Source organism: Clarias gariepinus, chromosome 27 (genome assembly GCF_024256425.1).
Source record: "Clarias gariepinus isolate MV-2021 ecotype Netherlands chromosome 27, CGAR_prim_01v2, whole genome shotgun sequence".
Taxonomy (NCBI): domain Eukaryota; kingdom Metazoa; phylum Chordata; class Actinopteri; order Siluriformes; family Clariidae; genus Clarias; species Clarias gariepinus.
Window position 1 is genome coordinate 17,638,338 of NC_071126.1, and position 66,663 is coordinate 17,705,000.

Consider the following 66,663-nt stretch of genomic DNA (forward strand, 5'->3'; position numbering starts at 1 on the left):
TTGCAAACCTATAGACAACATTATGTTTTTTTTTGTTTGTTGTTTTTTAATATCGTCATAAGGATCATAGGAGAAAAAAAATTCACCTTTTTTATTTTATTTGATTTTGTTTAGAATAGGTGAGAGTATACCCAGGTCAATGTAAGATGAGTTTATCTTAAGATAAGTACTATTTGATTTTGTTTATTTATTGGTGAAAAGTGATTCAACCATAATGATGATAATTTAAATAATAAAAAAAAAGAATCATTGCAAAACTGTAACGTTAGGAAATCTCATCTTCTTCCTGCAGTAACACAGACAGTAACTCATTAATCCACCAGAGGGCAGATCTTATTTTATGCACTATTTATTACATGAGACACACACACACACACACACGCACAACAAAGTGTTGATGTAAAAGGAGATAGATGAAGGGCTATAGATACGAGACATTATAAATCACACCTTTTGGAACAAAGAAAATGATCACACCATCAACTATTCAGTTAAAAGTCATTTCAAGGCTACAGTAGCTGCTGGTGTAGTGTAGCTCATAGAAAGGCCAAGCAGGATATACATTTTAGTCGTTACTAAACTGGCAGTGGCATAACACACATTTACAGCTCGGTTTAATTATTCTAGATAGTTTTTTTCTCATTTATTTGGAAAGGTGAGCCTCAGAAATTTTTATCTATCAAAAGTGTGTCCAAAGTTACCAAAGTTTATCAAAGAAAACAGCTATCTATCCGTAAATATCATTAAATACATATTACACGACATTGTAGGTTTTTAATTGGAGTATGTACGTAAAAATGTGATCACATTAAAACAGCAGGCTGGTTGTGTCTAGTACTTTTCATTCTGGGACTCGTTGAGATTGAGCCTTTTCAGTACACACGTACACACATGCACGCTCTCTGCTCAGTGTGCTGGCGGACACAACCAGAGGTCTCTCTCACTCTCTGTCTCCCAACGCGAAGACACATTTAAATAAAAAGTCACACATAACCACTGGCCAGCTCAGGCTGAAGGCCATTTATCCTGTAGCCACATCACAAGAAGTCTCTATGTGGTGCTGCAGAAGTTAGTACAAATAGCCAGAAATATTACTAACTAATATAATATATTGATTATATATTATATATAATATCAATCAATTATATATTGATTGACGGAGACAATTATCTTTTAAAGTGAGTGGAAAATATTATTTAAAAATTAATTCATCACTGGAAAAAAATTTGGGGTCAAATGGGGGCATAAAGTGCTAAATTTTACAGTGAAAAAAAATCTCTTACTGTATGTTACACTGTGTGAGAAAATTACTCACTCACTTATTGTCTATACTGCTTTATCCTGTATACAGTGTCGTGGGGGGCCTGGAGCCTATCCCAGGAGGTGGGGTACACTCTGGACAGGGTGCCAATCTATTGCAAGACACACACACACACACACACACACACACACTTCGGGCAATTTGCGAATGCCAAACAGCCTACCCTGCATGTCTTTGGACTGTGGGAGGAAACCGGAGTACCTGGAGGAAACCCCCCAATCATGGGGAGAACTCCATTCACACCTGAGACGTGAGACGTGAATCGAACCTGGAATCTGGAGGTGCGAGACGACAGTGCTAACCACTATGCCACTGTGCTGCTCTGAAAATATTACATAAAATTTTTATTTTTTTAAATTAAACTTTTAAAAAAAAATCTTAAAACTAAAAATCACATAAAGCACATATTAAAAAATATGGAAAAGGTGTTACATAAACTAAATAAATAAATTAACAAAAAAAAGCAGGTAAGCTTTGTGTTAAAAATACCATTAAAATAAATGACTCAAGTGTATAAAAGACGTTGAGAATTTAAATAAACTAAACAATAATTACAAAAATTATTGTTATATACAAAAATATATTGTTTATATACAAAAATAAAAAAATTAAGACTGTAGGGTTAATTTTTTTTATTATTATTTAAAGCTTTGTACTGTACTGTACTGTATGTGAGTGAAATGTTTTGTGTAAGAGGTTTCGAGAACCTTATTAGTGTCTTTGTGTGAAAGATGATCCTGAACAAGCTGGTTAAGTAAAGCTTGAGTAGTGAAGCTGTGTTTATCCCACCACAGCGTCCTGTTTACAGTTACTATAACTACTGAACCTACTGAACGCCGTCAGCTGTCCCAGGCAGGACGAGAGACTTCAGCACAGAGACGCCAGAGACACCGTTTCTCCAATTCACTCTGCATTAAAGAAACAGCTCGGAGGGTAGGTGTGTGTGTGTGTGTGTGTGTGTGTGTGAGTGTGTGTGTTTCTGCTGTTTTATAATCATATAGATCATTGTGTAAGTGTGTAACATAACATAAAGACAAACCAGAGTGTCCAGTTTAGTGGTTTCTATAACTGATAAAGCTGTATCCATCCTGAAGTAAGCTGAACACCTTCCTGCTTCTTCTCCTAATGTTTCGCTCTGTGTGTGTTTTCATATGTTGTGTTCTTCGTCTCCGGACATAAGACACAATACAGCTGTACAAAAGACAAATATGCTTTCAGGAGCATTACCCTAAAGGCTGTTAGTTAGTTTATGCTTTTCACAATCCCTTCTTTCTTTCTTTCAATTTATTTCCTTTTATTAAACACATTGTACTCCGTCTTTTATTTATTCATTTTTTTTTCTTTTTTTTAGGTCCTTTTAGCCATTATTCATTTTGCTGTTTTTTTATGAACAAATATAGCACTTACAATTGTGTAGTATAATTTACTTCATAGTACAAAATGATGAACTGAATTTTATTTCATTTGAATCAACTGTACAAACATGACTCAGCAATATATATATATACTATTATATATTATATATACTGTTTTATCCTTATACTGTATATACTGTTTGTACTATTATATATTATTATATATACTGTAGATATTTTTTAAATGAGTCACGTAGGCAAAGAAATAGCACAGATATACATTTTATGGTTGTTTTTTTGTTGTTTCTATGGCCAAAATAATAATAATTATAAAATAATAATAATAATAATAATAATAATAATAATAATAATAATGAGTTTATTTTAAGAGTTCTACATTTTTGCGACATCATTCCCATATCCTGGTATTGATAACTTTTTCTCTTTCTTTTTTTCTTTCTTTCCTTTTCTGTCTTTCCTCTTTCTATCTTTTGATCTTTCTTTTTTTTAACACAATTTCTTCCTTTGTGTTTTATTATACACCATGACTTCTTTCTTTCTTTCTTTCTTTCTTTCTATTTTACCTTTTTTTTAATCCTCCTAAACATTTTTTTAAATTGGTTTCTTCAGGCCAATGTGGGCGAAAGTCCCTCCATCAGGGAGAAGTTCTTCAGGAGCCGACCCTGAGAGGAATCCCGACTCGAATGGGCTTTCTGTCAGTGAGGAGAAGATAAAGCAGCAGCAGCTTCCTCTTGCTGCTGAGGGTCAGAGAGTCCTTCAGGGGGAGCTGCAGTCTCACCCAAACCAACCTAACCACCAACATCCACACATCCACAGCGCGGCCCAAGAGGTCAGGAGCTGCATAATACACATAAGTTTTACACAGCTTCATATCACTACATTACCAATGAGTATATATATATATATATATATATTGTTTTGTTTTTTTTTAGCCTATGTGATCAATGGGTCTTTAAATTATTTTTATTATTCTAAGCAAAGCACAATATAATATAGCACTTCATGTAATATTAAAATAATTATGATACAATAGGAAGAATATAGTAATAATCAATAAATTACCCTAATGCTCCATATTTTAAAAGGTCACCCACAGAAGGATAATAATTGTGTGTTCTGAACCTTCTACAATACTGCTTCATGTCATGGTGTTGGCTTGTTCTTAAGTCCTCATAACAGGATCCTGTGTTGAAGTTTACTTTTAGATTAGATTAGTTAAAATTACCTTTCATTCTATTATTTATTTTTACTAGTGTAAGTGCCCATGAGAACACGGGAAAAGAGTTTAAAATAGTTAAATGATTAAAACTAAAAATGAGCTTTAATGTACTCAGTGATATATTATTTCAGGTTGAAGCCAAGATCCATGTCTGCCTGTTTTTCTGTACGGCAGAACTCTCTGCATAACTTATTAATACAAATAAATGCTGTAAGGTTGGTTATCTAACACCTTGTTTACCCTAAGTTGTACTTTTTTAATCGTCAGTCAAATACACTCCCTGTTCGATAATCTGAGAAACACAGATGAGAAATCGAAAAAGTACATCGGATAAAGATTACATTATACAACTCCAGTGCAATAAAATTCATTTACACCACATCGGCTAGCTTATTAGTAGCTTTTTAAAAGTAGATTATTAAATCCGTCACATAACTGTTCATAACAACGCTTTTACGCAACATGTTGATTTCACTTATGGTGCAGGTTAAACTTCAAGCAGATATCTAAGTACTAAAAAGCATCTGATTTAAGATGCGTCCACAGTTTGACGCATGTAAAAAGGGATATTATTAACAAACTATACTTAAATTCCTGACTATTCCTATATTACCTGTAATACATTGCAGCTGTTTATGATTAAATAACTGCACAGCCCCATGCTGCAATTTACTCAGTAACTCTACATTATTTTAGATTACAAGGGGTCTTGAAGCTTTTCTTTAAAAAGTTAATTTTTTGGAAGACTTGTGCTTTTGTTAGTTAATTTTACTATGTGTGTGTGTGTGTGTGTTTAGCAGCTCTTACAGCTGCAGGTGAAGCAGCTCAAGAAAGCTCTTTCTGAACAGAATGCACTGCTGAACTTCCTGAGCCCAGGTAAGTCCAAAAAAATTACCCAGCACGTCATCTTTACGAATAAGTGTTAGAAGAACTTATGAAACATTTTATTGTTGATCTGGAAATGTTAATTAACCATAACCCTAACTGCCCATACTAACTCTGGTCTTTTGGAATATTTACTGCATGCCCATTTCAGTATGGAATTATTGTCCCCGTTTCTTGATTTATCTTTATCCTGATTGGTCAGAATTTATTGATTATTTTCCCATAACAACAGCTCCAACAAACAACTCTAGTGAAGTTTACTGTAAGGAGACGTGTAGGTACCGTGTATGGAAGGAGTCTCCAGTGTCAGCGCTTTGTAACTCTCGTTTTTCACAAACATTCCACAGCATGAACTATCACTACTGTATAAACAGAATAACTGATCAATATTTTATTAATTAAGTTAAATTATAATTAAATTTGCAGGGGTAGAAGTCACTCTGCTTAACTACAGGGTTAACTATTTTCTAGCTGCACATGAAAAAAAATCAACTCTAACTAATTGAACTAATTAGCTGTAACTCGCTTATTTAGTGCTTTTAAAACATTAAAGGAGACAAAATCATGTGTGTTCAAGGTTGATTACAGATGCTGTGTAGTAAGCGCTAGGTGCGGTGCGAACAGACATGTCTTACAGTAGCACTGCAGTCTGAGAGGTGAAGTAAACGCAGACACAAATACAAAAGCAGTGAAAGTATATTAAAAGATATAATTATTAAACACAAGACTCATGTCATGACCCCAGACATTGTACAGTAAAGAAACTCCAAGATGAGATCTCATGTTAATCTCTTCTTTGTCTCTTAGACAGAAATGAGCCGTGTTTAAGACTTGAATGAGATTTAGTTTTTTTCTGCATCTTCTCAAAGGTGTCTCAAATGTGTCTCATTACCTGTAGATCTCAGAGATAGTTCATATTTGTCTCATGTGCGACCCACATATTTTCTGTTTTCCCAAAGCAGTGTTTCTCACACATAAAGTATAGGCCTACAGTACTTGTAAACTGTGCATTTGGGTTTTCTGATATGATCCTTTTTAAAATGTTTGCTTAGTCATCTGTGTACAGTATAGTAAGTTAAAAATTAAATAAAATCGAGTTCTTTATATTGAAGATATATTCTGCTGAAAAAATGTCACTCTATATTGCATAATCCTAAATCATATACAATATATTTATTAAAACATAATGCAAAGAATGGCTAAAAATGCTTGGGGGTGTCATCTACACTAAAGAGTGTTTAGTACTTTTTTATATACTTCATCTTACTCTCATACGGGTAGAAGGAGGGCAGGGTTAGTAGGTTGGATCTCTGAAATGAAGATATGTAGATTGTCGGTTGGTAACAACTAAAGTCAATTACAAAATTACTTTTTATTAGATAAATGTTTTGTTTTAAAATCTAGCTTGTTTATTAAAAAAAAAAAACTCCCACCACCAGTTATATTATTATACAGTACACCCAGGTGTCCCTAGTTAATCAACATGGATCACCTTCTACAAATGTGTACACCTTAATGAATTTATTGAAATTAAAATGACAAATGGCAAACTTACTTTACATTCTGTACAAATGTCATCACCAATAAATACTAAAATACAATATACAGATTTTTTTTTTTTTCGAGAAGTGAAGCAATGAGATAATGTTTGTGTAAAGTTTTTCTAAAGTTACGTAGTAGGAGAGGCGAGTTGCTCGGTCTGTCCGCTGTGCTTCGGTAAGCTTCTCTGGCGCCAGGAGAGACTCAGTCAAACACACACACACACGTTGTCTGTCAGAAAGGTCTCTGTTTATTAACAGCAAAAGATGGGGTTTATATATGTTTGACCAAACGCCTGTGCCATAAACATATGTTACTACAAAGAACATGAACCATTGTAAATGTCCTGGTGAGATCCTGAAGAATCAAAGGAGAGGAAGATAGAGAGGTGTCCGTCCAGAGACAGATCACAAGATGTTGGCTCGAGTTAGGGGGAGAGGGGGAAGGAGACAGAGGGGGAGAGAGAGAGAGAGGGGGAGAGAGACATGAAGAGAGAATGGGAAGGTGAGCGTGGGAGCGTTCACACCTTAAGGAGCAGATGCAAGAGGAGACAGGAAGATAGCAACAGGAAAGATTTAACACGTTAATATCAGATCTATGAGGAAGAGAGCAAGAGAGTAGAAATAACTCCTTTATATATAAAATAATTCTAACAGTTGCCCCCTTAAATTCTAAAAGAATTTGTGAATGTCAATTAGTTAACATAGCAAGAGATATTAACGTGAAGAAGCAGAGATTCATAATTAGTAAAGTCAGCAAAGATGATAAGAAGGATGATAAAGAGAATAGATAGAATAGATACAACAGTTATAGAGAAGATCAGGATTAAATCACTTCTAGAATCACAATTAGAAATGAAATTAACAGTACATAGGTCATCAGGCGTTGGCACAAAATAAAATAAAATGTGGAAAAAGAGCTAATACAAAGTTGAACCTATATGTGTATGTGAAAAAGGTGAGAAGCAACGAGAGCCCCCTTTTGAGGTGTCTTCAGGACGTGTGTCGCTCCACTAGCCCCTCGGTGCGGGCTAGGAGATCTTGTGAAGTAGTGGTCGATTATCTCAAGCAGTCAGAGTCGTCTGCGGTGCATTCTTCACACGGCTGGCGTGAATCCACTGTGGCTGTGAACCTGTGAGAACAGCTGTGCGAGTCACTGCAATTACAGTTGTAGGTGTACTGTAGGCAGCGTCCCCCACCTTCCTGGGATTTAAACTTTTCACCAGCACTGTATCACCTGGGATGAAAGAATGAGTAGGCTTGTCTGTAGGCAGAGGGAGAGAAGCAGAGACATTACGATAAACACTGTTCAGTTTTTCAATGAGTGCTTGCGTGTAATCGCCGACAATCACGTCCAGATCACCTGTAAGGGAAACACTGGGGTTACCTTTTACCCAGGGGGTGGGGAATGGTCGTCCCATTATAATCTCAAATGGTGAAAGTTTGGTTGTAGAATTGGGTGTCATTCTAATTTCACAAAGCACAGAAGGTAACAGGTCAACCCAGTTCTTACCTGTATCCATCATGGCTTTGGTCAACCTATCTTTGATTGTTCTGTTCATCCTTTCTACCACACCAGAACTTTGGGGATGGTAGGGGATGTGAAATTTCCAATCAATGCTTAAAAATTTACATAATTTTTGTGTCACTTTGGAGACGAAGGGCGTGCCATTATCACTGTCAATAGATGTTGGAATACCATATCTAGGAATGATTTCTTTAGCCAGAATTTTAACTACTATTGTTGCATTTTCTTTTGAGCATGGAAATGCTTCTACCCATTTAGAAAATCTGTCCACAATTACAAGCATGTATTTAAGATTTCTGACAGGTGGCATGTGTGTAAAGTCAATTTGTAAACATTGAAATGGTGCGAGCACAGATCAAACAGGAATCTAATAGAACAAGTGTAGCCTGTTTGATATTGCGAATGCAGAATCTGTCCTCGATCATACGGATTACCCCCCGTTTTGCGACATGTGAAATACCATGAAAATGTCGCACTAATAACGGGAGGACAGATGCTGGAAGAGCTATACGGCCAGTCTCATCCCGAATTAGCATATCGCTGCCAGGTGAACACTTACGGGAGGACCAAAAATGTAGATCTTCGAGTGATGAATGGGTTTGCAAGAAGGCTATGTCAATGTCAGATGACAAACTTGGGACGGAGACATGGGACGTCAGAGAGAATACTGTATCCCTACAAACCTGTGGGGACAAAGGTGCTTCTTTAGCGGCCCATTTGGCAACTTCATCAGCTAAACAGTTACCCAAAACCTCTTCAGAGTCACCAGATGCATGACCTTTGACCTTCACTATAGCCAATTGTGAGGGAAGCAAACTAGCTTGTAAAAGATCAGTTACAAGAGTAGCATGTGAAATAGGCTTTCCATCGGCTGATTTAAAACCTCGCGAAGCCCAAATCCTTCCGAAATCGTGTGCGACACCATAAGCATAACGTGAATCTGTAAAGATAGTAACAGGTTGATTTTTAAATAGTAGGCATGCACGAGTAAGAGCGGTAAGTTTAGCAGCTTGCGCTGAAAGAAAGGGCAACGAATAAGCTTCTAATACAATATTGGGCAGTCGACAGATAGAATAGCCGCAATATGTCACATTATCATTAGGCCTCGAACAAGAGCCATCAACATAAATATGGGTGCCATGCTCTAAAGGAGTGGTAGATAAATCGGAGCGTACTGCCGAGGTAGTGGTGATCTCATGCAAACAGTCATGATCAGCCCAGTCTGGTTGGGTCTGATCGGGGCCACAGAGTGTCATGAGGCGGTGTAAGAGTACAGCCGGAGTGTTGGGTGTTGATATTGGTTTAATAGTTAGATTATGTGTGGCACCAAGAATAGCTTCGTATCCTGAACGACGTTGAGCTGTCATGTGCTGTGTTTGAATATTATTAAGGATCGTTATAACTTGGTGAGAAGAGTGTAATACTAAGGGGTACGAGAGAACAATTTTTTTCAGCATCCGTGACAATGAGAGCAGAGGCAGCCACCGCTCGCAGACAAGCAGGAAGTCCTGATGCTACAGGATCCAGGGTTTTAGATAAGTATGCAACTGGCCGATAAGACCCGCCGTGATCTTGGGCCAAGACCCCCGCTGCGACTCCCCCGCCTTCAGAGACATACAGGTGAAATGGCTTGCCATAATCAGGTAGACCCAATGCCGGAGCTGAACTTAGAGATTGCTTGAGGTAACAAAAAGAGTCCTTCATCTCAGATGTCCATGTGATTTTGTCTGGTTGAGTGGAGGAGCATGACTGTCGCAATATCTTGTCATAGTAGGAACAGTCAGGAATGAACTGCCTACAATAGTTTATAAGTCCAAGAAAGCTCATCATTGCTTGCTTCGTGGCAGGTGGACGAATCTCGACAACAGATTGAATGCGATCAGCAGATAATGTTCTTTGTCCCTGGGCGATTGTGAATCCCAGATAGGAGACCTGCAGTAAGCACAATTGAAGCTTAGTGAGTGAAGCCTTGAATCCAACATCAGCCAGATGTGTCAGCATGCGCAGTGAATGTTTGCGAGATAAGTCCTTAGTTTCAGCTGAGAGGAGGATGTCGTCCGCGTATAACAGAAGGCGGACGTTCTCAGGCAGGGTCAGGAAAGCCATGGCATCTCTTACAACAGAGGAGAACACAGCTGGAGAGTCTATAACCCTTGAGGAAGACGAGTCCAGGTCAGTTGTTGGTTTTTGAAGGTGAAAGCGAATATAGGCTGCGTCTGCTCACTGACAGGGACACTGAAAAAGGCAGAACACAAATCAACTACTGTAAAATATGAATGATTTGGAGGTATTTACGTCAAGATGGATGGGATGTCTGGAACAATAGGACTGGCAGGAATTACAATATCATTAATTTTGCGCAAATCTTGGGTAAATCTCCATTCTTTTCCACCTGCCTTTTGTATAGGATCAACAGGTGTATTGTATGGAGATTGGGTAGGAACTAGGACACCTTGTTGTATTAATGACAAAATCACTTTCTCAATGCCAGCCTCTTTGTCTGGTGAAAGAGGGTATTGTTTACAATACACAAGTGTCAGTGTTTTAAGTCTTGCTGTGTATGGTGTAGTGCAAACTGTGCCCACTTCATTAGCATGAGTCGACCACAACCTCGGAGGTACAGAAGACAAGTAGGATGGGATGACAATAGATTCACCAGTAGAATCAACCTGTGGGGTCACATCAGAGAACATAGTCAGATTATTAGGGGTCTTTAAAACAGTTTTGCCCTCTGCAAAAGATATAGAACAGCCTAATTTAGACAGTACATCTCGGCCTAGTAAATTGAACGGAGATGAGGGTATCACAACAAATCGATGACGGAAATGCAAATTTGGATCATCTGGGCTAGTTACAGGAAGTTGAAAAGTTTTAGGGCATGAAATTGGGACCCCATCAATCCCTACAGAGCTGATAGTCGATGCTGAAACAGGTCCACGGTACTGAGAACCACCAAAAGAAGAGCATGTAGCTCCAGTATCTACCATAAAAGGATAAGGAGTACCATTAACATTTAACATTAAAATGGGTAGGTTTTGTGGATCCTTATTCAGTACCAAGGTCAACATACTCACTGTGGGGTTCTTGCTCTGTGGGCAGCCCTATGGGCGAAATTCCCATTGTGTTTTAACATGTGTAGGCCTGGTTCGGCTTATAGTACCTGATGGGGTGGTCTGATGCATTTGGTGAGCCTGTGAAGTAGAAGAGACATACCCATTTTCCATATCGTTCTTTTTTTGTCTACAGTCACGTGCCCAATGTCCTTCTGCCTTGCAATAATTGCATATTGTTTGTTTGCATTGCCGTTCCCAGTGCCCTAGTTTATTACAGCGTTTGCATATAATAGTGTGGCATTTAACAGGTTTCTTTGAACCATTAGCACTTATTGTAGGTAACGTGTGATTAGATTTTCCTCTGAGCGAGGCAATAAAATTGCTTTTAACATCCAGATCACATACCATCCTACCCATGAGTTGTATGGCAGGTTAGTGTCCGGTCCCTGCTAGAGAAATTTTAAAGATTTAGCAGAATTACAGTCTATATTATTAATAAAGAAAGTCCCTGTGTAAAAACCATGCAGTTTTAAAAAATTTTAATATAGTTTAATTCCTAAAACCTACTCCTGTCGAATAGGTGACACAAAAGGTTGAATAAAAATCCAAATCCTTAATTATACATCCAATCATTAGGAGTAAGAGACTGTTTGGAACGACCATTACCCATTTTGTTAGTAAGTTACAGTTAGTAAACAAACCAAGCTTATCGAAGTTAAGCGGACACTTTAAGCTTTTTTTTTTTTTTTTTTAATTACGGGTGGTGTGACGTTCGAACAGAGTGTATCAGGATCTATTTAAAACTGAAGAATACTGTAATTTATAAGTGTAATATCAAAATGTGCAATATCTCCGCGTTCCTGATACACTATCAGGAATATGGATTCTATTTCAAATCTCACGTGCCTCTACACCTTTGGAGATTATTCACACATTTATCAAATACCAATATAGTGAATTAATAAGGCATTCGGCCAATCTACCCTGTTTCTGAGAACACTCTCAGAAAAATGAACCTCAGGTGCGCCGGGCTGAGTCCACACGCCTCTACGTCAGGGAGACAATAAAACTCATGCACCTCCCACGTGTATAACTGCAACTGCACGCCGCTCCCTGTTCCAAAGAACACTCTAAGGAATATGGCTATAACCAATTAATTTATTTATTTTCTAGCCACGCGCCTCTACGCCAGGGCCAGCTTATACACAAAGTGCACGCTACAAATGCCTCACTAAATTACTAATATTGTAATGCATAAATTACGTCAACAACAAAAGTTAGTGAACGTAGAACTTTTTAAAACACACCCGAAGTAGCGCGTCTCCTCTAACGGGACGCGGTTTTGATGACGTAGGTACTCGCGACGACAGCGCTGTGTATGTTTTTAGCTTACTGCTAACAACACCGGTTCAGTTTCAGTTAAACACCTAGTTTTATTTATAGCTTTCAATTAACCACAATCGCTACAGCCGCTGTAATTTAAATCAATAAATCAACGCGAGTAATGCCAAAAACAATGCGAGACAAAAACAAATTAACACGCATAAAGTATCTTTTTTCCAAAATATACCCCAAATATACGCCAATTAACTACGTAAAATGAACTATTGGTTCAAAAACTTTTCTGACCAAGGAAGGAAGTACAATAGCAAAAATAATGCTTAACTTACCTTCCTGGAGAGAAAAGGTTAGACGAGCCCCCAGATTGTAAAGTTTTTCTAAAGTTACGTAGTAGGAGAGGCGAGTTGCTCGGTCTGTCCGCTGTGCTTCGGTAAGCTTCTCTGGCGCCAGGAGAGACTCAGTCAAACACACACACACACGTTGTCTGTCAGAAAGGTCTCTGTTTATTAACAGCAAAAGATGGGGTTTATATATGTTTGACCAAACGCCTGTGCCATAAACATATGTTACTACAAAGAACATGAACCATTGTAAATGTCCTGGTGAGATCCTGAAGAATCAAAGGAGAGGAAGATAGAGAGGTGTCCGTCCAGAGACAGATCACAAGATGTTGGCTCGAGTTAGGGGGAGAGGGGGAAGGAGACAGAGGGGGAGAGAGAGAGAGAGGGGGAGAGAGACATGAAGAGAGAATGGGAAGGTGAGCGTGGGAGCGTTCACACCTTAAGGAGCAGATGCAAGAGGAGACAGGAAGATAGCAACAGGAAAGATTTAACACGTTAATATCAGATCTATGAGGAAGAGAGCAAGAGAGTAGAAATAACTCCTTTATATATAAAATAATTCTAACAGTTTGTGTTCAGTGATTTCTATACACGTGTTATTTAAGACCAAACCTATTTTTTATTATATATTTATGACTAAATGTTCAACATTTTTTCATGGCCAACCCAATTAATCCTACAGTACATATAGATTCTATTAAAGACATAATTTTCCACAATTTCCCCCACACGTGCTCCAAGCCTGCAAATGTTTAAGTGCCCAGTGTGTTAGAGACACGTGCAGGACATCGCCAGGCCTCGGGGTCAAGTCAGCAAAAACTGCTTTGTCATCATTCATCCAGACCTTTAGGTGGCGGTAGCGCACCGCCTACTTTGCCTGCCGCAGAAAAAAATGAAAGAAGAAGACCAAGAAAACAAAGCGGACTGTGAAGGTGGGTTTTACTTTTTCGCGCCGAATCTGTAGTTAAAAAAAAATAAAATAAAATAAACTGTGGTATACTTGACCGAAATTTACACAGCTTCTGTGTAAATGCTACCTGTGGGTGGTTTAGCATGTGGATTAGCATGTCTAGATAACTAACACTTGTGAGGTTGAAATTATTATTATTTTTTTAATGGAAAAAAAAAAATCAGTCAGCTATTTACAGTATTATTATTAGGCATGTCCTAAGTTAACAAGTGTGGTTTAAAATAAAGTTACTTCTTACTTAAAAAAAAAAAAAAAAAGTTAGTCAGTTAATGTTACTGCATGACCAAGTTTTGAAAACCAGTAGTTTTATTAAAGAGTGTTCAGTGTTAATCAGTAGTTACCAGAACATGTAACTTTTTAGAGGCGTTAATTATATTCTATAAATTCAAATTCAAAATTCAAATTTTATTTGTCACATACACCATCATACAGAGTACAATATGCAGTGAAATGATTTTGTGCGACCACAGAGTCGCAACGGCAGCCACCTAACCGGCGCCATCATAGAAGATAAGAAATAGATACATTAAGATAACGAGGGTAAAAAATCCCCTCCCAGACTGTCCTTCGAAAAGGGCAGTGTGCGATCAGGGGTACAAAAATACCTCAGCAACAAGCACATAAAAACATGTAAACACAAGACATAAACATTGCAACGATTAGGGTACAGGGGATAGGAAATGTCCAATGTAGGCAAACAGCTCCAGTCCCTGCAGCTAGAGAGCGCTGGTCCCGATTCCGCCTGCCCACACTGAAGGGAATAAGCACACGAAGTCGTTGGATATGGGGAAGGTAGAGTGTCTATCTGTAGCTGTTATGTGAGTGCGTGCGTATCAGTTTGTAAGCCTGTAACATCCCGTAATAGTCTGCGCCAGGTGTCCTTGAAGGGGGAGGGAGTAGGATTCCAGAGCGTCTCGTTATCTTGGTCTTCGGGGAGTTTGTTATGACTCCAGCCACGGCCTTGAATGCAGTAGCTGGAAAGAAAAAAGGGGCAGCCGAAAAAGAAAATCATATTTTCCAGGTTTCGAACAATATCTTCCAATTTCACAGATATTTAATGTCCATCAAATAAAGACCAATATGTTTGTTTGTGGAAAAGTCATCTTGGTAATTATATACATTTACTTTAACTGGGTTCTTTTTAGAAGCATGCCACCTCAGGAGACCAAGAATCTTCAAGATGGCGCCGGTGAGGTCGGCTGCCGTCACGACTGCTCCGACCACCTTTTCTTTGTTTTTGTTCTTTAAGTTAGTTTTTACCGTTTTTTTAAAACCAGTCAAATTACCACCATGGAGCACATTAGGTATGATAGAGACACTCTTGTTTCTATTGGTATACAATGTACTTACAATTCGACGTTTTTAACTCCGGATCCGAGCTGGCCGAGTGAGATCCTGAGGGAAAACAAAGGACGCGACGCGAAGCGGCGGCCTCGAGGCAAACGAGCCGGCGTCATTAACAGGCTGAGAGCCCGTGCACACCGCACACCTCTGCCTAGCATCCTGCTCGCCAACGTCCAGTCACTGGAGAACAAGCTCGATGACCTCAGGGCCAGGATAAAGTTCCAGAGAGACATTCGGGACTGCAATCTCCTCTGCTTCACCGAGACATGGCTGAACCCAGCGGTGCCGGACCACGCCATCCAGCCGGCCGAGTTCTTCTCGGTTCACCGCATGGACAGGACACGGGACTCGGGGAAGTCAAGTGGAGGCGGCGTGTGTTTAATGGTGAACAGCAGCTGGTGCAACAGCGCGAGCGTTATTCCTCTCACACGCTCCTGCACACCAAATCTGGAGCTACTGTCCATCATGTGTCGTCCTTTTTACCTTCCTCGGGAGTTTACATCGGTCATAATCAGTGCCGTTTATATTCCACCACAAGCGGACATGGACACTGCCTTATGCGAGCTGCATGAGGCACTCACACAGCACCAAACACAACACCGGGACGCTGCGCTTATTGTGGCGGGGGACTTTAATAGTGCCAACCTCAAACGCGCAGCGCCGGACTTTTATCAGCATATCACCTGCCCCACCAGGGGCGAAAGGACACTGGATCATTGCTACACCACAGTCAAGGACGGCTACAAGGCACAATCTCGCCCTCCGTTGGGTAAATCCGACCACGCCGCCATCTTCCTCATGCCAAAATACAAACAAAGGCTGAAACAGGAAGTTCCGGTTCAGAGGGAGGTCGCGCGCTGGACGGACCAATCGATGGCCGCGTTACAGGACGCACTCGATGACGCAGACTGGGACATGTTCAGAAACAGCTCCGATGGTGACGTCAGCGTGTTTACGGAAGCGGTTGTGGGATTCATTGGGAAACTAGCGGATGATACCGTGGAAAAAAAGACTATTAAAACGTTTCCCAACCAGAAGCCGTGGGTGGATAAAACCATCCGCGACGCTCTGAAATCTCGCACCGCTGCCTACAACACGGGACTCACGTCGGGGGACATGGAACCGTACAAGGCTGCGTCATACAGCGTCCGGAAGGCGGTGAAAGAGGCGAAGCAGCGCTACGGGAGGAAACTAGAGTCACAACTCCAACAGAGTGACTCTAGGAGCCTGTGGCAGGGATTAAGGACAATTACTGACTATAAAGCACCAACATCCGTTATGATAAACGTAGACGTGACTCTGGCAGATGAGCTGAACACTTTCTATGCTCGCTTCAAGGCTGCAGCTAAAGAAGCTAGCGATGCTAATGCTAGCGGCGCTAAGGGCTGCAGACAGGTAGTCACTGCCAGCACCGGAAGCGCGTTCATCATCACAGAGCATGACGTGAGGAGAGCCTTCAAGAGAGTGAACACCAGGAAAGCAGCAGGACCAGACGGCATCTCAGGCCGTATTCTTAGAGCCTGCGCAGACCAGCTAGCACCTGTGTTCACTGAGATATTCAACATCTCTTTATCTCAGTCGGTGATCCCCACATGCTTCAAAAAAGAAACTGCAGGAGAATGTTCCGGCGTCTCCATCAGCAAGCTCAAGCCCACCACTCAACCTTCAGAAAGTTAGGAATAAAGTAGCGGAATAGTGTTTAGGTAAATCTCAAATGTTTTAATATAGTTTTTTGTTCCATTAGACACTAAGCAACTCCAGGAGTTGCAGACTTTGGACAAACTTGTTGGACATCCACCACAAGAGTAAATTGATGTAGCCGATGAGAAAGATCTTTTCCTGGCTTTGGCTTGTTCTTGTAGCCCTTACACACAGCAAGCAACCAGTTTTTCCTTTTTTGACTGATTCATTTCACTGGAAGATTGTCACTTTGTGTAACTCCTGTATAAATCATACTTTAAGTTCATCAGTGTGACACTTAATATCTTTGTCAGGTTGTGTAACATTTTGTATCATTTAGTGTCTTGATTTGCTGAAAGTTGATTTGTCTGGAGCAGTTTTACACAGATAACGTGTTAAAATCAAAACCAGCTTTATCTTGTAATAAATCAACACTATTATCGCAACCTATAATTTAAGTAATGCTGTCAGTGTTTTAAGAAGAAGAGTTTATGACAGATTTAAAGCCGTGTGTGTGTTGTATAACAGAATAACAGTTTTCTCGAACTCTTGCTGTTTATAGATGTTTACATCATGACAGCTTGTATCATGTGCTAATTTTACTAGATTATGACACTGTGTAAAAGTCTTAGGCACCCTGTGTTTATATATATGTTTATGTTATGACTCAATTATTAAGTCAGTACAAAGGAACATTTCTGATTTCCAAACATTAGTATTCCAGTAAAAAAAAAAAATAATAATAATCTTACAGGAAAAATAAAAAGTAGTGTAATACTGTATTCTCTCACAGTATTCACGGTATCTCATGGCATGGTCTCAAGACCGTCCATCTTCTGCAAATATCGCTTTTACAGCTTCATTCCATGTCCTGGAATATTCATAGAACAAAGTACCACTCATTGTTGTATTGCATCTATAATCACTTATTTCCACATGAGCCTCATTTTTACTCCGTTCTAAAGATTTTCCCAAGTTGAAAAAGTTGTCTCCTTAAATCAGCGATTTCACAGGTTTATAAAAAATAAATAAACCAGTTTACAGTATATGGGGCATCCATTATTAAGCCCCATATACTGTGGGGGAAACAATAATGGATTCAACCTAGCAGGCTAATATAAACTTGTGTTATGTAGCTGCACTAGTTTTAAACTAATTAATAAAAAACTTTTAAACGAATTAGATCCATGACTTCACCTGTGTGTGTGTGTGTGTGTGTGTGTGAATCTAATTTATGTATGAGCATAAGAGCGTGTTCTCGTGTGAGAACTTGCTGGACTGAATTTGCTTTTCCTTCATGAAGAGGCTTGTTGTAAATTACTCAACACAGAAGCAGTTTGTGGGAAAAGGCATCACAATGAAGTCTTGCCAGTGAGATTATGGCATCAGATATTCACTGGAAATGTAAAATACCAACATATCGCTAATAAAAATACATAGATAAAATCCCTTCAGCACATTTCTTTGTTTTTGTTTAGTGATTTATTTTCTACATTCTACAACAATACTGGGGATTTTAAAACTATAAAATAACACATATGGAATTAGGTATTTACGTAACAGACAACAAAAACAACAGTTATTTGTTATTTTAAGACACAGAGGTCAGCCTTTCTGTAATAGTTCTTGCAAGAACAGTATTGTCAAGTGCATTTGCAAAATCCGTCAAGCACCATAATGAAACTGGCTCTCATGAAGGCCGTCCCAGGAGGGCGAGACCAAAACCTACCTCTGCCGCAGACGAGAAGTTCATTTAGAGTTATCAGCCTGAAAAATGACCAATTAACAGCACCTCAGGTTAGAGGCGTTATGAAGTCTTTACAGAGCAGAAGTAGCAGAAACATCTCAATATCAACTGTTCAAAGGAGATTAATGCATTTTTTGGACGCCTTCAGCATTCCTTTACAATGTAGAAAGAAATAAAAATCAGGAACGTTCATGGAGTTAGAAAGTGTTCTAAAACTTTTGAACGGTAGTTTGTGTGTGTATATATATATATATATATATATATATATATAAATTGCTGGAAAACAATGACATTACGTGAAAAACGTAATGATTTGATGTCAGTTATTTCACAAACCATTTCCTGTCATTATGTTTATGAGGTAATCAGGTAACAGATTAGTAAAAAAAATTTGTAAACACACACAGCATTATCACTGTGCTTTTGCTTTTTAAAGTCAATTTGGGGTCTTTTTTTTTTTTGTCCCTATTTTCTCTTCCAGGATTAATTCTGCCCCCAGCTTTCTTAACCCAGTACCAGGCATATTCACTCGCACAGCGTCCTCTAACAGATCCAGTGTCTCACGCAGGTGATGTGGTGGATTGCAGGAAGTGTGTTTCCAACACTGTGATTATCAGATCTGGAGTGGAGCAGGAAGTCCCAGCTTGTGGTCCTCAGATAACGCAGTGCACTGGTAGGCTCGGAGCGTCACCACTGAAACTTACTAACACTCAACTTACTAACACTGAACATTTCTACATCCAGTCTCAATATTCCTCATTTTAACCTTGTCTCATGGATGCAGAGCAACTCTCAATTAAAAGGTTTATAATGACAAGATTCATCACTTTTGAAAAAGTAGAATCCACCAAAATGCCTGTTATAACTAAAGCAGATATTTTACAATCTTGCATCCTGCCCCCATACGTGCCAAACCTATAAATAAATGAATAAATGTTCAAATTAATGCTTGTCTTTAAGCTTCAAGACATTGTTCAAACACTTATTTATTAATCAACATTCAATCTGACTACATCCATTGATTAATCCTAATAATTAACTAGGCTTTATTTATAAGTCTTAATTACTTATTATTTATTCATTTACAATAAAAACAATTAAAAATGAATTAATTATTGTGTACATATTTGTTATAAGCGGTGATAAGTGACTGATCACTAAAATTCTACTCCCGAATATGGAATTGAAATGATAGTCTTAATGATTTAATTAGCTTATATTAGTCCTTAAGTCAATAAAAAAATTGCAAATTCTTATTCAAATTATTTACATTTTCCTATGTTTAAAGTGTTAAAAACTGACTAAGTATAAAGGTTATGGTATTGTATATTCATGGAAAGTTTTGCATATTTAGAACTGGGTTCACCTGATGAAGATTTTTTATTCCTGTTTTAAAAACTTGCATGATTTGGCAGCGTTCAACTATGAACCCAGTTCTGAATACGTGTGCACGGTTTTAAACAAACAAGAGTATGTTAAATCAGTCACTTGATGAATACAACACGGACTTATGACGGATTTATTGCCCATGATCACTTATAAAGCAATAGTTGCTCTTTTTCTATATTTTGTCACCAAAACTCTGTTGTAGTTACTGTATGCACCATTTCAGGTCATGGTGTATAAAAAAACTGATGCAGGGTAAATGTTATTACACAAAAACATTGCATGAATTACTGTAACTTGTGCTCTTTTAAACATATTGAATGGCTTTTATTCATACATTAATAATAAAAATATATTTTTACTATGTTTAAAAAAATAAGGGCTGCATTTAGAGTTGACACGATACCGTAAGTCTAAAGGGCAAGCTGTTATTTGTGCATGGAATTTTTTTTTTTTATATTCAGAACTGGGTTCATCTCATGAAGGATTTTCTTCTGTTTTAAAAACTTGCATGATTTGGCAGCTTTTTCTTGTCTAAAAAAGGTCAAGATGATGTTTTTTCAAAAAGTAAAGAAAAAGAGGGACAGAAAATGGAGGCGAGGAAAAACTCCCTGAAATGACAGGTCTCTGAGACACACCTTTATGTTCGAAAAGTTTTTTTTTTTCTTTTTTTTTTTTAGCAGATAGTCCTGAGTCTGAATTGCAACGTTCAGCATTTCATTAACACCTTGCTACAGTACATGCATGTAACTCAACTCTGAATGCATGTTTAAATGCAACTCTATGTTAATACTATGCTGTGTGAACCCATCACATTTCAAAACCAGAAATTTATAGTCTTAAAAAAAAGAAACACTTTTTTGTTTTGTCTTTTTTTTAAAAAAAACAGCTTTTTTAATGAGAATAAAATGTAAAATTGTAAAAGCTGTACAGCACATGATAGATGGTCTGGTGTGTGTCAGTGTATAAATAAAATAAGGCAAAAAGAAAAAATGGACAACAGTACAATTAAACTGACAAATAGCACATTTTTTGTTTTTTAAAATGAAAAAAAAAAAGATTAAAACCATCACAGTTTCAACAAGACTCTTGAACATTATGGTGGATGTTCAGCGTTTAGTTTTTAGTTTGTTTTGTGTGTTTGCACACATGGTAATGTTTCAGTGATGTTCGGCATGTTGTCCCTTTAGCAAAAAAGGCAGATAAGTGGCTATATACAAATTCTTGAACTTGGTACTGCTCAGACAGTAGACGATCGGGTCCAGCAGACAATCCAGATACGAGAGGCACATGAGGCCGTCGTAGACCTGAACCGCGATTTCTTCTGCATTCGGAAGATTCTGTTCTCTGACTATAAGCAGCACCAGCCTTGAAATGGCAGACGGCCAAAAGCAGAAAGAAAACACCAAGACGACCAGAATGACCAGGAACACCGCTCTCTTCAGCTTGGTCCTTTCGCCGACTGTCTTCTCCTTCAGCCTTTTGGTGATCTTTATGGCGCAGTAGACCAGGATGATAAACGGGAGGAGAACCGATGTAAAAAACACAAGCTCTCTGAAGACAACAGTGGCGGTGTTCGCTCGAAAAAAACTACTGGTGTCCTCTTCTGTTTCGTTGTCGTTGCAGCACTCAAAGGTGGACAGCATGGACGGGATGGTCAGAGGCAAAAGCAAAACCCAGACCATAGCAGAGATGATGAAGGACCGTTTCCGGATCTTGAACGGGTTCCTAAGGCTAGGATGGACCACACTCAAGTAACGGTTGATGGAAATGATAGTCAGGAAGGCGATGCTGGCTCCCCGGTTCAAAAACAGCAAAAAGAGCACCGACTTGCAGATGGTGTTGTTGTTACTCCGTCTCTCTCCGCGCTGAAAGTAGTACGCCCGGACCGGCAAGCAAATCAGCAGCAGGATATCCGCCAGCACCAGATTGAACAGAAAAATGTTGTTGCTTTTTGATTTCCAGAATTTGAGTTTAAAGATGAAGAGGTAGATCACAGTGAGGTTCAGAGGAAGAGCCAGGATAAATTCCCCGATCATCACCGAGAAGTAGAACTTGTACAGATCCTTACTTCCAGCTGTACAGTTGTCACTTGCATGGTTTTCCATTGGTATTAGTGTCAGTAGTGGAATCCTCAGCTTAATGAATCTTGAGATGTCCTGAAGTATTCAGCAGACTCAAAAAAAAAAAAAAAAAAAAAAGGCTAGGAAGCAAAAAAGTCTTCTTGCATGCTTCTAAAATGCTGAAGCATATTGCTTGGTCTTTCGCGAGCTGTACTCCAGTGTTAGAGTGCTCCTGTGACTCCGCGCTGCCGCTTAAAACTGCTCAGACTTGTTGCCAGTGCACTTCCCATGCCTGAGGAGGCACGTCACGACAGGCTCAAGAGTTATGCAGCCACTCAGCAGGAGAAAAACACAGTGAGGGGAAAAAAAAAGTCATCAGCACGTTGGGCTGAAAGCCAGCATCCAAGATTGGTCATCTGTGTCAGTTTTGATTCCTTCCTGATCTTCATTCAGCCGGTTTTCTGGGGTTTTCCTGAGCAGAGTAACGTCTGCTGATGATGTGCTTATGGTTGCGTAATACCGATCGCATAGGAACGCAAAGTCTCTTGCACACCATAAATGCCTCATTTCTCACGCACAGCAGACACTGATTTAGTCGTTGTTGTGTTGTAATCTGAGTATATTTACAACAGAAATGCATGAATATGAATTTACAGTGACACAGTGGGTATTTTACTATTTACAGCAATGTGATTTCACTGTGACGTAACACAAAACTCAGTACATTTCTTGGAAACCTGAGGACATCCAAACAAGTCTGAGCCTGTTGAGTTTTTTTTTTTAATGAAATGATTCATGTACAAATATTTCATATGTTCTTTTTTTATTATTAAAAGGTTAAATTTTTTTATTTTTTGTAAAAATAGAATAGAAAATGTTAAATTAATATACTGTAAAAACTGCATGCATAAATATATACCATGGACTCAACCAAAAACAGCAGACTGCTAAAAATGATGAAAGTACTGTAATTTTTTTTATTATTGGCCAAAAAAAGTCACCATTTCAGCATACTGTATTTGCATGAAGAAAAATAAGTTAAAAAGAACTAAGTTACTGGAACTGGGTTACGAACGCTTAAACACATTATCCAAACCTGGGAGGATAGTGATAAACCATCAACTTTGTGAAAAAAAAATAATAGTGAAAGTAAAAGCATTTTCATACACACACATAATGTGAAAGGTCATGTGGTCTGATGAGTCCGGATCGAGTCTATTCCAGAGCAATACGTGCATCCCTGTGCATACGCTTTCCTTCTTATGCACCATCGCACTGGAATAGGGTCAATCTGAGCGATGGGCGTGTCAGTGTAAGGAGGGAACACATGAAGTGATCATGTATAGTGTCCACTGTACAAGCCTCTGGAGGCAGTGTTGATCTGATCTGGGGTCGCTTCAGTCGCTCAGGTCTAGACTATGGGGCAATAAAATGAAGTCAGCTGACGACCTGAATGTACTGAATGACCGGGTTATCACATCTATGGAGTGTTTCTAACCCTGAGGGAACAGCCATACTCCAGATCTCAGATTGTGAAAGAGTCATTCTGGGAGCATGAGGAATCATTTATACCAATGTACTGGTGTGCAAACTAATATTTGACACACACACACACACACAAAAAAAAAAATGCAATTAAATTCGCAGTAAAATAACATTTGGTGGGAATAAACATTACACAAAATAAAATTTTAATTGAATTTTTTCGTGCAAACAAAAATATTCAACATAAAAAATGTACATTCATCACACTGGTATGTTACCAGGAATGTAGGGAAGGTGTGGATGTTGTATGAGCAAGTCCGATCAATTAATCCTTGTTGGCATTTTGGTTGAGGGCTTGAATAGCCTGCAGGAATAAGCTCCTCCTCCTCACTCTCCCTTTGTTTGATCTTTAAGGAGTGGAAATGCAAACCTGACCACAATGGAATTTACCCAGATACAATTTTTCGTTTTTAAAACTTAGAGTCTTTATTGATAGTTAACATAAACTGTGAATATATTATGAGTTTATAATTGAATGTATGCATCCAAATATATTAAATGTCTGAGCAATTTGTTTAGCTCTTAAAGATTTATAAAACTTTGACGACTTTTCTTCAGCAGCTTCGAGAGCGACATATGGCCGAGGCATAGAGGGAGCAGGGTGTTCGTGTTCTCAACGAAACTTTAAACAGCATTAAAATGTCTTTCAGAAGGTCCAGGTCGAGCTGGTCAAACACCAATGGATGTTTTACACACTTCTTTAAATTGAACTATAATCTCGTTAATGCTAGAAAGGGGAATTTCTTTGGAAATTATAAGGGTCTATCTGACTTTTTTTTTGTCAAAATTAAGTCACTCTTTATAATTCTGTGACAATGTGCTAACATAACGTGAGCTGTATTTTTTAATAAGTGATATGCATTTTTGGATTTTTTTATTTTGAAAAAAAAAAAAGCAAGCAATCAAAAAAAATTTTGGTGCATACATTTTATAATCAGACACACACACACATGTGTGTGCTTGCATAATGTATACATTTGTAATTTAATTAAAAAGTCCCATATATTATAGATTCATTCAGATTTTTTAAGCTTTTAAGCTTAAACAAAATAGTATATATTTTTCCTAAGATCATAAAAAAAGGATTTGCAATCTAGAAATGTCCAGTTTCTGAAGAATTCTGTTCATTTATGCATTTAATACTGTACTTGGTCAGCGATCCTTTAGCAGAAATCAGCCTCTGGAACTGCTGAACTGTTATTAAAGACCAGGTTGCTTTGATGGCAGCCTTACACTCATCTTTAAATGCAAATGAATATGCAATGCACCGTGCTAAAGGCTTTGCTGCATGTAAGGGAGCATGATGAAGTGATTTTACATTTGATCTCATCATCCCTCTCATTCTCTTTTCCATTAGCACTAGATACATTAAATCAGGAAACTTATACAAAATAAAATTCACATGGGCATTTGTTTATGATAAAGTCAGACACTTCTGCTCATTACACTGTGCGTATAAGATCTGGGGAGAAACTGTTGTGATTCTTGTTGTTTTGTTTTCAGACAACATGTCTCTACAGAGGGTTGAGACAGAGCAGAGACGTTTAACTCCTATAAAGGAGGAATCATGTGAGCCGGGGGAGGAAGCATGCACGGTCAGTCCTTTTGGAGTCAGGAACAAAGTCCCAGCCAATCCAGAGGAAAGGTGAGTATCAGTATCAGATACCGCATATACACTGGAGGAGAAGCTAAGGCCTGGTTAATCTCTAATTCTGGCCATCTTCCCCCGTTCTTTGTATTTATTTCAATTTACGTTTTATATTTAATATTGCTTATTGCTGATTTCTATAGGTTTTTGAGCTCTGATTGCTTAATCTCTAGTTCTGTCCAACCTTGAGTAAGTGGTAAATTGCCTCTAGGTATGTGAATGAGTGTATGATGTCTGTGTGTGTATTCTGCCTGGTGATATCCACTGTGTATTCTCCGTTTACATCCAGCACATCCTCATACACAGAGAAACACTCTGGATTCACCAACATACTGTTCAGATGAACTACAAATGAAATTAAATTAAATGTTGCACATTAAAAAATATAAGTTTGAATGTTTATCATTTTCCTTTATTTTTCAGTTAAGACCAATGTTACTTGCTTTGTATCGGTAATCTTAAAAGACTTTACGTTTATCATGTATCTTTGAAAGGAATCCAATTCTTTTTGTTGTTATAAGCCAAAATTGGCAAAATTGGCCAAAATTTATACACACTGCCCTGAATTTAGTTGATCAGCTGATTATTAACATGTAATACACCATTTGTGTCGTTTGTACAGATTTGTTTAGTTGATGAGTGATTACAAAACATGATTAAATTAGGTGTTTATTACAGACAACAGAAAAAAAATCAAAGTATGTGGTTAAATTTAGGACAAAAAAATAGATTTGCCAGTGATTAAGAGGTGACATGCATGCACTTTATTATCAAAATAGTTTTACACAAATGCAAAGTTCACTAAGGAACTGTAAATGTGAACACGGAACAAAAACGTGAACACAAACCAGACATATCCTAAAAACCCGGAACTTAAATAGTGTGTATAAAAAAACATAAACAAGACTCAAGTCCAGAGTAATACATACAGAAATTATGATTATGTGATTATGTATGTGACTTGTAGTGACTGAAGATGCTGTAATTCAGTGCCTCGTTGGTTGGCTGACAGTATTTTAAGTGCATAGTTTCCCTGAATCGGTCATTCAGCAAGGTTTTAAAATTGTCAAGATTGTAAAATTGTCAAAAAAAAAAAAAAGAAAAAACAGTTATAAAGTGTCAAATCATGTGGGAAAAACCACATACCAGCCAAAAAATTAAACTTAGGTTTGGGTTCACACCCAAAACTGACCACATCTACCTGACCACACTTCCCATTTTTTTACTCTGACATAGTTTTTACACAAACTTCCCACTTCTTTGCGTCATACTCCTTCAAATGTGCATGTGTAAATAGGTGTGGTTTTGTGTGCATAATGCTTGAAAGGTGTATTCTGGTGTGTGCACAAGCGAATTGTGCAAATTTAGTTTGAAAACAAGTTTAGTACAGCTGTGAACGTTCCATTCACATCAAGTGTTTAACAAAATAAGTAGATAATTCAGTTTAAAAAGCATAAAATGTGATGTATTTCTTGTCCATGTGCTCACATTGCTCAATATTACTACTTATAAATAACAACTTCCCTCAAGAACTTTAAAACTATGATGTTATTCATGATATTTTATTGCCACCCAGGCCTATTCGCCCCGGACTCAGAGCGATAGAGAAGACTTTTGAAGATTTTGTTGAAGAGCAGCTTGAGTTGGATATGGAGGGTCTAAAAAAGGATAAGCAGGTAAAATTCTACAGCAAAAAACTGCCAAAAGGAAATGTCCTTAAATAAAGTAAATAAAGGGTAGATTTATAAATAAAGTTACTATTGGACCTTGAAAATTGATGTCCATCTTATAGCACATTAAATATGATTATATTAGGGATGTCAATATTAATGCGTTATCACGTGATTAATCTAGAAATCTTAACACGTTACTATGTTTAACGCAAATTAATCACGTGACCAAGTTTGACCCTAATGGCTTCCCATAATTGCATCGCGGTTGCCTGGCTATGTGTGATAATGGTGCATTTAACGCGGATAATAAGATGACCCAGGAAACATCACCAGGTGCTGAACGCCAGGTTTCATTGTAAAAAACTTTAGGGTCTGGGGATCTAGATTCAACATGTTAATGTTTGCAATATTATAAAACTAAATCTCATACATGGGTGCTAATGAACTTGTTTCACTAATGAGTAGTTATGGTGATGTTAGCGCCAACGCAGTGCTCAAAGTCCCAGAATACAATGCACTGACGTACGGCAAAGTCTCAGCTGGCTAGTTAACAATCTATGGTATGATCATCACACTGGTATAAACATTGGTGTTAGCGTGAAGGTTGAAGCATTTGAGGATTATCTGTATGAAAGAATGTCTAAAGCACCACTGCATTGCTCTCATGAAGCAAAGGTGCCACAATAAGCAGAAATTTAAATAGTCTTGTGGGTGATACAGGAAATGGGGGAAAAATTAAAGGTAGAAAAAAATTTAAAGAATGATATTCATTACAAAATAGATTTTAGATGCAATTAATTATAAAGATGAATACTCTGAGTGGATTTAAGCTTTAATATATGATGTATTTGGAAGACTTGTGGATGGCCTTATTTTTATTATCCTTTCCTGCAGCTCAGAATAGCAGAGAAAAGGAATTTCCTGCGTAAAGGTGATGGAAGATCAAGAATCAGTAAAAATAAAGACACCTTCCATAAAATCCATCCAGCCTCCAAAAACACAAAGTCTAAACCACCTCAAAGACCCTCAACACCATCTCTTGTCCAGCACAGTCACAATGCACAGATAAACAGTCTTCTTCATACTCAACAAAACGATGGCCCAGCTCTGAAGAATCTATCCTTAATGAGAAAAGATAATGCAAAGTACTCTGGCCAGAGATTTGGCCAGGAGAACCTACTGAGGAACAATGTTCCTCCACATGATGGCAAGTCTCTAGTTTTGAATCACAGTAAACATTCCTCTCAAAACAATGAGGGACATTCTAAGCAGCCAATCACAGTTACCAATACAAGCAGTACCAATTGCCCAATGGTTTCTGGTAGTAATGTTGCTCAGAAGATCCATCTTCTCGAAAAACGAAGTGGTTTCAAAAAGGTAAATGATCGCATTGTTCGAGTGTGTGACCTGGGCCAAGCAAACACCAAGACGCTAAGCTTGACTACGGAAATAAAGCAGCTTCTTCTCCGTAGCACCTCTGGAGAAAATGCTGGTGCTATGGAAGATCTCAAAAATCCAATGCCTGCTTTTAATCTCATAAAAATGAACTCTGATCACCAGATGGATCTATCTGATGAGGACTACGCCAGTGACGCTCCTAGTGACGTTGGTCCAAGTGACTGTACACAATCCCTGCATTGCTTCTTAGCTCAACTTTCCAGTTCATCTGAATCTGACGATGGAAGTGACTATGAGATACAGCAGCTCGGCTGGTCTGAACCTCACAAACCCTCAGGAACTCTAAAAGAGACCAGCGGTGAGGCTACACCTCCCTGTGCCAGCAGCTTGGACCTTCTCGCTAGGATTTTCCCTCAAGTTAAATGCGAAGGAAAAAACAAAATGGACAACATGATCAGGGAGAAAGACTTGAAAACTCAGCACTCAGTGAATGGTGAGGATTTATATGATTTCTAAACTGATAACACAGTGCTGTTGCGTTCTTAAATCTGATCAGTCGACAGGAGAGTAACAAACACAGGATTATATTGAAGCGCTCGTTCTATAACAGTGAGTAACAGTGAGTAAGCATTTACAGAAGGAGACTTCAGTTCAATTGTCGTTTTATGTAAATGTTAATGTCTTATTTATAATGTTATGTAATAGGAACAGGAATCACCACTCACCTCCATATATGATATTACAGTATATGGCGATTCGAATAAAATAAGTATCAATTTGATCAATATTTCGATTCGATATTATGTTTTGTGACAATTTAAAACCTTTTAATCAGAAGTTTTATGATTAATTAAATGTAGCCTGTTTCTTATAACATTAATATTTTCACTTAAAAACCAAGCCCAGCACAAAAAACCGAAAATTTAATCCAAAAGTTTTACATTGAACTTAAAATTAAAGTAAGCGAAAAAGCTACACTTTACTGAGCAGTACGTATCTCTGTTATGTCATCATCCATTAAAAAAAGGCATGCAGTTTTTAATAATGTAACATCATGAAAATGTTTTTTTGTTGTTGCACCACTCGGAAGCTTTTGTGCTTGGTGCAGAATCATTTATAGATCTGAGGCTAAGCGGCCTGAGGCTAAACATTGGTCGTTTTCAAACAAACTGAAAAGCAGACAATTTTGACAATCCTTGCACAACATTAATCGTATCCAGATAGAGAATATAAAATCAGTTTTTTTAAATGATTGCATGATAGTTTGCTGTTTTAGTAGAAAAGTAATTACATCAACTTCTTATTTACACCATATGTACAGTTGTTAAGCTCTTTCAAGGAATTAACAGCACTAGCTACAATTATTGTGGATTAAAATCAATTTTGTTGCTTTTCAGGAAGTCAACCAGTAAAACCAGTAAAGAAAGTGAGCAATGACCTGATGATGGACAAGATGAAAACAGAACAGGATAAAGCGCTGAATTTCATCAGGTTCTGTACAATAACTTTAGCGGTTAGAAGGTTCTCATAGCGACTGAATCAGATTAGCAGATGATGATTATCCTTTATAGCAGGGTTTATTTAATCTGAGTCCATGACGATGGAATGTTGTGTGTCTTCAGTTTTATGAGATCGAGCATAATGTCAGATTGTTTACATCCTGTATATCTGAAACACTTATAAGTTTAACCTGGGGTGAAAGTCCCATATTTGGAACTTTTTTTATATTTTGTTTTCTTTGTAATCAAAACTGCTTGTGATTACTTTTAATTTGTACAGGTCTGAAATGGAGCGCTTAACTAATAATGACAAAGACAACCCGCAAAGCTTCAGATCTTCAGACCGCACATGTCAGGATGCCGCAGTGCACCTTAATGGGACTGAGGTAAAAACCAGGATCTGTTTATTGCTTAGTGATACATGCTTTTAGGTAGTTTTTATTTTATTTTATTTTTTACCATTTTCATTTTCGAGTTCCTGTATTCCGATTGGCTGGGAAAAATGCACTTCGATGATTTGCATTTAAAGCTATAGACATAGCGGAAGGAATTTTAAGGATGGCGGCATGAATAATCTGAGTAGTATTTCAACTGGAACAATAACAAACCTTTAGAGAATGACCTTAAGCAGTAGCATGTCCTTAATGTCCAACCTTTTAAGCAGTTTTATCTACATTAAACATTTGTGAATGTACAAGTTAGTTCAAGTTATCGTTTCTGCTGCTATAGCTGTTTAAGGTTTTAGTAAAAGCTAAAAAAAACAAAGCTGTCTGTCAAGTTACAAAGCACTGCCACTGTCGGCTCTCTCTATGAATGATAAATAAATGTATCCTCACACAGAAACGATTAAATAAATACATACATCATTGTAAAGCACGTTTATCAGTTGTATCCCTGTGTAATTTTTGTTTATATTTATGATTGCATACGTGATGCATAATCCTGTTATTTGGTTTACAGAATATCCTACCGATCGTAATCAAGGACGATCCAGGACGTCACTATAATTATATTGATCTAATAAGAGTATAGCTAATCATTTATTAGCTAAGCAGAACGTAGTAGGCTAAACTTTAACGTGCAGCTAAATATGGTCACATTTCAATATTTTCAACGAATAAGATGCAATGCTACTGTACATGTTAACTCTTTATTGATGCGTTTATGGGATCTTCCCAAGATGGGTTAATAGAAATGTTGTTTCAGGAATCTTAGTCCCTCACCAGACATGGTTTTATAAGACATTTAAATATGTGTTTTTATCCCACGCGTGTGCTACACTACATAATCTTTTTCTACACATGAAGGATCTCAGAGACCAAATCCAGTTTCTGAAAGAGCAGCTGAAGAGACGGGAGTGTGAGTGGTGGCAGGCTCACAGTGAGCTGCAGAGTCGGGTCGACGCCCTGACCAGAGAGAACCGGGTGCTGATGAGTCGCCGCGTCGTTCAGGTCAGACCTCAGAGCTCGGGCAGATCCACTCCTCATCCTGACACTCAAAACCTGGTGAGCAGGGTCAAACATCTCACACACACACACATACACCTGCTAGCACTCTGTTACACAGTCAAAAAGCAGCTGAGTCATTCAGCTTGCTGGTTGTGAGTCAGTTTTAATTTTGTTTATGGATTAGAAATCCAAACAGTCAGTTATGTGTCTGAGTCTGAACCAGGAAGTGTGATCTAACACGTCAAAGGGCTAATTTGTGTACAGATTAAATCAGCACATTTGCATGGAGAGCTTAATGTGCAGTTGAGTCCAAAACTGTGTGCACACTTTGGATAAATGACGAGGAAAAATACTCTAAATGTGTTTTTTTCACTTTTTCTGTTTTTTTTTTTTAATAGCAGATTTCACTTGTGTTACTTATTCATTACAGAATTTAAGTAGAAAGTTAAGATATTAATTAATGATAATAAAAAATAAATAAATCATATCACTCTCGCACTCTGTCACTCACTCATCGTCTATATCCTGTATACAGGGTGCGGAGCTAATCCCAGGAGACTTAGGGCAAGTTTAGGATTTAGAGACTTAGGAGACACCCTGGACCATCACAGGGCACACACACACACACACACACATGCATATCCATTCACACTCCCGTGCTCATTTTCATACTACAGGCGATTTGGGAAGGCTATTAGCGTAATCTGCATGTTTTTGGATTGTGAGAAGAAACAAGGAACCAAGCACAGGGAGAACATGCAAACTTCATGCACACAGACCCCAAGGCGGGAATCGAACCCAAACCCTGATGGTGCAAGGCAACTGTAATAACTAAAAGCAGGGTCATGCAAAGATTTATTTTTTTTTTGCTCTAAAGCTGATAAAGGGCATCACCACCCAAACCCCCAATCTTAGACGGCCCATAAGTATTAATCTGAATTGTGTAAAATCTGGTCATTAAACTTTTAAATCATACATCACATATTCATTTTACAATTATTTTTTAAAGTTTTTTTTCTTTTCAGTGAAAAGAAAACACTGTTAGTTTAACAATGAATTACTGCAGCATCATGTCCATTGTGGTGATCACGTGCACCCTCCATGTGCATAAGTCCAAGTCGTCCAGTTGTTTTACCCCTTTATATAAATTGTACACACACCTTGTACCTTGTCGTCTTATACTGTAACTTCCTCCATTCTTTAAACAGTTTGTTGATCCACTCAGCAGTAAAAATCACCCTCTGTATGACATATCCAGATTCACTGGTAAAAGAACGTTTTTGTACCTTCTTTAGACTTATAGGAAGTTGATGATAACAGGATGAAAAGTAGAGACACTGAGAATTGCAGGACAATGTTTTGTTTTACGGTGGCCGAGAAGTGCAAACCAAAATAACAAAACCGAAAACAAAATAACTAATTTAAAAAACAAAACAACAACACTGAAAATAAAACAACAAAACTGAAAGCAAAATAACAAATTTAAAAACAAAATAACAAAATGAAAACAAAATAACAAATTTAAAAACTAAATAGAAACATTAAAACAAAATAACAAAACTGAAAACAAAATAACGGACATTTAAATGTATTTTGATTTAAAGATTCATTTCAGTATTTTAGGATTATTTAGCACTTTGGTCAACTAAGTTGTGTTATATTTGCTTTAAAAAATAATTCTGACTTCACCTGATAGTACCGCTTGTATGTCTTGAGTGACAGATATCCAGTGGTGTCAAAAGTAGAAGTAGATACTAGGGTTAAAAAAGACTTCTTTAGAATGCAAATACATTAAAGAACCATATATGTGTACTACTGAGCATTAACATGTTTTATGGAGAAGAAGATATGATAACTAGTTGCCTATAAGTATTTTAATGGTGCAAAATGTCAAACTTCAGAGGCGTGTCATCGGTAACCTTTATTGGAATGTAAATGTACATCCAAGCTTAGCTGCAGGAATCTGTGAGGGCAACATACAAGAAAATTAGGGCAGGCTTAGTAACAGTTACCTTTATATGGTTGTCTACAATAAACATTAGTGTATGTATGTATGTATGTGTGTATGTATATATATAAAACGGACATCTTCGTCTACTTATCACAACCTTATTAACCGAAAATGGATTAATTCTCATCCAACCACAATCAAATTCGCTCCATCCGGTTAGCGTGATTTATCTGGATGTTTTTTGTTTGTTTGTTATTTGAATGACAAGCTAAAATAAAATAGGACTAACGAGGCTATTTTTAAAATGTAAGTAGTAGAAAGTACAGATAATTGCGTGAAACTGTAAGGAGTAGAAGTAAAAAGTCGGCTGAAAAATAATTACTCCAGTAAAGTATAGATACACAAAATTTCTACTTAAGTAAGCTAACAAAATATTTGTACTCTGTTACTTGACACCTTTGCAGATGTCTCATCCAATCAGCGATAAGAATTTCATTCGCAAACCACACTATACCTACCTTTTCCGGTTTGACTGAATTGTCGCTGTGTTTTCTCATTTGGTATTTTGTTTCTGGATATGTTGTTGTGTTTTTTGATTTGTTATATTGTATTTGGTTTTGTTAGTTTGTTTTTGAATTTGTTATTTTGTATTCAGTTTTGTTATTTTGTCTTAGTTTTGTTGTTTTGTTTTCATTTTGTTATTTTGTTTTCATTTTGTTGTTTTGTTTTCATTTTGTTATTTTGTTTTGCACTTCTCAGCCACACTCATGACTGGGGTTTCTTATAGAAAGGAACTCTTGATACATATTGTAAAGGCAGACTAAAATTACCACAGTGAATCATTTCTCAACCGTATTCTTCCGTCCAGTTTGCTAGAAGTGTAAGCTGGCTTTAACCTGATCCTCAGGATGTAAGATACTTGTGCAATTTCCCTTTCTGCCCTACATTTACCGTTTCATCTAGAAACGTATGTAGAGTGCTGCGCAAAAGTTTCAGGCTTGTGTAATAATATATTTTTTTTTAATCGAAAGAGCACATTGCAAAATAAACCGGTTTAGCATGAGATTATCTTAAGTGTTGAATGTTGTATTACTAGCGTAATCTGCATGTCTTCGGACTGTGGAAGAAACCCACTAAGCACGGGGAGAACATGCATACAGACCCGAGGGTGGGAATCAAACCCCGGCCCTGGAGGTGCAAGACGACAGGCCTTACCACTACACCACCGTGTCGCCATAATACTAAATCAGATCCAATTTCATAGGGTGCCAAAGTTGGTGGTTTGGGACAATTTATAAAAATGAATTCATTATTTCATGTCAAAAGGTTAAAGTAAACCATATATAAAATGATTAAATCAATTTTTAGTGTTAATTTCTGCTAATTAGAAGCTTTGCATTTAATTATTTGGTTTGTTTCTTTTTAAAAATACTATTTATATCAGATATTATATGTAATATATTTTATAAACAGTTTAAAGCTTGGATGTAGTACATGTCTAGAATAGGTTTACTAATTATATATCACTCACTTACTCACTCATTTACTTCACCGTTTATCCTGTACGGGGTCCGTCCAGGGGACTTGAGGCACTAGGCAGGGTACATCCTGGAAAGATTGCCAATCCATTACATTTAATATAAGCTTATAATAGGAAATCCTAAATAAATATGAATGCATTTAAGATTTTTTCACCTTTTTATTGAATAAACAGCAATGAACCAAACTAAAGACTTAACATCCCTGTACACTGATACGAAATTAATCACTGTTTAAACAGATTTAAAGACACCTATAAGTTAATATAAAATAAATACTTGATATAAGATTTCATATGTTATGTAAAATATGGATTCATTTCACAGATAAGTTAAATTGCTAGCGCAAAGCATTTAATCGATTAGTAGTTTTTGCACAATTTTCATTTGAAAGTGTGGGATCCATTCATTTTATTTGGAATGTTTTTTTGTTTTTTTTGTACAGTGGTGTACAGTATTTCTCAGGCTCACTGCACACGGGCTGGGTATATTTATAGACTCCAACAGTGCCGCAATCATGTTCACGAAAACAGGAATAACAGAATGACATCTTTGTTGCTTTTGAGACTTCAAAACACATCAGTGACATGAAAGGCATGTGATATCTGCATCAGAAAAACATGGTTATGCCCTTGGAAGTCCGCTTCCACATTAAGATAAAGACTCCCGGCCCCGATTTACTAAAATCCTAAATAAGCAAATGATGCACAGAGAAGTTCCTGCTATCACTCTGAGATGCTTATTTTCCTGTAACCACATGCCCTGAAGTGTTACATTCCTCTTATACTGAAACAATATGGCAACAGTTACATCCGTGAATCGAAGGACAGTGGAACCTCGGCATTTAAATGCCCTCACTTATGAAAATCCCCTTAAGAATGACATTTTAAAGGGAATTCGCATCGGCATACAGTACCAGGCATTTTTGGCATCCAAACCTACGGAAACTTGATTTGTGTCAGTGGTCTTCGAACGAGTCACGTCATGTGTTCAAAGCTATGTGAAGATTTTTTTTTAAATATTGGTAATATTTTTAGGTGGCTGAAACAAGTATCTTAAGAAATGCATTAACATTATTTCTTATGAGTACGAATTTTTGCCTTAAGACCTGTCCCCCAAAAAGAAATACGTTTTATGCTGAGATTCCGCTGTACATCACTTTTCTCACTTACATTAGAGTAAATAAAAACAGTATAACCATTCTCACAACACCTGTAAAACTGCACATACTGTAGTAAACTCACCTGTGCAAAAAAAAAAGGTCAGAAAACACTTTACCTTTGCCTGTTACAAAGCACTTGGAAACTTTTTCTAGAAATAAGAAAATTAAGCAACACCATGTGACCTATAAGAGCGCCGTGGTGTAACATCTGTGTCTGATGAAGTTTATTGTGTAAGGACTTGTGTGAGCTGTTTGTGCAAGAGACTCCTCCAATAAAAGACTAACCATTTGCACATACAGTAGATGTTTGTTCAATATGTAGGCGCAAAAAGCTAAACGGTTTACAAAACCAAAACAAATAATAAAATGCAAAAGTTTAGTTAATTACACTTTATTTGCTTGGTCCATTTTAGAGAATAGAGTTTTTATTGACATTGTCATATACAAGTCTACATTAGAACGCGATGGTGTACTTCAAAGCCTTTGATGTGACACTTCAGAAGCCACACACAACAAGTGTCAACAAGACACAAGACAAGTGCCAAGTTGCTTTATTGTCTTTTCAGCTTATACAGTATACAGTGGAATGGAAGCAGCACAGGACGTGCCAACATGTGCAAACAGCCCAAGACAGTAGAACAGCGACTAAAACAGGACAATATGCAGAGTAAAAGATATTCTGGATTATCACTTCATGTGCTAACCTTCTTACCCTGACGCGCCCCCCACTCGGGAATAGAATCGATCTGGAACCATGTGACATTTCTCTCTCATTGCTCCAAAGTCCAAACTTCATGCTTCCTACAAACTCAAGCCATTTTTTCTTTTTTGATGAATCTCACTAACGAGTAGTTTTCTCACACACACACACACACACACACATGTTTAGTTTAATTGTGCAACTGCACCAAGCATTTAAGTCATCTCCGATCACATTTTTTTCCCCCGACCTCAATTCTCCAACAGTTGATGGTTCCTTTCTACTGATACAAATCAATTCCAATTTTGTTCCAAAATTCTACATATGGTGTTGGAAGCAAGGCCGTATTTTAGCAGCAGTTTAGACAGCAATGATTTCGGAAACGTTTAATTTTTCCATGAGGAAACCCGCTCAATGGTTTGGCTCGATTTCATTTTTTACTGACTCATTCAACATGGTCTAAAGTGCTCATTAAAAGCTTTAGAAATTATTCATGGCAGTTCACACAGCCAATCTCCTCATAAATAATTCCTTCCTGCGTAACAGATCCACCCATGCCCGTATCTCCAACAGTTAGACTCTGATTTTGCTCTTCAGGTCTATTAAGAATTGATGAATCACATTAGTGCGTCAATGAAGATATTGCATCATAGCCACATGACCACCATCCGGTACCAGCATACTGTGACATATTATAATAAACTGTAAATACTGTATATATCTGAAAAGTTCATGAACATTATATAGTAAAAACCTCGGAGCATAAGGTAGTATTCAGTCGTTTATTATCATCAACATTCACGAACATTGAGGCTTTTCTTTTTCTTTCTTTTCTTCTCTTTTTTTTATCAGACAAGGACTGACTCCGTCAGCGATTCCCAGGAAAAGACCAAACAGAAGATTTCATCTGCGAGTAAGTCTATTTAATTCAGTCCCTTCCTGTTTTTTCCTGATCCACTTCCTGCACCGTCTCCACCCAGACAACACCTTGTGCGTCATGTCTCACATTGTCATTGTAATCCTGCCTGTTCTACCGTACATAATCAAATGCAGAATTATTGGCACCCTTTATAAAATAAGCTGCAATCAATAACACATCCATTGAGCAATCATTTAAGCTTAAGCAAGCAACAACGCTGTATAACTTTAAACTGTAATAGAACTTATAATGTAAATATATAAAAAAAATTCTCAAAAAATGCAATTTTATTTCTTCATACAATAGACAGGTTTCTATAACATTTTGGCCCCCATAATTGTCAGGGGTCAAATTTCCATTTAAACATGACGTCATTAGTAAGGATTTAGCACTTTCTACTATTTCCTGTAGTAAGTTTTAGATACACTTCATAGAGGATTCTCATCCATGCAGTTCGTTTCAAACTTGATCCGTGTTTAGGTTTGTGCATATGGATGTCCTCTTTGATTCAGCGCACCTGTTTAATGCAGTAGATTTCAAATCCAGATATTGAAATGGTGATTAACACACAATGACGTTTTTGTGTTAGGGCTTGTGTTATCTTGTTTATTGCTGCGTCTTCATCTCCTGTGTGAGTGTAAAATACTGTTCCTGTCTTCCTGCTGCTAAAACAGGAGTGATATAGTGCATAATTAATAACACAACAGTTACTAGTGACTAACAGCATTACAAAATTTTTTGAATTTTTTAAAGGGCGCCATTAAATTTGACACATTTTATTATTATTATTATTTTTTTTTTTTAAAGTCGTATGAGAATTTATTTATTAGAGAAAAGGCATGTACAGCTGTTCCCACAGTTGCTGTAGTAGACAGTAGTATTCACTCCTCACGAAATGTATTTTATAGAATTTTTCTACTCGAGTGGTGTCAAATATTTTGTTTTTATATATCCCAATATATATTAAGTTGTTTTTTCAAGCCTGCTCAAACTGTGAAAACCGAGACATGCACGATTAGATTTCAGTTGTGTGTGTGTGTGTGTGTGTGTGTTGTACTGTACACTTTATAAGACATCTATTTTTCAAAAGGACGAGACTCGTCAAATTCAAGGACTTCCTTGGGATCCCAGAGTCCAGAGGACAGGGACACGATCCCATACAGTGAGTGTGGAGAAAAGGTACGTCTGTCAATCTCACTCTCAACATTCACGTCATGTCTTATAAGACTTATAAGATGAAAGACCCATAAAAAGTAATGTTCATGTCTGACTTTCTTTATGTCTGGTTATTGTTTCTGTTTGATCCATAATAAATTCCATAGAAAAATTACTTCTACAGCACCGTGGATTTATAGTGAAAAAAATTATGTTTTTTTTTTTTGTTTTTTTTAGCATCACAACAGCAGTAACCAGCTTGGTTTAGTGCTTTAAATCATTATTTTGGCCTAAACCTTTCTTAATTCTGTTAAAGTAGCATAAAGATGATCAATTTATCAACCGATTTTTATGAAAATCGAAGATTTTATCTATTTGATCTACTGCCCTCTATTGGCCAAAGAGCAAAGCCAACCTGTGCCGTGTAACACTTGACTTGATATGATTGGTCACATGACATTTGTGCAGGTATTCTTCAGTATCAGTACTTTGTAAATGTGTTTAAAGTCTACAGAAATCAGTAACAAGCAGCAATTTTTTCTTTGAGATAATGAGAGAACACTTTTATGTTTATACTGAGGTTTATAGCTGTTGTAAGGTAAGTGATAACAGGATCGAACTTATTAATGATTATTCAACAATGGGGAAAAACATTATAAAAGACATCTTAGTATCATATCATGGATTTAGCTATAAAACAATAGAATAAACCACTCAACTTTGCCAGTGTGTTCAGGACTTAGGGAGGTCTGTGGAGAAACAGATCCGGGTCGAAAGCAGGAACTCAGTGGCAAAAGGATTGCAGAGTACAGCGAAATCTGGGAAATCTGTATCTTCTGAGTCTGATTATGGATCAACAGACATGACTGAGGTTTGGGGCTTACGCAATCTATCAATCTATCTGTCTATCTAACCAACCAACTTTCTATCTAACCAACCATCTGTCTATCTAACCAACCATCTGTCTATCTAACCAACCATCTGTCTATCTAACCAACCAACCAACTGTCTATCTAACCAACCAACCATCTGTCTATCTGTCTATCTAACCAACCATCTGTCTGTCTAACCAACCAACCAACTGTCTATCTGTCTATCTAACCAACCAACTGTCTATCTGTCTATCTAACCAACCATCTGTTTATCTAACCAACCATCTGTCTATCTGTCTATCTAACCAACCAACTGTCTATCTAACCAACCATCTGTCTATCTAACCAACCAACCAACTGTCTATCTGTCTATCTAACCAACCAACTGTCTATCTGTCTATCTAACCAACAAACTGTCTATCTGTCTATCTAACCAACCAACTGACTATCTAACCAACCATCTATCTATCTGTCTATCTAACCAACCATCTGTTTATCTAACCAACCATCTGTCTATCTAACCAACAAACTGTCTATCTGTCTATCTAACCAACCAACTGACTATCTAACCAACCATCTATCTATCTGTCTATCTAACCAACCATCTGTTTATCTAACCAACCATCTGTCTATCTGTCTATCTAACCAACCAACTGTCTATCTAACCAACCATCTGTCTATCTAACCAACCAACTGTCTATCTAACCAACCATCTGTCTATCTAACCAACCAACCAACTGTCTATCTGTCTGTCAGCCTGTCTGATTCTCAGTCATCCAGGTAAGGTTGAGGATTTGATTTTTCCAAGGTCATAGGTTCCTCCCCTATCTGAATAGGCCCATTATGTGAACAATGGAGAGGGTGAGAGTAGGAGCGGTAGTTGTGAGAAATTAGTAAAGAGAGCCGTAAAGAAAAAGCTACAATATGAGAGATTAGGGAGAGTTGGTAAGGTGTAACCTCCAGAGAGAGTCCGTAAGTGTGACTTCCATGGTGGACCTGTGAAAAGGTCTTGATCTTCCTGGGGATGGATGGATGGGCAGCATGAAAAATGGGAGGCATTTTGTGCCTAAGACCTTCACCTCAGTTGACAGAAGGTTTTTCCACTTACACATGGACGGCTTCTTTTACCCGCCTTTCGAACCATCTATCCTTCTGTACAAAATTTGTACACCATCATTATTAAACTTGTGTCTTTTGTCCTTCAGGTGAAGGTACAGTATGCTGCTGTTTCAGGCCCTGAGGTGTTGCTTCTGTATTGATACATCTTTTTATGTAGCGGGTGTTTTGTCTCCCTAATGTAGACCCCTGAAAACTCTTCACTGCATTGGACTGCATATATTATATTGCTTTTCTTATGTTTTGGATTCCGGTCTTTGGTGTGGGCGAGTCTCTGTCTTAGTGTGTTGGTGGGTTTAAAGTGCGTTGGTACTGTATATGGTGTTTTCCCCCCAAAAAATGTAACTTTTCTGCAGCCACATATGGGATGATTTTCCATTGTGTCTGGGTCTCAGCTCTCTCTGTCGTCCTTCTTTTCGATCTGGAAGCTATTTTGTTGAAGGCCTATTTAGGATATCTGCTTCTGTTTTTAGTTTCCCATCGTTCCCTATGAGAGCTACATTGTCGAGGAGGGCCAACCTGTTGTCCTTCTTGTCTTCTCTGGTGAACTTATTTGCGTTAGTGTTAATAGTGTTAGTATGCTAAACTACAGATGGAGGAAGTGGAAAAGAAAGCCTTCAACTCCTCCTTGGGCACTGCTTCGATCCATTGGTTTAGATATGTAGATGATACCTTGGGGAAGATTAAGATTAAGGAAGTACAGCTCTTCACAGAGCATATTCTCTTTCTTTTTCATCTGGGCTTTGGGGCCAACAGAGTATGACAGAGTAATTGTGAAGGTACTGTAAAGGTGACGGGGTTCGAACCCAGAGCTTCAAGCACCTGAGCCACCACGGCCCCATACTGTATATAAAACATAAGTGACGGACAACAAACAAAATTTAAATAAATAAATAAATGTATTAATGGGAATGTTAACAAGTAAATGCTAATTTGGTCAGTGGAGACTGATGGATCTAAAATTGTGTCACTTTGCATTGCTGGACTCACACCTTAGTTCTGCAAAATATCATGTTGACTCAATTTGTTATGATATTCTCTGCAGTTTAATGCAATCCTATTTAAAACAAGATCTGTCTAATTTCAGGATTTGCTCAATTCTGAGATGAAGCATAATGTCACTCAAGTTGTAGTGAGGGAGGAAACTCGTTATCCAGATGGTAAGGTAAGGGGAAACGTTACGTCACTGCAGTGACATACTACTTCTAAATCCTGGTCTATTTTTTTTTATCCTGATGTTTTGTTCCTGCAGGTAGAACAACTCCTGTCCGATGGGTCACGTGTTATTGTTTTTTGTAATGGAACTAGAAAGGAGATTGGAGCAGATCAGAAATCAATCACGGTCACATTTTTCAACGGAGATGTCAAACGTATTCTGGCTGATGGGACCATGGTATGTACAGAAGGGCATAAGTGAAACGTTAGGATGGATGTCTATGAAGATCCAGGTGCAGGTATCTGGAAGTTGATTCATGTCAACTGGACGTCCCACTACTCATTCAGGTAGCTTCAGACTGAAGAAGCTACTTGGTTAAGTAGTGAAATGTTTCTATCTACAAGAAAGAAGTCCAGTTGACATGACTTAACTTCCAGATGTTAGGATGGATAATTGTTAATTCTCGACTCTGATGTAAGTCTGATATTCAACAAATTCTGAAAGCTTCATGTGCTCACGGAACTTTTCATTCCGATTCATAGACAAGAGCACTGTTCCTCCACAATGTTTAGGACATATTCCCCACACACACTTGTGAAATACTACCAAAGTGCTGCTTAAGCACATGCTGAATTGAGCAATACCGAAATAAGCCCACACGTCAACACCTTGACACCCTGGAGTGCTTTTCAGGTTTAGTCATTTACAGTGAATCACTCTTTAAGTCTAAATGTTTTTTAATCCTGCTTTCAGTGTCACTGATCTCCCTTTAGTAGATTGCGGAAGGTCTGAAGTACACATTTTAATGGATGTTCCTCATTATAAATCCTTTACATTTCTTTTACGTTGAATGGTTTCCCCTTTAGGCAGATGAGTAATGTTTTTGTGTTTGCAGGTCTACTATTATTGTGATGCTCAGACGACTCACTCCACTTACCCGTCTGGCTTGGAGGTTCTGCAGTTTCCAAATAAGCAACAAGGTTGTGCAAAAATAACTCTCTCTCCTTGGTAGGCAAGATTTTGGTTATCCAATAGGCCACTTTTGTCAGCATCTTAAAACCTCTCATGTCTCTGCAGAGAAGCGCCATCCTGATGGTACACGCGAAATCCTTTTCCCCGACGGTACTGCCAAGACCATGTATCCTGATGGCCGACAGGAAAGCCTCTTTCCTGATGGAACTGTTGTCAAGTTATTAAAGTAAGAAGTGATATACAGTGGAGTCATGTAGGGGACTGTTTCTCTAATCCTGATCCCGTCGCCTCCGTAAACGCATTCCACCCATTTCTACAGAAAGTTTGACAAGTCCTTCAAAAGCATTTCAACCAGTTCCTCAGCATGTTTGACCTTCCCAATCTGTCAATCTGGTTAAATTTACAATTTATGTCAAATTCACATTTTGTCACATTAATGAGTGTAACAAATCCCTTTAGAATCAAACATTCCCAACTGCTTCTCATTTGACCATCCCATAGAATGTTTGTCCAATTCCAAAGGTTAAAAAAAAATCAACCGATTCCTCAGAACCTCTAAACAATCATAAATACTCCGGTAAAAAAAAATCAAACAATCTCTCAGGATGTTTGACCAATCACAGTTTTTTTTAGCAAAGTTGAGCAGTCACTCAGAATGTTTCACTAATCCCATTTTTTTACAGACAAGTTTGACTAATCCCTCAGAACACTTGGCCAACTCCAACTGCTCAAAAAAAAAAAAAAAAAACCTCAGAATTTTGAGAATTGCCAACTCTTTTGCAAAAACGTTTGACCGCTTTCAATATTTTTCTTTTTTCTTTTCAATATCTCTAAAAAAATTAACTAATCCCTCGGAATGTTTAATTAACTTTAACTCTCAAAAGATTCTCTCAGATCTTTAATAAATCATGATGGCTGTTACAAACATGCATCCAGTCAGCCAGAATGTTTGACCAGTTCTTCAGAACATTTCACCAATCCCAAGTGATTTCCAAAGATAAAAAAATCAATCTCTCAGAATCTTTTACCAATCCAAATTTCAGTCACAAAAAAAAAAAAAATCAACGATTCCCTCAAAACGTTTGATCAACTCCATCTGCTTTGCAAAATTTATGTGATCAATTCCTTATGCTTTAACAAGCATATTTTTTAAATGGATTACTTATACTGTACACATAATAACCTGTAAAGTTGGTGTGCCTGTACATTGAAGATATTTAATATATTTGCAGGAATATAATTTGATGATTAATGGAACACATCAAGATGGTTTTTCTAAATTTTTGTCTGTTTGTTTGTGCACACGTCACGTATAAACTAGTAAACTAATTTTAATGGGGTTTTCACAACTGTATTTGTCCAAGCTTGAGGTAACATATAGGATTAATTTAATAAATTTTAGATTTGAAAGCTGATTTGAAATTTTAATGGAAAACGCCCTTATATCATAAAAAATCACCCTCGAAAAAATCATTAGTTCATTTCAAAATTTGACAGATGACGTTGTACATTTTTTACTACGTGCTTATGAGTGTGCAACTGAAATCTACTTAATAAACACGATCTCACAACTTTATTCCATAACACATGAAATTTTTTTAGTTTATTCCAAAATCCAATGCATCCAAAATGCGTTTTTTAAAACTGGCTTATGAGGGTGCAATTAAATTCTACGCAAATAAAAACGCAGGTATATCTAGTATGGTCCAAAACAACACACTGTTGCCTTTTGCTTTTTTATTACTATTTGACTTTATGGTTTAAAGTAAAGCAAAGTAATAATAATAATAATAATAATAATAATAATAGTTATTATTATTAATAATAATAATAATAATAATAATTGTTGTTATTATTATTAATAATAATAATAATTATTATTATTATTATTATTATTATTATTAATAATAATAACTATTATTATTATTATTATTAATAAAAACTATTATTATTCTTATTAATGATAATAATAACTACTATTATTATTATTATTAATAACTATTATTATTATTATTATTATTATTAATAACTATTATTATCATATTATTATTATTATTCCTTGTCTATAGAAATGGAGAGAAAACAGTGGAGTTCACAAACGGCCAGCGTGAGATCCACACGCCGCAGTACAAGCAGAGGATTTACCCTGATGGAACTGTTAAAACTGTCTACTTAAATGGAAGGCAAGAGACGAAATACTCATCCGGAAGGATTCACATTAAGAACGATGAAGACATGATGATGATGAACAGAAAGTGAAGGAAGTCTCAACGGGAAAGCCTTTGCCTATTTTTATACAAGAAGCGTGACATGTACAGTAAATCTCCAGAAACATTGCATTCTTCAAGAGAATGAGAGGACCATGAGTAATGAACTATAATACCATGATAATAATATTTCTTTATTCAGTTCCATATTCCTGATTCTCTTAAAAATGTATGTGGCAGAAATATTGACGTCACTAACTCTGGAGATGCAAAACAAATGTTCATCCTTGGAAATCAAATTTCAAAATGCACTGTAGAAATACACACTCATACACTTATTGGTGTGTGTGTGTGTGTGTGTGTGTGTGTGAGTCTTAGAAAAACCACATGGATAACTGCTTGTCTGTCACGTACATCATGTCTGTGTGTCTCTCTGTACAGCAGAACTCTCTGTCCAACTTATTAATACAAAGAAATCCCAGAGATTACTCCCAAAGATACTCTCTGTAAGGTTGAGTATCTGACGCCTTGTTTACACTAAGTTGTCCTTCTTTGGTGTTTAGACAAATACACTCCCTGTTCGGTAATCGGAGAGTGAATCACAGATGAGAAATGGAAAAAGTAGATAAAAGGATAAAGATGAAGTTTTGTCTTAAAACCACTCCAGCGTGTTAAAATTCACTTATACCACTTCAGCGCTGTTATTTCAGCCAAAGTGAAAATATGAACTAATCCCAGTCAAAATATTCACTTTATCTTTTCTAATTAATATCTATTGGTGCAGGTGTTTGTTTACATTGAGACAGTAACGCATTAGTAGATTATTTTAAAGTAGATCTTTAAAGAGATCTAAGTAGACATACAGAGAGACAGGAATTTTCTGGGACTGGTTTCAGGTCCTCCAATATATAAAAACGCGAAGATATTATTAAAAGAGTAAGTTCTGACCAATGTACAGACAAAACCATTCTTTTATTTATATCGACTGTGTGCCTTGTTTAATACAAGGTAGTAAAATGCCATTTTCTAGATTTTTTTATATTCAATAAAGTTGAGTATTTCCTGATAGGATTGATTGATTATTCTGACTGGCAGATATTATTGTCCATTTTTGTTTGCTGTGAATGCCTTCAAAATACCATGCCAATAAAACGGTAATATTTATGCATATCCTTAGCAACCATTGGTCGCACTAACTCTTTTATGGTAAAAAAATAAAATAGTTGTCCTCTGTTTCAACATTGTGTTAATAAACTTGACATCATAATCAAGACGAGACTCGTGTCGCACCACACGGCTCATTATTCATAAGAGTGTGACGCGTACTGTAGCTCTGACTGATTCAGTACTCAGACTTGGATGTGTGACATTATTGTGGGTCATAAATGAGGTCCAAAGTTTAGATAGAGTCAGATTGATCAGGAGTAGTTAATTAGAAGACAGAAGGGGCTGAGACTGAAGGTATTTTTGATAACTGCATCTCCATCATTGTCTCTCCTCCTCCTCGTCTCTCTGTGGACAGGTGAAGACGTTAGCCGCCTCATGTGCCTATGCACCTCATGTACTATTGTCCTGACATCGAGTGTGTCCCGCGAGGCTTGTTGTGTGACCTCGTTGAAAGGAAATGTCAGTATGAAATCCTCAACACGATGAGATGCGTCCTGTCATGCGTTCTCTGGTCTTATGACAACCTTGACTGCTTTTGTCTGGATTCATGAATGTGAATAATAGGTAACGTCAACGCACTACATGATGAGCCTCTAGGATTTTGCCCGCGAGACGAGTTCATCTGACTCGGACGAGGTCATCTGACTCGGACCAATGATTTTTTTTGGCCGCTCTTTTTGCATATGGATGTGATTTTAAACGTGATGTCTTCTCCAAAGTCAAACTGATGGAAACTTATGTTCATAAGCAGATTTCGGTTTGAGCCGTAGAAAGACATCTCTCCCTTTGTCTCAGCCTGTCAAGCTTCCTGTAGTTCATCAAGTCAATGAGATCATTAATCAGAACTTTTTCAACCTTGACATCAGCTGGACAGTCCAAAGAAAGTGCCGGACTTCAGTTGACCTCTAAAAGCCAAGGCTCGTAGCTTGAGATCAGAAACGGGTTGCTTATGTATTTCTGTACGATCACTGTCGAGTCATAAGTCAGGTGTTTGATATCCCTAAAGATAAATATGCCCCGTCCTCGAGACAGATCCACCGGTTTACAGATCCAGTATCTGTTTTTTTGCATGCTCCTCCAGAAACCTGGTGTAATCAAGTTTAGTGCGAGATGAAAGCCAGCGGACTGAAGCCGTAGAGCGCGGGTCCGTACGTCCCTCTCATTCTTCTCAGGTTGCGTGCCAGTCAGTCTTTGCATGAGATAATGCCTGGTTTGTGGTGGTGATTCAGCCTCTGCCAGGACAAGACGTTCTCATAGTGTGAGCCGCGGAAAGCCGAGCTGCGCCAGCGCGGGTTCCAGTCTCCTTCCTCCCGTTCCTGAGGATCGAACTCCTCCCAGCCGCGCTCCAGCAGCACCTCACGCACCACGTCCGGAGCATTCCCATGGAGCCTGAACACCAGGGGAGCGTTAACACGCAGGCTAGCAGACACGGAGAAGACCACGCAGCTGTTAACAAAGCGGGGAAGTGGAGTAGAATAGTGATATTCCTGTCCTGAGGAAAAGAAAACAAAAGCATAATGAAACGTAGAAAAATCGTAAAAGTTGGTGAGAAAAAATGAAATTGAAGACAAGTCTCTTTAAATAAGTATTAGCCCCCCTGCCTGGGCTGATTCACATTTTGCAACGTCAGTTCTTGTAAATAAAACTGCGATTATTTCACACACAATCTCCTGTAATGACTTGTTTTATAGCAAGTTCCGGGAATAGAGAAGAAATAAAAAACAATGACGTCATGTAATAATAAAACAGTGATTATAAGTGTTTTGTTTTTTTCTTAATCTTATGGAAAATGTAACCAGTGCAGTATGTAAGAAAATTAATTTTACAGTAGCTCGTTTCTCTACTTACAGGTGTTCACAGGTAGCTTTCTAGCATATTTTAGCAAAAAAAAAATTTCTTAGGGATCGACATAGTCATCTGCTCTTTTACAGGTTTTATTTAATCGCTATTATATCCTTTATAACAATCTGCATGTGTTTGGCACCCAGAGGAAACCCACCAAGCACAGGGAGAACATGCAAACACCATGCACACAGACTCCGAGGTGGGAATCGAAACCTCGACCCTGGTGGTGCAAGGCGACAGTGCTATCCAAAACACCACTGTGCCACTTTACAAGTTTGGAAAAAACGCTTTGTGTCTCATGGTGATTATTATTATTATTTTTTTACATTTTTTTAATCTTTAAGTAAAAAAAATACATAATATAATTAAAATGCTGTTCCTAAAAGAATGCCTGTTATATGTGCATTAATTAATTCAGGGCAATGCTAATAAATGCACAGCTTTATTTACAAAGCACTTTTTTTTTATTTGTTTTGTTTCATTTATATTATTATTTAAAACTTTTTAATGAACACTTTCTGACACCATGCCAGTGAAAAACGAATTAATTAAGTGTACGTGTAAAAGTTCCAAATTGTAAAAATTGTAATTAATTAATATTTTATTTCCACATGAAACCTGATTTGATGGGTTTTTTTTTTTTTTTTGCATAGCATATTTTCTTTTTCTTAAAAAAAATCTAGATTTTTTTTTTTGTTTTTGTTTTTTACAATCAACAAGTTTTCCAAAAACAGTTAATACAATTTTTAATTATAATGATTTTTATGGGCAGAAAAAAGTCTTGTAGTCATATATACCGAGCTCAGACACACACACACACACACACACACTCTTACCTTGTGAGGTTTTGTTCACCGGAGCTCTGCTCTGCTTTCCAATCATCTCTGGTTGCTAGGCAACCAGCCGCGTGCCAGTGCACACGCACCACCCACTGTACCTGCACATTCGCTGGATCTGCAGCGTTCCAAGCGGCGCGTGACTCTTATATCAGACATTGAAGTAACTGTTACCATGGCCAAAAGGATGCATGCAGTATCGAGTCTATAGAGTGAGGTTGTAAGTCTGACACAGATTGAGACAGGGTGCAGCTGGAGGTTCGGGTTTCTGTTTTTTTAATCCAACAATGCGCTCTAAGTTTTCAGTTTTCCGACATGGCATCAGGAGGCGTTCATTCAAAATGTTATTTAAGGAGAAATAAAGAGAGGGTGACATGGGGAAGTCACATGTTTGTTTAAAGTAAAGGTTTAAATTTATTGCACTCTTGAATCACTTCTCTCACTCACTCTCATCTTCTATACGGCTTTATCCTGGGTCGCGGGGACCTGGAGCCTATCCCAGGAGGCTTAGGGCACGAGGTGGGGTACACACGGGACAGGGTGCCAATCCATCACAGGGCACACACATACACACACTCACACACCCATTCACACACTACGGGCAGTTTGGGAACCCCAATTATCCTAAACCTGCTAAAAAAATAATATCTTTGGACTGTGGGAGGAAACCGGAGAACCCGGATAAAGCCCACCAAAGCACGGAGAGAACCTGCAAACTCCACGCACACCCCAGATAGGAACATTGTGGGCACATGCCTGATGGGTGCATCGCTGCATGCGCTTCCCTTCTTACCCTGATGCGCGCATCGCTCTGGAATAGGCTCAATCTGGACTCATCAGGTCACATGACCTTTTCCCACCGCGCCAAAGTCCAGTCTTTATGCTTTTTAGCAAACTGAAGCATAACAAGTGGTTTTCTTATATACACACATCTGTGTAGTCCCAATCCTGTAAAGTTCTCATCACATTGTGTGTGTGTGTGTGTGTGTGTGTGTGTGTGTGTGTAAATGCTCTTATTTTTACTATTAAACATACCTGTACAGTAGCTCTAATTTCTACTTAAAAACAATGCAACTTCAGCACGTGTTTAAGTGAGTTCCAGTCTTCTGACACGGTTGTTTAAGAAATGCGAAGCTTCTCACTACATCAGTAAGGATTAAAACATTAATTATCTCCAGGTGAAACATAGTCACTGCAGAGTTTATCCAATATAAAGCAGCGTATGGTATTTTATGCTACTAATTAATGCAAACCATTTAGCAATGCTAGCTGCGTTTCACAGAGTGTTTTGCAGCAATACAGCCTGTAAAGACAATACACTAACTTCTGATCATTGTTAAAATCCTTATATTATATATTGGTTGGGTTTATGTGAACAAATGGGCAGTTAATTGAAAAACAATATCTTAAAAAAAAATAATAAAACTTTTATTTCTAAGCTTGAACAGACTACTCATGTGACACATCATCGTTACAACTCTTTAAAGTGATCAGAACAGATTGATTATCCTAAATCAATACAAAGTGACAAAGTGTAAATGATTATATTATATTAAAAAACGTTTAACATTATTGAAATGCTATGATATACAAATTGGCTTCTTTAGGTTTTAAAGTTCGCAGATTATGTACTAAAACAACTAATAGACATTTACAGTTTGATCACCAGTTAGCTAATGGCCACTAAATTAGGTGGTAAATAATGATTTATCTGCCTTAATATTTATGATTTTAACTATAAAATGTTTAACGTAGTGGTGTAGTGGTTAGCTCTGTCGCCTTGTACCTCCAGGGTCTGGGTTCGATTCCCGGCCAGGCTCGATTCCCGGCTCTGTGTGCATGGAGGGCATGTTCTCCCTGTGCTTGGTGGGTTTCCTCCGGGTACTCCGGTTTCCTCCCACAGTCCAAAGACATGCAGATTAGGCTAATTGCCGTTCCCAATTTACCTGTAGTGTTTAAATGTGTGTGTGTGTGTGTGTGTGTGCCTTCAATGGATTGGCACCCTGTCCAGGGTGTACCCTGATTCGCACTCTAAGTCACCTGAGATAGGTTCCAGGCCCCCCGCCACCCTGAATACAGCATAAAGTGGTATAGAAGATGAGTGAGTGAGTATTTTCATGATTTTATTATATATTATGAAAACAGTCGCAATTATTTCAACATCAGAAAAAAAAGTTCATTGTATTTATTTTACAGTATGTACAACAATTACTACCTCTACTACTAAAAAAAAAAAAAATAATAATAATAATAATAATAATAATGTATTAAATATGTAATGTATTGTTATTATTATTATTATTATTATTATTATTATTAAATAAACATCTGTATATATAATAAAATAGATAATTTTTTATTGCAAATACATTAGCCATGACTAAAGAAGCCACAATTTATGCCTTAACAAAAAAAAAACAGATTTTACTCTCTTGGTCAACATCTCCCAGCCTATAACCTTGTCTGACTAATGATCTGTTTCTTCTCCAGGTCGTTGGGGTACACCTCGTCTAGCTTGCCCATGTCCTTTCTGACTGCTTCAGTAGGATGCTTGTACTCGTTGTACTCCACCCAGAGGTACGTCAGCATGTTCAGTAGCAGCACTGCGATCAGGATGTAGAGTTTGGTGGACAGACAGATAAACGTGCTGTACGCGAAGGCTATCACGAAGCCCAGAGACTCCCACATGCGGTAGTTAGCGAACGCTGCCTCCTTGTGCTCAGCGAACAGCGTGCCGTAGAGAGCTGCAGTGAGGGAGAAAAAAAAATCAGGGAAAGGTACTGAAACCTGGTCTGTGATGGATGCATAAGGGGGGACTTTATAGGGGTGTGTAACACCTACCTACTGTTCATACAGACTTACATCATGACATGTGACTTTACAGCCCAGTGCGCTTTATGTCGGAGTGACATCGAGGTTATAAAGAGACATAGCTTACAAAGCTTACAAAGCCTGCGATATTTGAAATAATTGATATAATTATCGTAGTTATCTGTGTGTGTAATACTGTCGTAAAAGAGTTATGCATATTTAATTCCCTGCAGTATTTCATTTTGCTATTAATAATATTTCTCTAATGACTTTCATTCATCGCATGACACCATAATGACATGACATAATGACTAGTATATGTACTCTAATGTAATCTGATCCCTTATGTCACCATACAGTAGTCATCAATCTGGATCTCTGATGATGCTCTTATACTCAAGTTTCTTTTAACACAAATAGCACTTTTTAACTCGATAGCACAAAGTTATAGAAGAGAAATGATTTACTCATTAATGGGTCGTTTCTCTATTTAAACTTTACATCTGGATTTCAATAAAGCTTAATCATGATGTTAAATAATATTTAATAGTTTAAATAGTTAAATAGTTAAAAGTTAATAGGTAAAATAGTTAATATGGTAAAAATAAAGGTAAAAAGTTAATTGATCAGATTTTATGCTCTTTTTTTATCTCTGAAAATTCCATGATCCTACAATTACAGATGTTGATGATTTTTTACTTTCTTAATAAAGTAAATCAGCAGATTGAGACATTATTATCTTTGTTAATTTTTTCGCAGATATGCCGTACCACATCATGACTGTGCCTCAGAGCCTCAATAAATATATATATATATATATATATATATACAGTATATATATATATATATATATATATATATATATATATATATATATATTTATTGATATATATATATATATATATATATAAGGTCTTATGTTTAATTACAGTAGATCCGCTTTATTAGATTCATTCATACAGTATGTCAGAAAGGTGCTCCAGCTGTTAGGAGTCTCACCGTTGGTTTGGGTTTGCCACACAGCGTCTGCCACGCCCCACAGCGCAGGGAACACGAAGAAGACGGGCAGCTGGTCCGGGTGAGGCCTCCAGTACAGCAGAGCTATCGCAGAGCTCAGGTTGATCACAGCGGCTGTGAGGAGAACGTAGTGAAGATACCAATCAGACCAACAGGAAGTCATGATCAACTTGCATTACGCACCCTGTCTGCCTCACCTGGGACAGTCTGAGCTAACCTTACAGGTCACCATACAGGTACTTAATTATGTGTATATGTGTGTAAAAGCGGTTGACATTTGCATAAGACTCCAAGCACAAAACGGTGATCAGACTTTCGTAATATTTACTATTATTTGAATCGTGCAAAGGTTTTCACATCCGTGAATGAAATTCTCATGAACATCCAGTAAGCTGAAGTCCAAATCCTTGAAAATCGACGGAAAACTTGTCGACAGAAGGGACACATCCGGCTGTGTGAACTGTACACGCGATCATTCACCAACACCACTTGAACTTTACTCAGCTGGGAGTTATCGCCACATCGCTCCGAACCATTTCCATATGTCTGAGCCATTAAAGAAGTTCCTGGGAGGCCGGCGTTTCAGACGTGAAGCAGGCAATCCAATCATGGATCCGGCAAACTAAGAAGACTTTCTACTTGATGGTGTCCAAGCACCAGTAAAACACTGGGATCACTGCGTGATCAGCATTAGTTAACTGTGTTCTGTTTTTCTGTGGAATCAAAAGTCCCGTTTTGACTCGAATGTCTCTTGGAGTGTGCATGCGAATTTTGGTGAAAAGACCATGCGTCCATAGTGAACATCCTCAATCGATTAAAAAGACTTCTATGTTCTCTGGACAAAAAGTGTCGCAACCACAATTTTTTTTAATAATATGTTTATTGATATTAATTTAATATGTTTAATTTTTTTATATTTTATTAATTCTACCGTAAAAAAAAATAAGCGATAATATTTGGGTACCTGAATGGTGTCAATAAAACTAATAATCTATTTATAACCTACATACTGTATCTTCATGAGTTAAAATGACACCCGGGTGTAGCAACAATGCACTATGACTAAAATGCTTCGCAGCTCAGGACACCCTCATTACTCACCCAAGCTGAAGAGGGCGATCCTGCCGGTGTACTGCGCGAGCTTCCCGACCACGTAAGAGCTCACCGAGTTCACGGCACCGAAGCAGATCATCACAAAGCCAACATAATGTATTCCCAGTGCACACGTCACATAATTCTGCAAAGACAAGCACATTGACAAATGCAGATCATTTCAGGGACCACTGTCACAGTGGACTACGACACCTACAGTACGCACTCAGGTGTGCTTGTGCCCTGAGAGGGGTGGGTTAGGCTCCGGGTCCCGCATGACCCTGATGTGGGAAGGTGATTAGATAGATGAACGGAGTATGGATGCAGTGTGAAGTTTACTTTGTTATAAAAAAAAACACAAAATAGCTACAATACTAAGTATTTGGACAGTTAAACCTACTCTAGTTGTCAAATACTGTATAATCCATCACGAATGTGAAAGACCAACACCCAAGCAAACCCAAGACTCCCATGCCCCACCCATGCTCGTAGGGACTAATGGCCAACCAGTTTGCAAAAATCACAACCCACAACCTAGGTGGTTATATAACGTTAATGGATTTAATGTTATGGCTGATCTGTGATATTAGTGAGAGTTACAACCTAAAGCACAAGGATTTAAGAACAGAATGGGGGAATAATGTGATAGAAACCCAGAAGGAACAGCATGCACAGTACGATAGCAGCTTCTGTGGACAGTGGTGGGTCAGTGTGTTAAGGCTCTCGGTTACTGATCAGAAGGACAAATCTGTATTTTTAAACAGGATAATTATCCAAAGGTTGTTCTGCCTTTAAAGCTCTAAAAGCTAGGAAGTGTCTATATATCTATGTGATGCAGTCGAGAAGAATTAAGCAGATTGTTCATGCCCTAATGTGGATCAATGGAAATTATAGAAGCTGGCTGATTCCATAGCAAAATATTATTTCAAGGCATTTCAAGAAAAAAATAGTTGGAAAACTGAACACAAATCCACCGTAAGTGTGATCTTTAATAAAGTTGAGATTGAGTTTCTAAATACTTCCTCGTCTAAGCATGCCCAGGTCAACGTTAGAAAAATGTGCTTGTGGCATTGGGGTCTTTTTTTTTTCTAATTAAAAGAAAATCAGACATTTGTCAATGGAGTCACTATGTATGTAAGTAATGATATTCTCAGGTCTGCTCACCTTGGTGTATTCTCCGGCGAGAAAGCTTTGCTCGAACCCACTGTACATCGTCAATGGAATGAGCATTATCAGCCTCTTATCTTTTAAAAGCCTGAACGTGGCCAGGAAGGTACTGCAGAACTTCTGGTTGCCTATGTTCCTCCGAAATTCCTTCGCTTCTTTTCCATCAATGTTGTCCAGGAAAACTGCCACTAGGATCATCGCCAGAACTCCCACACCTACAAAGGGTATTTAGAGTTATATATTGTATATGGGCTTTTAAAAAAAAAAATTACAATTCTGTGTAGAAAAGCTATTATCTGTTTGGAAGTCCTGAGTGTTTACCGATATAGCAACTCATCAGAATGTTGACGAGGTTCTGCTCCGGGCGTGTGAAGTTCCCCGTGGTGGTAAAGTTCTCGTTGCACAGAGCAGCACCACAGAACTGCAGTCTCTCCTCAGGAATGTCGGCTTTGATAACATACACACCGGTGATGAATACAGCATACAGTCTAATCGTGTCCAATCATGTGTTTTGGTTCGGTCCTACCTATATTAGCATCTTGTTGAAATATCAGCGACGACATGAGGTTTCCCCAGACAGCTGATGACTGGAAGATTAGAAAGAACACGCCAAAGTATTGGTTTATGATATCCTGGCCTTTCTTGTTTTCTTTCTCTGCTTGAAAGTTGCCGCTGATAGTGAGGTATGTGCATTTAGCAGACCAAAGTGGGGAACCGCCCAAACCCAGGACAGCAGATGTAGCGATCAGACTCGGCCTGCGGATGTGACACGTTTTTATTAAAGATTGACTGGTAATGCTGTGGAACATCTCAAGAAACCTTTATAGTTATTAAAGTCTCAAAAATTTTACTGTACTTCCACTATATGGACAATAGTATTTGGCCAGACCTGTTAATTATTGAATTCAGGTGTTTCCATTCAGTCTCTTGTCCAGAGTGAAACGCTTCAGCATACCAAGACATCTTGGACAATGCTCTGCTTCCAAATTTGTGGTGATAGTTTGGTGAGATCCCTTTTCTATTTCAACATGACTGTAGCCCCAGTGCACAAAGTAAGAACTTATAAAGACATGATTTGATGAGTCCGATGTGGATGAACTTGACCGGCCCTAACACCGAGCCCTGTGACCTCAACCCCATCGAGCTCCTTTGGGATAAACTGGAATGGAGATTGTGAGCCAAGCCTTCTCATCCAACATCAGTGCCTCCTGACCTCAGTTGAATAGAATTCCCACAAAAACACACCAAAATCTTGTGGACAGCCTTGCAGTTATAGCTGCTAAAGTGGAGTTGACTCTGTTTTTTCTGTTTTAAGTTCATGTATTTGGATTTGTCCATATAGTGTAGTGTACATTATGTAATTATAAACCATTAAAAATAAAAAATAAAAGGTTTTAAAACATATATAAAGAAGACTTCTCTGATAAAAACACTCAACTTAGAACCTTCAGATATAGACAAATTAAAGAATCCTTAACGATGCATTAGGTAAGGTTTTAACCCTTTAAGTCCACTTAAAGGATCCACTTTAATGATGCTACTTTTAAGCGCACTTGAACAATGCATGAATAACTGCATAAAAGCTAAGATATAACCCTACAGACATAAACAATTTGTGATACTGATAATAAAGTTGTCCACGAGTGCCTTGACTGTACCCTCCTCTTATGCACTCCAATCTCTAGTGTTAGCATTGTTAGCTAAAGGATAGGACATTCAGCTGGTTAAGAGCCAAGTTACAACCCTATAAAGTTACAAAATTAGGTGCATAATGCTTTATGAGGATGTTCACAGATTAAATTCTTATCTGTTTGTTTTGTTGTGTAAAACCCGTGTCCTGCCAAATTGAGCTGCCATGTCAAAAAACGCCACTGTAACGTGAATTGTTAGCCAAAATAAATGCTAAATTATCATAGGGAGAATGTACTACAACTGTAAGTGGAGCATGACACTTTATTATTTAGTGAATTTAGTGGTAGCATGTTCTGACAAATATCACTATCAAACACTGCTTTTAATACATAATCAATAAAATAAATGAAACAATTCCCGAGATTGTCAGGATTTTTAGAACACCAGCCCTGCAAACTGTTTAAAGCTTTGTACAGATTGTGTTCACGTAACAATCAATGAGACTCTGCATCCAGCTTTATCTCCTCCATCTGTAATAAATGACTCCACCGTGTCAGTGTGGGTCTGATGAACTGATAAGTATTTGAAGCACAGAATGATTTTTTTTTTTTTTTAATCTGGCTATGCTTATCCTGTACAGGAATGCGGGAAGCCCAGAGCCTATCCCAGCAGACTCTGGGCACGAGGCAGGGTACACCCTAAACAGGGTGTCAAACCATTGCCGGGCACACACACCACGGGCAATTTGGGAACACCAATTATCCTAATCCGCATGTTTTAGGACTATGGGAGCAAACTGGAGTACCCAGAGGAAACGTGCTGCCTTTAGAGATTTTACTTAAAATAAAAATTCATTGTAATAACATGCTGATATAAGTATGCTAGTATGCATATATATATATATGACCAGACAGTATGCCAAAAACAAAATGACCAGAAGTGTGCAAAATGAAATGAAGTATAAAGAATTCATTTTATATATATATATATATATATATATATATATATATATATGCATACTAGCATACTTATATCAGCCGAGGAGGGTATATATATATATATATATATATATATATATATATATATATATATATATATATATATATATATATATATATATATATATAAAATGAATTCTTTATACTTCATTTCATTTTGCACACTTCTGGTCATTTTGTTTTTGGCATACTGTCTGGACATTTATATATTTATATTATGTCCGTTTCATTTTGCAGACTTTTGCACATTTCCATGTTTTGCATATTTGTACAGACATTGTTGTGTATAATTTGTTACAGCTAGGTTTTTTTTGTATCCCATATTTTATATTTTGTCCTTTTTTTTCTTTTTGCATTTTTTCTTTATTTTGGAAAAAAGGTTTCTATATTTTATTTTTTATTCCATTCCCTAAATTATTTCTATTTATATTAATAATTTGACAAATAAAATTCAAATTTAATGTTTAAATTTGAATTCTATAGACAATATAAGTATATAAGGTTTATTGATTAAAATATATATATATACAGTATATACAGTATATATATATATATATTTTTTTTTTATTATTATTATTTTTTATTTAACACACAACTCTTAAAGATTAAACAAACCATACCTTTTAAAAAAATCTTTCATTGTATTTGTAGCTGGATAGACTTACCATCCAGGGAGGAGATTTCCAAACGAATAGCTGATGTAGCAGGCCATAGAGAGGAAGATGGTCCATTTACAGCCCAGGTTCTTGATCATGATGGGGGGAAGGAACATGGAGGACAGGATGATGGTTCCGTAAATGACACTCAGCGAGATAACGCCCATCCCCTCCTCGGCGTTCAGGCTGCTCTGTGATACACAGTGTGAGGTACAGCATAGTCACAAACCCTGATGTCTTCACTTCCACTTATACTGTAAGTTCAGGAACCCACTTCATTCTATTGAATAATGACTTGGTGGATATAAAATACAGGCATGGTGGTGTTAGCATCATGCGTTTTATGTTTGTGGACTAAGTAGCATTTTCAATGAATTCTTATGAGAAATTGTAGTATGTTGTTTCAGTCATTCATTCATTCATTCATTCATTCAGTGGGGTCCGAAAGTCTAAAATAAATGTTTTTATCTGTACTATTTAAGGCAAATAATTTAAATTAAAGTTTTAGCACAAAGAAGTACAAAGAAATCAATCTTTAGGGTTCGGACACACCTTTTAATTCCATGGCCTTTCCTGATTTTTATTTCTTCCTACACTGTAAATCAATGCTGAAGACGTCTGTTGAGGTTCTCAGTCACCCAGATGAGGCCGTCTGGAGGTTAAATCAGGTCATCTGGACTCATATCAAGTTGACACGACTCAACTTCCAGATAATGAGTTGATTTCGAGATGTACAGTATCTGCTACTTATAATTGTAAAGCCTTTATAACGGCTCTAATCTGAGGTGCTGGTTGAGGTTAACTGGTGGGTTCTGAGGCTGGTGACTCTAAATGAACTTCTCCCCTGCAGCAGAGGAACGCTTTGGTCTTGCTTTCCTGGGAAAATCTTAATTTAGAGACTATTTCATCAGGGTGTTTGATGGGTTTTGTACACAATACTGTTCCAGAACAGCTTAATTCCATGCCTTAAAATAACAACTGATTGTTGTTATTTAATTACATAATGACATGAGTGTTTTGAAAAAAAAAAAAAAAATCCAGTATTGTCGTAGAATGTAGAAACTATTTTTTGCGGTAAGTAAATCCAATATCCAGTAAACATGTCAGTATATAGGCTTAGATCATATCTGTGACTTCTGCTATCATCAGCATGTTGTGGTTGCTTGAGAACCGTCTTTATTATATATATATATATATATAGACTACACCCAAGGTGTCACTGCAGTGTTATGAGATTTGAATCAAAGGGCGAACCATGAGGTCAGGGGACAAATATGATAGAAAGATGATTGGTGATGGACATGAATAAACAATGTCCTACATGTCCATGTCCTTCAGCCTGAGTATCGGCAAGTATAAAAAAGAGCTGTGGAGTCCCTCTGGGCGGGCACGGTGGAACCTTACATCAAAGCTTCCCTAGAACCGAGAGGTGGGGGTGTGGGGGGGGGTCATATTTAACCCTCTGAAATTTGCTTTCCCTGAAGTGTTTTTCCTTGTACTACACACTACAGCTTACCAACAATTACATTTCATTTGATTAATTAGTGGCACAACTTCATAAAAAATAAACAAATTACATGTATAGCTATATTAAATGTTGTTCATTTAAAAGGTCATATGCTAAGACATACAGCTTGTCACTGTTACCAAGGAACCTCTCCTCATTTATCCTGAATGTTACAACAACAAAAAAAAGCTGACACTGGAGACTCCTTCCAGAAATGCGGAGTGAACATCTCCTTCCATACAGTAAAACTATATACAATGACTTGTTAAATACTGTTTATATCAGAATACCGTTAGATTATGTGAGGGTCTGCTGTACAAGTCCCAGAGTACAAGTGGTTACCGTAGTAACTATAACAAATTTCTTATTAATATGAGATATAATTTTTATATGTAATATAAATCTGAGTCAGAGCTGCTGCTGTAGAGAATCAGTAGACGGTTACCTGTAGAGCCTGCAGTCCTCCGTACGCCGTGAACAAGGACAAAAATCCAAAAGACACCACAAGCACATTTTTGGTATTTCGGCTGATCATTTTGGCAGATATATAAAAAAAAAATTTCTGTAGAGAGAAAATACAGAAAATATCAGAACAACAGCTCACAAGAAGATTCTGATTGCCATTTGTGAGATTTTCACAAACACACGGTACATATAGCGATGAAGCACAGCTGGTTGTGCTGGAGGACAAAGTTCAGCACATGAAGGTGTGAACGGAAAAGTCAGCTTTTTTCCACGGGACAGTCATTAGGGAGTGTATGGTAATAGCTAAACTTCCAAAACCCGGCTGATAACAGTAAAACAGAAGAAGACACAAAAGCTTCCAACTTTTTTATTATTATTATTATTATTATTATTATTATTATTATAACTTGAGAGTATCGTTGAAACAGGATGAAGTGTGTTTAGTCCATGTTTAGTGCATGTCAATCACATGTGAACGGCAAGTTGTAATTCTGATCGATTTATATGTCATTGTTGAACGTTAACTTGTATAAACTTAACTCATGTAAAAAAAAAAAAAAGTTATTGGTTTTGTTTGGCACAAACTGAGATTGACTCGATTGGATCATTTAAATTCGGTGAATACGGTTTGATTACGGTATTTCTACTGTGTTGGCACCAAGATAATGATCCAAATATTAGTCAATAGGCTGATGTCATCTGCCAACTAACTGGCATTGGGTCATTTTTCCACACCACACCTGCGTCGGCTAATGGGACTGTTGGTGAAATGTAGGAACACAAATATTTAAATGTACATTATGTACTGGTTCATCTTCTGTATATTGTTTTCCACCACAGATGCATAATTCTGTCTGAGAAAATACAACATCATTGAAATCCTTGCAATAGAACTAGTAATGTAGCTAAACTAGCCAGGGTTAACGTAAGTTATTCATTTTATTTTATTATTATCACTTGTATATATTATTAGAGCTCTTACTATAACTTTTTTCATGCAATTAATTATTTGACCCTAAAGGCTTCCCATAATTGCAGCATGGTTTCCCGGCTAATGCAGATAATAAGAGCTGAACGTCAAGTTTCATTATAAAAAAACTTCTAGATGGAAAACTAAAGTTGTGTGCTGGAGCTAGCTTTAAGGAAACTATTTTTTCAATAAAAGATTAAATGTAAGAGGTGAGAGCGGTGGCTCATACGGCTAAGGGTTCTCCATTGGGTTCTCCTCCATTGAGGACATTCATTGTGGACTTACTGTATCATCTGCACAATAATAATCATGAACAATCATTTGCACAATCATTTGCAGCTTTGCACACGCACTGCTGACTTTTTCTTTCTTGAACATACTGCAGACTTTTTCCATACACTTGCGTAATTTGCACACTACATTCTGTTTACAGTGTAAATATAGGCTACATACTTTAAATATATTGATATATATTTTTTTATATTCTGCTTTTAATTCTACCACATAACATTAACACATTAACACTGATTATCGGGTATATCCCGGTAAACTGGTGACAGGATCATGGACACCCAAGGCTCACCCATGCCCGTGGGGACCAAAGGCCGGATAACCGACCAGATCACACCGAAAAGCCAATGCATCATAAATTGTGGAAATAGTCAGTTTGGGCCAGAACACCCAGTACACCACCCATACACCATGCACAGGCAGATAAACAGCCGAAGCGCGCCAACCCAGCCTTCAAACTCCCCAAAACCCAGTGCAACTGAGCACCCATTGGATGCACTGGAAAAACTAATCTGATCCACCCCAGAATCCACAGCATCCCAAGTGATCATGGTGCCAGAGACACCACTGCTCATCCCCAGAGGCTCCGGTGTCACGAGGGGAATGATGTTTCGTCTTGTAATGTTATGGCTGCTAGGTGTTCTTGTCAACCATCACTGCACTTTGCTCTAATAAATTTGTACCATCCAGATAAAGTGTGATGCTCCATTTACTGTAACTCTTCTCCTCTCCTCAATAACAAGGGAGTAGCAAGGTCCAAAAATTTCAGTCGACACGATAAGATAAACTGGATAAGGCTGTTGATTGTAAATGCTTTACTGCTTGTATACGGTGACTGCAGAATAAACTCTGCCTCTCCACCCATCAATAAACCGTTCGTATATACATGACAGTGTGCATTTACGAGCCGTTTTCAGATGAGCTCTATGCTTTTTCCCCCCTGATTGACTTCCTTGTTGTCAAAAAAAAAAAAAAAACATAAAGAATGAACCTTGATCAGAATCCAAGTGACACCTCACTGCCAAGAATCTACTCTGCACTGATTCCTGATTGCTCTCCTTAAACACAGCGGGCTGGTTTATGGCCTTAAATGTGTAACTGATGGGATGAGCTGATAACGAGATTCCTCGCTGGAAACTCTTCGGTATCTTAAAGTACGCTGTGGTTTAGATTAGATACACATTTTTGTTTGTTTTATGTCTCTTAAAGTTAATAAGAGAACAAACACAACTTGTCATATTACCATGAAACAGAAAAACATTAAATGCCCTTCTAACACACGAGACTCCGCCCATTAATGTTACATAAACATGTTATCACAGAAAAAAGCCGTCAAAGCAACCATCAATTAAAGAAATTTAATATATTTACAGTGATAATAAAATATTTCCATTAAATTTAATCATATGCAAAAATAATGTATCGATATTAAATCAATGTATTTACACAATCATTAGACCACAATATACTGAACTTTAAAAGTCTAATTGTATAGACTTTAACTTTACATTTTTAAGTTAATGTAATTTGTCATGCTTGTTTAATCTCTTTTATTATTTAATCATGGAAGTGGTTTACACATTTTACCATTTTTTACAAAAAAAACCTAATTTATTGTTGTATAAATATTTTTCCCACACGAGCAAGAACCATGTTTAGTAAGTGTGGCAATATCAGTACATCATGAAGAAACAATCGTGTGTAAAAAATAAATATTTTTGCACAGTTCTATATTTAAATAAATGTGCATTTAATGTACCTTTTTAATACAAAAGTAAATAAAAATATTTTTCAGTGCACACCCTATTAATGGTTTGTTAAATTATTTTAATCCTATATGACCAAACATTCTCTCATTCATTTATTTATCTATCTATCTATCTATCTATCTATCTATCTATCTATCTATCTATCTATCTATCTATCTATCTATCTATCTATCTAATATGCATTTTTATTTAGTGTATGTTTTATTTCTTTGTACAGCACTTAATTAAATGTGACTTAAATAATTAAATGTGACTTAAATAAATGTGATTAACTTAAATAAATAATAAATATTCTTAATAAATGTAATATTCTATTAAAAATACAAAAAAGAGATATATTATTGAAACCAACTTGTGACTCATTTGAAAGCAATTAATGCACCTGAACAGTTGTACAGAATATTAAAATAATCACAAACGTTGCCAGCACTGTGTTAAAGTAAAAAAAAATAAAATAAATAAAGTAAAAAATAAAAAAGATGCATTCCTTTACTGTGGTGTTTCTAATACTCTTAGGTTGAGCACCCTCTTCTACATCCGGAATTTGTTAAGGCAACCATTTAAACCAGAGTCCCCCCTAAAACAAACCAAAAAAGGCATCTGATCCATGTAGACATCAAGCTTAACATTTGATCGTATGCGAAAGAATGGATAATAATTTGAGTCGGCCATAATAGTGTGCATGAGATCAACAGTACGATCAAATACGTGTGAATATTCACAGCCACGTTAAAATAGTTGCATCATGCTTAGTCATATGTTAGTTCATTGTTTTGCATTTTTCAAAAAGACTACAGTATGTTGAAATTGAAAAAAAAAATTCTAATTGCATGCAAACTAAAAAAAAAAAACGAGAAAGATTTAAAAAATATATATATTTGAAATGTCTGCCATTACTGTTTCCTTGCCTTTGTGCACCTCTTAAAGGGAGCCACACTCTGGGAAACCCGGCCTTAGAGAACGAGTGAAAAATCAAATATATATTTTATATAAATAAATATAAAGTATAAAAAAAATTTAATATAGACTTTAACTTAATTGTAAATTTCTCAGTTGATATAATTCGTCATGGGCATTTTGTCTCTTTCTCTTCCTTCTTTTATCATCATTATTATTATTATTATTATTATTATTATTATTATTAATATTATTATTACTACTACTTACACACACAATATTTAACAAGACACATTTCTGTAGTAAAGTATTCTGGATCCTAATATTAAATAAACACTTTATATAAAGTATAATCTACAAAAACACACTGTATATTTATATTTACCTGCTACAGTGAGTTCCTGGAGATTCCTGTGTAGTGATAAGACCCTTAGAAGAACGTTGTTCTAACATGCACTTACAGCAGGTCTGGCCAGATCTGTATACAAATTTTTTTTTTTTTTCAAATTGGAAAGGCAGGGTGTGTCTGGTTTTACGCAACTTCTGTTTTCATCTGTTTTCAGTCCAGAAGCTTCTCTAGTCTATTTGTTTTTGCTTAATTCTGTTAGAACTAAAATCACCTACTGTAGTCTAGACTGATACGTATGTCTTTATATTTTATTCTTTTTACAAATTAGAGAAGTAAGTTGCAAGGTGGGACCTTCATGGACCGGTTTCGATTGTCTAGTACATCCTGTATACATATGTGTGTGTATGTGTGTTATGTGAAGCAATTTGTGCCAACTCTTTGTGAATGGTGCTATATAAACAAACACTAATTATCCTCGCACAGATGCTCGATCAAATAGAGATCTAGGGATCTGCTTAACCACTACACCACCGTGCCTTTTCTGTGTGCATGGAGTTCGCTTGATCTCCCCGTGCTTGGTGGGTTTCCTCCGGGTACTCCGGTTTCCCGGAGTTAGGCTGATGGGCGTTCCATGATTTCCCATAGTGTGTGAGTATGAGTGTGAGTGTGTGTGCCCTGTGATGGACTAGGGATGGACTCCAGGGTGTACCGCGCCCCGTGCCCTAAGTCTCCTGGGATAGGCCCTATAAGTCCTGGGATGAGCTTCAGCCCCCCACGACACTGTATGCAGGATAAAGTGGTATAGACGATGAGTGAGTGAGTGATTACATCATATCTTATATGATCATGTGATATAGGAAAGCAATAAATAAATTCCACATTTGTTTTGCTTTAGGGCGGCACTAAGGTGTAGTGATTGGTACTGTAGCCTTGCACCTCCAGGGTCTGGGTTCGATTCCCGTCTATGAGTGGATGGAGTTTGCATGTTCTCCCCGTGCTCCCCGGGTTTCCTCTGCGTGCTCCGGTTTCCTCCCACAGTCCAAAGACATGTAGGTTAGGTCGATTGGTGTTCCAGAAAAAAAATGCCCGCAGTGTGTGTGCCCTGCGATGGATTGGCACCCTGCCCAGGATGTACCCCGCCTCGTTCCCCAAGTCTCCTGAGATAGGCTCCAGGTCCCCGTGACCCTGAATACAGGATAAAGCGGTAACACCAAGATGAGTGAGTGAGTGAGTTTTGCTTTAGCTTTTTTACACCACCAGGGGGCAGTGTTGGACAAAAGTTAAGCATTTCTTATGTTTAGTGTAATACAGTATGTGCTACTGAGATGAAGTGGAGTTATCTCACCCACTGTGAGTGTCTGGCATTATAACCCACTGTATAATGCCAGACACTCACACACACTCACACACTTCTACTCAGGAGAAACTTACTTTCACTCATCTTTACCGCTTTATCCTGTATTCAGGGTCTCGGGGACCTGGAGCCCATCCCAGGAGACTTAGGGCACGAGGCGGGGTACAGGAGACAGGGTTCAGAAGAAACTTCTCCAAAGACATAAGAAGACGCCATGCTTTATGTAATGCTTAATCAATAATAATAATAATAACACTCTTCATATAATCAGGCCGATATGTTATACATTATACATAAGTTATATAAAATAATGTTATACATTATACATAGTTATATATAAGTTCATATTTATCTGCTAACACCCATTAATCCTCTTATTCTTAAATCTCACCCACATCAAGAAAAAAAAAACTTCCTGAATATTATCCAGTTTATTTTATTGAAACAAGACCTCAAGAACTTAAATGCAACAAAACATACGGTTCTTATTTTATCCGGTTTTGGAGGTTTTGAGAAAGAAATTCATCAAACTACTAAAGAAGCTGTGGAGTATCATTTCCATAGTGGAATGTAGAACCCTGGGAACATTGGACCTTGGTATCATGGAACCCTGGAGACATACTGTAGGACCCTAGAACTGGGGGACACAAGGGTCTGGGGATATAGGGCTCCATTTCATGCTCGCATTATGTGCCATGTACATCTGGAGAACAGAGAACCCTGGGAAAATAGGGATGACCTCGCTGTAGCGTTGCAAATTCAATCCACTGGAACTTCGAGGCTCTGAGCATTTTCCAGCATGACAGTACCCCTGTACAGTTCTGTACAGTATTCACAAGGTGAGCTCCAAGAAGATTTTAAAGGTGAACTGAACAAGTCCCGACATCAGCGCCTCAGCTCACTAATCCCCTGAGCCATGTCCAAAAGGTTCACGAAAAGCCTTCCCTTAAAGAGTGGGGGGAAGTCTGAAATGGGAAAACTCAAGAAGGACATACAGTACAGGATGGGTGTCATGATCAGGTGTCCACACACTTAGTGCAGGACAAGTCATCACAAGTGAACAAAAGGCTTTAGATAGATAGAGCCACC

General features: G+C 37.5%; 5 protein-coding genes across 6 annotated transcripts; 2 read left to right on the top strand and 3 right to left on the bottom strand.

Moving 5' to 3' along the window:
* Nucleotides 1-3,310: 3,310 nt before the first annotated feature.
* si:ch211-140l13.3 (centromere protein J) lies at nucleotides 3,311-44,995 on the top strand. Of its 2 annotated transcripts, XM_053488898.1 has the most exons (17): nucleotides 3,311-3,526; nucleotides 4,714-4,792; nucleotides 18,825-19,016; nucleotides 24,841-24,982; nucleotides 26,562-26,661; nucleotides 27,553-28,549; nucleotides 29,454-29,547; nucleotides 29,836-29,941; nucleotides 30,863-31,060; nucleotides 37,207-37,267; nucleotides 38,364-38,452; nucleotides 39,156-39,299; nucleotides 41,504-41,581; nucleotides 41,669-41,809; nucleotides 42,468-42,552; nucleotides 42,650-42,770; nucleotides 44,614-44,995. In XM_053488898.1, the coding sequence occupies exons 1-17, from the start codon at nucleotides 3,311-3,313 to the stop codon at nucleotides 44,801-44,803; spliced, it is 3,033 nt and encodes a 1,010-aa protein (XP_053344873.1). In that variant the 3' UTR covers nucleotides 44,804-44,995. The 2 variants fall into 2 exon arrangements, 1 of the variants encoding a protein (XP_053344873.1); XR_008356579.1 differs by lacking the exons at nucleotides 41,669-41,809; nucleotides 44,614-44,995 and having other exon boundaries at nucleotides 41,504-41,576; nucleotides 42,650-42,762.
* On the top strand, nucleotides 13,494-17,419 carry LOC128514956 (uncharacterized). Its single transcript, XM_053488899.1, has 2 exons — nucleotides 13,494-13,534; nucleotides 14,718-17,419. The coding sequence occupies exon 2, from the start codon at nucleotides 14,863-14,865 to the stop codon at nucleotides 16,591-16,593; it is 1,731 nt and encodes a 576-aa protein (XP_053344874.1). The 5' UTR covers nucleotides 13,494-13,534; nucleotides 14,718-14,862; the 3' UTR covers nucleotides 16,594-17,419.
* Nucleotides 20,604-22,074, bottom strand: gpr31 (G protein-coupled receptor 31). Its single transcript, XM_053488900.1, has one exon. The coding sequence runs from the start codon at nucleotides 21,835-21,837 to the stop codon at nucleotides 20,890-20,892; it is 948 nt and encodes a 315-aa protein (XP_053344875.1). The 5' UTR covers nucleotides 21,838-22,074; the 3' UTR covers nucleotides 20,604-20,889.
* A 1,174-nt stretch (nucleotides 44,996-46,169) lies between the features above and the next one.
* On the bottom strand, nucleotides 46,170-48,645 carry ttll2 (tubulin tyrosine ligase-like family, member 2). The gene is given in 8 exon segments (XM_053488823.1): nucleotides 46,170-46,408; nucleotides 46,411-46,540; nucleotides 46,543-46,643; nucleotides 46,646-46,683; nucleotides 46,685-46,975; nucleotides 46,977-47,023; nucleotides 47,025-47,410; nucleotides 48,600-48,645. Coding segments are annotated over 8 exon segments (1,278 nt in total).
* A 2,236-nt stretch (nucleotides 48,646-50,881) lies between these two features.
* Nucleotides 50,882-60,151, bottom strand: unc93a (unc-93 homolog A). The gene is made up of 8 exons (XM_053489267.1): nucleotides 59,925-60,151; nucleotides 57,982-58,163; nucleotides 55,213-55,442; nucleotides 55,008-55,133; nucleotides 54,684-54,901; nucleotides 53,529-53,664; nucleotides 52,410-52,541; nucleotides 50,882-51,343 (listed from the first exon to the last, which is right to left on the bottom strand). The coding sequence occupies exons 1-8, from the start codon at nucleotides 60,012-60,014 to the stop codon at nucleotides 51,051-51,053; spliced, it is 1,407 nt and encodes a 468-aa protein (XP_053345242.1). The 5' UTR covers nucleotides 60,015-60,151; the 3' UTR covers nucleotides 50,882-51,050.
* Between the last annotated feature and the right edge of the window lie 6,512 nt (nucleotides 60,152-66,663).

Coding starts and splice junctions, on each gene's coding strand:
- si:ch211-140l13.3 (XM_053488898.1), top strand. CDS start 3,311: ATGTGGGCGAAAGTCCCTCCATCAGGGAGAAGTTCTTCAGGAGCCGAC. Junction 29,548..29,835: donor AAAGCGCTGAATTTCATCAG/GTTCTGTACAAT, acceptor TAATTTGTACAG/GTCTGAAATGGAGCGCTTAA. Junction 38,453..39,155: donor ACAGTGAGTGTGGAGAAAAG/GTACGTCTGTCA, acceptor CAACTTTGCCAG/TGTGTTCAGGACTTAGGGAG.
- LOC128514956 (XM_053488899.1), top strand. CDS start 14,863: ATGGAGCACATTAGGTATGATAGAGACACTCTTGTTTCTATTGGTATA.
- gpr31 (XM_053488900.1), bottom strand. CDS start 21,837: ATGGAAAACCATGCAAGTGACAACTGTACAGCTGGAAGTAAGGATCTG.
- unc93a (XM_053489267.1), bottom strand. CDS start 60,014: ATGATCAGCCGAAATACCAAAAATGTGCTTGTGGTGTCTTTTGGATTT. Junction 58,164..59,924: donor GAGGACTGCAGGCTCTACAG/GTAACCGTCTAC, acceptor TGTGTATCACAG/AGCAGCCTGAACGCCGAGGA. Junction 55,443..57,981: donor GGAAATCTCCTCCCTGGATG/GTAAGTCTATCC, acceptor TCACATCCGCAG/GCCGAGTCTGATCGCTACAT.